This window comes from Bidens hawaiensis, unplaced genomic scaffold (genome assembly GCF_021521415.1).
Source record: "Bidens hawaiensis isolate Kalapana, Puna unplaced genomic scaffold, B.hawaiensis_p1.1 tig00017861_1, whole genome shotgun sequence".
In the NCBI taxonomy this organism is placed as follows: domain Eukaryota; kingdom Viridiplantae; phylum Streptophyta; class Magnoliopsida; order Asterales; family Asteraceae; genus Bidens; species Bidens hawaiensis.
In genome coordinates, this window is record NW_027492698.1 from 167,426 (window position 1) to 239,514 (window position 72,089).

The 72,089-nt window shown below is 38.0% G+C and overlaps 3 protein-coding genes across 3 annotated transcripts; 1 reads left to right on the plus strand and 2 right to left on the minus strand.

The window, feature by feature from the left end:
- Nucleotides 1-13,548: 13,548 nt before the first annotated feature.
- Nucleotides 13,549-18,427, minus strand: LOC143554865 (protein ORANGE-LIKE, chloroplastic-like). Its single transcript, XM_077044537.1, has 8 exons — nucleotides 18,187-18,427; nucleotides 17,106-17,223; nucleotides 16,913-17,026; nucleotides 16,033-16,119; nucleotides 15,864-15,940; nucleotides 15,658-15,785; nucleotides 14,341-14,477; nucleotides 13,549-13,843 (listed from the first exon to the last, which is right to left on the minus strand). The coding sequence occupies exons 1-8, from the start codon at nucleotides 18,387-18,389 to the stop codon at nucleotides 13,766-13,768; spliced, it is 942 nt and encodes a 313-aa protein (XP_076900652.1). The 5' UTR covers nucleotides 18,390-18,427; the 3' UTR covers nucleotides 13,549-13,765.
- Nucleotides 18,428-41,452: 23,025 nt separating this feature from the next.
- LOC143554866 (uncharacterized) lies at nucleotides 41,453-42,649 on the plus strand. The gene has a single exon (XM_077044538.1). It carries the CDS (start codon nucleotides 41,521-41,523, stop codon nucleotides 42,640-42,642), a length of 1,122 nt encoding a protein of 373 aa, XP_076900653.1. The 5' UTR covers nucleotides 41,453-41,520; the 3' UTR covers nucleotides 42,643-42,649.
- A 19,076-nt stretch (nucleotides 42,650-61,725) lies between these two features.
- On the minus strand, nucleotides 61,726-65,270 carry LOC143554896 (uncharacterized). The gene is made up of 3 exons (XM_077044557.1): nucleotides 64,490-65,270; nucleotides 63,353-64,410; nucleotides 61,726-62,289 (listed from the first exon to the last, which is right to left on the minus strand). Exons 1-3 carry the CDS (start codon nucleotides 64,781-64,783, stop codon nucleotides 62,043-62,045), a joined length of 1,599 nt encoding a protein of 532 aa, XP_076900672.1. The 5' UTR covers nucleotides 64,784-65,270; the 3' UTR covers nucleotides 61,726-62,042.
- Between the last annotated feature and the right edge of the window lie 6,819 nt (nucleotides 65,271-72,089).

Sequence of the window (72,089 nt, forward strand, 5' to 3'; positions counted from 1 at the left end):
CGCTTGAGGAACATACTTGCAGCATAGCGGACTCTCAGATTTTCCGGGCAAGCAACGATATCGAACGTAACTTCCATCTTTTCGAACCATTGTAGAAGACCAGCAGCGCCTTCAGATCCTTCGAAGTTCGTCGGTCGGGCACTTTGGAAGGCCTTGTAGTGTCGATCGGTTGCATTAGCGTTCGGGTTCTGGTCTTGGTTTGCAGCGGGTTGAACTCCCTCTTGCATGGTCTGGGCGATTTGGGTCACCATTCCAGGAAGGACAGCAGCTATCTGCTGTGCGATAATGTTGGCCAGCTCGGCAGGGTCAGTGTTATCAGCGCGTCGGGGAGGCATTCTTGGAATAGACAAAATGAGAAACAAGTGCAAAAGAGATACATCGAGGATATAGCAATAGAGTAAGGCGATCACAAGATAAGCAAACAATGTGTAGATGTGATACAAGTGGCGATATAGTGATGTGTGGCATCATGCTCGAACATAGATCAGAGTGGAGAGACAAGCGATTAAACAGATAAACATGTAAGCAAGTAGCAAGTAAATAGTTGGCAAGTAAGCAAGTGTGATATGTGCAAGTGATGCATGAAACTATCCAGAGTATGGTCCCTAAGTTATAGTCTAGGTCATACCTAATTCTCTATAACCTTGGGCTCTGATACCAATCTGTCACACCCCCGGCCAAAGGCGGAAAGCCAAGGGCGTGGACGAAGTCGCAGATTGAATAAGCCATAACACAGGTTAAGAGTCTAAATGAAATGCATACATAAATATTCAAGTTACATTGTTCAAAAGATACAAATAACACCACAATTGTCCAACAGATACTAAATCTAGTACTACGCCTTCGGTCTTCTCCTAAGGCCATCTAGAAATCCGTGTTCTTCATCTATCAGCATTATCTGAAAATATGCAGGAAAACGTCAACTACAAAAATAGTTGAGTGAGAACATAAGTTTGTGGTAAAAAGAAAAAGGGATTTCATACACAAGCATGCTAGACCAAGTTGTAGGGGTTTATATATAGGGTGTACCAGCGGCTAACCCACCACTCCTACAACTTGTTCTACCATGTTTGAGTATGATCCCGGTTTTTAGGAAAAATAGTTAGAAAAAGAACAAGCGCACCAAAATAGGTTGTAAGGGTTTATATATAGGGTGTACCAGCGGCTAACCCACCACTCCTACAGCATATTTTGTTGTGCTTTTTGGTTTATAAATCCAAAGTGAGAAGACAGATCATAAATAAAAGCGTAGTGCGGGTACATGGATCATTACAGTTCATAATAGTGCGCGAAAAGCGTGCACGTGGGTCATTGAGTGGAGAGGAGAGTCCAGAGTTACGATGTGTGTGAGGCAACGCAATAGTTCATAATACTCGAGATAATTGCACATAACAGATAGACCAAAAGAGCAAGTAATAACACATAATACACATAAGAGGCCATGCGAGGAATACGAGACTTACATGGATTCACACAGAATCCAAGGCCGTCGAGTCAGTGTTGGTTAGATGAGCCTTACATGGGTCCCGCAGGATACCCAAAGCAGTCGAGATAGTGGCCGTGGTTCATAGAGCGACAGTGTAGGGAGCATATAGTTCATAGTACAATAACGTGTAGAGCAAACGTGTATAGTGCAACAGTTCATAAAGTAACAGTTCATAGGGCAGCAGTTCATAGTGAAGTTACAATTTATAAAGTAAAGTAATTGTGATAGTGCTTACATTACATTAAGTTATAAGTGAAAGCGTGTAAAAGCAGAGAAAACAGTGTGTAAAGGTTTTGAAGTAAAGTGTTTTTGCATATTTCCACCCCGTGGTTTGATAAAGCAATACAGTTAAAAAGGGGTTATGAACTCACCTTGATCTCGGGTTAGGATGGTGCTACAATAGATCTCCTTAGCCTAGAATTGGACATATATATAAGGTTAACAACGCGTTATAAGTCTAAGAAAACGAGCTTACGCGACCTCGAGCAAAAACTAGGTTTTAAAGACGAAAACAGCTTGGTTCTGGCTTGATTCGGTCGAATAGGCACACATTCGGTCGAATCTGAGGCACACTCGATCGAACTAGACACACACTCGGTCGAACCAGCTGGGAAAACTCGTTCGGTCGAACATGGCACTTGTTCGGTCGAATAGACACTCGTTCGGTCGAATACGAAGCTCATTCGGTCGAATGAGGTGGAGACCATTCGGTTGCTTCCCTATTCGGTCGAATGGACTGGTTCGGTCGACTGGTTCGACCGAATGAGTCCTGAGTCGACGCCTTCAAGCCGGGCGACGGAGAAACCTACGGGATTTCGCGATTTTCATGATTTTTCACCCAAAATCGAAGTTTTTGACATGGAAATGCTCGGGATTGAAAGAACTAATGATTCCTGGTGTTTTTAAACACAAAGACCTGCATTTTGACACCAAAACAAGACGGTTTTTGACCCGAAAACTCTAGAAACGAAAATGGGTGTTTTTGCTCGATTTGAGGCCGAAAATGGTTATGAAAACGGATGATTTTCGAGAGGGACTTACCAAAAACGAATTGCTATAAGATTCCGGGCTCGAATTTGCGTTTTGAACACTTTCTCTCTCTAGCTTCTCTCTCTAGAATGAGAGCGTTTGGGTGTGGGAGTGGGAGAGAAGAAGAGAAAATGGGGGAGTTGTCTTGAACTTACGTTTATATACTCGGTTTCTTGGGTTCGGGTTTTGGCTCGGGTTGGTTTTTTTTTTTTTTTTTTTTTTTTTTTTTCCTACGGGCCAAGACGGGTCGAGTTCATAAAATTTATAAAACGAAACATTTTTCTAAAAAAAACTTTTATAAAATAACTTTAAATAAAATATCTGGAATCTTTTAAAATAATAAAAAATATCATTTATTTACGAAAAATAGATTTTGGTCAGCGGGTTAAATTTCGGGATGTTACAAAAAACCTCCGCAATAGACGTGAATAGCATTACATGCGCATCGCAGATTGTCTTGGAGTTTGTGGAAAAAGATTGTCTATCCATAACAATCGTAAAATGAGGTTTATAAACCTAGATATAAAGTATACGTCATTATATATGATAGAACAAATTTCATATAACATATATAGGATGTGAACTCTTGTTATTAGATTTTTTTCGATTAAAGATAGTACTTTTCATTTTGTAAAGAAAAAAATTCATTGCTAAAAGTCCATGTATAAAATGGTAATATGCAAAATTGTAAATAACTTTTTTAGTTTTATCAAATAATTAGAGAGATCGATCGGGTCAAAGGGTTCACAACACAAAACAACCACAAGGATGGACTTCTTCGTGCATCCCGTCATCTTGTCTGAACTCCCACTAACTCAAGGAAATTCTTGAGCTCGTCCTCGGTGATCTTCGCGTAATCTTTATTACAAATTTATAATACTAACATAATTTGCCCTATTACAAATTTGAACCATCCAAATGGCCAAAAGAAAACCGAAAAATAAAATAATAACCGTTTACAATTTTGAGCCATCCACATGGCCAAATAACAAGCTCAACAACCAAACAAACATAGGTCGGGACCGGATTTAGACATTCAAAATAAATAAATTTCGGATTGTTTTGACTTGGTCAAATAAAATAAACAAAACTTTGACTAAATCTAAAATCACCCGAAAATGAATCTAGATCAAGAAACTTTAAATGATTTAAAGTTTGTGATGTAGATCCGGTTTAAACGAACCGGGATCGACTCGTACGTTGTAACCACGGCTCTGATACCACTGTTGGGTTTCAACGGTGGTTCGGAACAAAACGGATAAACAATTTTAACCCGTTTTAACATATTATATTCGTTTAAGTAATTATTAGTCATTTAATAATCAAAACGAACCAAATAAACGCAGCGGATAATAACGAGTATACACGAACCATCGAACCGAAACCCGAACTCGGATCCGATTACAACATATACGAGTACGGTTAATAAATCAAACCATAGATTAAAGGTTAGTTTTATACCCCGGTTATTAAAACCGGGAAGAACACTGAGATCTAACGAACCGAAGCTAGATGAACGACACAATCGATGAACTCAAGTACTTCCGGTGATGGTTGCAACTCACGACGGCAGCGGCATAGCAAAATGAATAGGGAGAGGCTAGTCTCCATTGAAAATTCCCAAAATATACCATAATATCTCTCAATCGTCGCTCGGAGCCATTTACCAACAACAGAGATAACATCCTTAACAATCATAGGCTAGCATGTTTGTTAAACTGGGCACAAGGATCAAGGTGGGTATAATAATAATAATAATAATGGAAAAGTAGATTTTTAAAAAGTTTAGTAAGTACTAAGTAGTAAGATATTAATATTATAACTACTTTCATCAATCTTCACCTCAACCCTAGCCTGGCCAAATTGTTTATGCAAAATATTAGTTATTCAAATTATATAAATATTTTTTGAAAAAAAGGTTTTACGTAATTGCTAATACCCATTTGTCAATTACATATTGCAAGTCAAGAATTTTAATCAAAAACCTTTATACCATATTTGTTTAATCATGTATTTTGATCATGTGGGGCCGTGTTTGTTTGGGGAGAGAGAGGGTGGGTCCCGGATGACGTTATAACAGAATCGTGATACCGACCCCACCGTACGACAAAATTAAAATAATGAATTCGATTCAATATCGTAATCAACATAAACAAACGATACAGCAGCAATATTCATATTATCAAGAAATGATATATTCATCATCAAGAAACGATATATTCATCATTAAGAAACGATACAGCTGCCTCATACGCCATCTCCACTTTGGTGGGATGGTAAAGGCTTAGGCCTTTGGGTGAGAGGTCCATGGTTCGATCCCTGACAATGACGATTTATTGTAAATAGTAGGAGACAAGCTTAAACATTTAAAAAAAAAAAAAAAAAGCCTCATACACAAAAGTAAGGTCCCAAAGATTCAACATAAACATAAAAACATAAACATAAAATTAAAATTACGAATCCAATTCAATATCATCATCAACATCGATACAACAGCAATATTCATATTATCAATCATCAAGAAACGATAGTGTTTCATACACAAAAGTAATTAAGGTCCCAAAGGATTCAACATAAACATAAACATAAACTTAACTATTTAACCTGATTATTAAATAAAAACTTAGCAAGCTGGCCGATATCATCACGGAACAGGTGGTGGCGGTAGTGGGTCAGCAGCAGCAGGTGGCGGCGGTGGTTGGTCAGCAGCAGCAAGTGGTGGTTGTGGGTCAGCAGCAGCAGGTGGTGGCGGCGGGATAGCAGGCGGTGAGATAACAGCAGCAGCAGGTGGCGGCGGTGGGTTCTCCGGGCACTCACGGATGTGCTGGCGGAACAAGGAAATCCGGCCGTACATTTCCGAGCAAAAACGGCACTCAAAATACGGTGTCGGTAAATGCGGATGGCCGAAGGCTGGTATGGCTGGTGGTGGAAACCCTTGAAGTGGTGGTATCGGACCGACATCACCGGCATCCATGGAGGATTCCGGTTAAAGGTGAATGTGGGGGTGGAATTATGGTTTTCGTGAGCAGAGGGTGGTCCCGGTTGACGTTATAACAGAATCCGTACGACATTCATCATCAAGATGAATGTGTCGGCCCAGTTAATGATTAAGTGAGCATATAGTCCGTTAATCTCGGTGTAACTCATACCAGGTCATATTCGGGTCGGTCCGCGTTGACTTGACATGGCCAAGTTTTATACATACGATAAGAGGAATGAGATTTTAACCTATTCCGAGACCACCCATTCTAACGAGCAGAGATAATAGCAGCCATGGAATCTTATAACAAAAGAGTCTTCCACAGCAACACAACTTCATCGGACCCAATGGCTAGCGACTATTCAGATCTAGCTTGCACAAAGACACACACAGATCTAGCATCACACACTAGAAAATAGAAAAAGAAAATGGTGAAAACTAAAATGGTGGATTAATTGAGGGGAGATGCTTCAAGTTGGGAGATGGCCAAGGCTCTTTTTTATAGTCGAACTAAAAGGGTGAAAACGACGGATCAATGGCTTATTCGGCATGATCTTTGGGATTTCCTGAGTACACATTTGTTTTTTTCTTGTTGGTTGTAATGATGAATTGAATAACTTTCATTTAAGGCTCAACCTATTACATTCCACGCCATTACAACATTATAAGCATTGATGGATCTAGACGTTAATTTAGGGGTAACGTTTCAAATTCTTTTTACAGTATTTTACACAATGTAAACCAGGGTCGTCTCCGAGAATCGTGAAAAATTTTAGGTCAAGGTGAAAATGTATACCGTTGGGTCTTAAATTAGTTGAGTCGTTGAGTTTAAATATTAAAAATACATATATTATTTTTTTATAAAAATATATATAATTAAAAAATAAAAAGTTCAGGCCTATCGGGGTGTCGGGTCGGAGTCGGTCGACTACCGGGCCTTGCTTCATAGCCGGCCTTGATGTAATGGAACAAAAATAGAAACACAATAATAAATGAATGTAAACACATGATGTGCAAATTTTTCATATTCGGTTTCGAAATGATATCGAGTCATTACATCATCTTATTTTACTTTATCAAACGTTTTAACTTTCGACCACACAACTTAAAAGCATTGTTCAAATACTCATCACCCATTCGGTTGCACAAATTCGTCTTAATAAGCTTCATTTTAGAAAAAAAACATCTTTCAACGGTTGCGGTTACAACCGGTAAAACTAACGCTAGTTTTAATATTTTATAAACCAAAGAAAAGGTGGTGTGCTTTCCAGTTTTCACCATCATACGAGCAAGGTCACAAATAACACCCAAATTTACAAATTTATCATATTCCTTTAAAGTGTAATAAAAAATCGTAAGATCATCACCCAAAATACAACGTATTTCTTTATTACTAAAATCATTCGGATGCATCTCATATAAAGTCACTATCTTAAATATATCAAAACTTAAAAATTGAATCGCAAGGATTTAAACCAGACATATTTTCTAACAAACTAGTTTTGTATTAAAGTTAAATCTAAAAAGTCAAAATATATAGTTGTATCTGTTTCACTAAGATTTCGAATATTGAACAATTGCAATTTACTCCCTCTATTATTTAATACCTACCTAACATTTACGTAGTATGAGTTCAAAACAGATATTAGTTTACTCGACTAGAAAACTTGCCTTGATTTGCTCATTTGTTAGCCTTCTAAAATACCCTCAATATCCAATTATCCAAACAAGCGAACCCTAGTTTCTCACTTTTCCATTTTTTATATTCATCCGTCAATTTTGACTACTCTCTCTAGTCTTGAGAAATAATTTCAACACACAAAATTAATATTACTTTTAAAAACGTTTTTTAGAGAGAATTATATATTAAAAATTCTTTGATAACCCCTTTTGGAATCTAAAAGAACTCTATAAAAACTCTACATATTACAGGCTAATCCATTTATAAATATAATGTGTTTGTGTTAACCTATTTATTAAATTTGGGTATTCTATAAAATGTTTCGTGTTAACCGATCCAAAACCTATTTTTTTATATTGTTTTCAGGTTATGTCAAGAACTGACAAGCAAACATGCAGACACAAACATATATAAAAGGTTCTCACAATTCCGATCATGAAAAAAAAATAAGTAGCTAACCACATCGAATGTCAAGTGACAGTCGGCGATATGATTTACCGGGAGAACGCCCACGTCAAACTCGAAAGACAGCCTGAGCCCGGTTAAGACAACACAATATGGTCATAGTGGGGCAGCGGACCTCTCCAAATTAGAGTGTGTGATGGCCTAACACTTAAGATAGTCGCCGTTAAAAAAATAAAAAAAAAGCTATCAATGAATATTTAAACATTTAATGTATGTGGAAATTTATGAGTTTTTTCCAAAAAGGGTGTTGATGAAAAAAATAATTACCAAAATGGTGTTCATTGAATAATACTCCCTCCGTCCCTCAACAAGTGTCATGGTTTGAAAAACACAAAATTTAAGAAGGTTTGAATGATTACACTTTTTTTTAACAAATTACTATAATGCCCTTGACATATATAAAAAGACAAAATTTAAAAAAGTTTGAATGATTGCATTTTAAAGGTAAATTTTGAAATTAATTAATAAAGTTTGATAGTGGCATTTGTAATGAGACAAACTAAAAAAGAAATGTGAATACTTTCAAAGGCACGGAAAAAGTATTTACCATAATGGTGTTAATGAAGTATTTTTGGTTTCTCACTCCAAAACTTATTGGGTAGACCTAAGATGCGACCAACACATGCCCTTTTTCTTAAAAAAAAATAATATTAATTAAAATCTAAAATAAATAATTTTCTTAAACAATTATATATCTTCTTCTTCTTCTTAATTAATAAATGTCTCTTTAAACAAATTCAAAAATGTTATGCAAATATAATTACACTCAGTATATCCATCTTCTTGTAAGGCCCCGTTACCGGTAGCCCTACTTTCGTGTTGGATTTACTCATAAACGCAGTTCTAAATATCAGAGTTAATTAAAACATTCGCGGAACATTAAAAACATTCAAACCATTACATTCCATAACCATAATTCTTGTCTTATAGAGCATTCATAGTCATTTAAAAACAAAACATAGTCTTTTAAAATAAAACATCATAGCAAAATCTTCAGATGCCAGCTTCGTCCAACTCTGCCATATGTCCTCCTCAAGCTACCTGCCTCATTCTATTCACCTGCGTGCATACTAAAAGTCAGCTACGCTGAGTGAGTTCTAGTTAATCACATACTCATACAATACCTTTTACATTTCATACTTAACCTCTTAACTTTCTTTCATACACACATAAGTGCATATACTTTCATTCTTACCTTCATACTTTCTTTACATACATAATCATACGTTTTAAAGAGCCTTTTCGCCCTATAACCTCACATATATTATAAGGGTCTGGTCCCTGATATCACATATATTATAAGGGTCTGGTCCCTAACATCACAGATATTATCAGGGTCTGGTCCCTAACATCACAGATATTATAAGGGTCTGGTCCCTAACATCACAGATATTATTAGGGTCTGGTCCATAACATCACAGATATTATTAGGGTCTGGTCCCTTTGTTTCGTGTAACTGTACCGTACCTGTTCATACATACTTTCCTTGACAATACGTGCAATCTCCGAAGAGCGTTCACGTACCATCATCATAACATACATACATTATGCATACATCATATATTCATACATACATCATATATTTCATCATACTTATCAATCATATCTTAATTACCACCTGACGGTACATGCAATATCCGAAGATCGTTCACGCACCGTCAAACAATCATCATACATAAATCATACAAGGCATACACTTACCACTTAAGATAAGTGTATTAACTATCACATCGAGTATGCACACAACCCCGAAAACATAACAAGGAGTTGGGGCTAGAAACTCACCTGAATCTTGTTACGCTCTCCGTTAATCGTTATTCCCTTCTTGAGCTGTGCACGGCTAACTGTATAATATTTACCTGTATCAATTAACTACTACTACTCATGTTGTATTTCTATCTTTATATAACCCACAATGAACGGGGGTCCGGGGGCAGCGGGGTCTAGGGGCGGCAGCCCCTAGCAGGGTCCAAGGGGCAGAGCCCCTGGCTGGGGTCGAGCTGCCAGGTCAGCTTGGAAAAATTTTATTTCCATTAACTGTCTTAACATATTTTTCATTAGGTTTTTAATTTATTTTTTAATTTGCTAACCCCAGCGAACTTATCATTAAGCGAACTTAACAATAATCGAACTTAACATTAAGCGAACTTGAGCATAGGCGAAGTTAGTGATCGGCGAAGTTAACCCTAGGCGAACATATGCCAGGCGAAGTTGAGCATTAGCGAACTTAGCCTTAGGCGAAGTTATCATGGGCGAACTTGGCCTTAGGCGAAGTTATCAGTTTGGCGAACTTGGCCTTAGGCGAAGTTAACCTTGCAGGCGAAGTTAAGCTTGCAGGCGAAGTTGCCCAGCTGCCGTCTCTGTTCAATCTTAATCCCCCACAATCATATCTGTTTTAACGTGAAACTCTTGGATTCGATATTTAACCAACTCGCGATCAATCCTATGGTCGTTTTTGGATATGGTTTGACCCGAAAACACGTAAAGTTTGGACCTTTAAGCTCAAAACGTTCAATACTAGTTTAAGGGTTCATTTAATCGAGCCGTTTCCATTTCCGGGTTCATTTCACTCATATTTACTATCAAGTTTACAACTTTATCTTTCGTTTATACTTGATCTATTCTAGGTTCAAGTTTCAAGATTAAACGTGTATAAAAATGTAAACTTTAAAGGGTCAAGAACATACCTTTAGTGCTCGTTTGGATCTCGTTTTTGTTTATGCACCTAGATCTCGTGTAATAAAGATCTAATACCAACTAACGTTTAATCTCTCTCGGATCTTGCTCGCTTCTCTCTCTCGGCCGCCGGCCGTATATGGTGGTGTGGTGTGTGTGTTTTGGAGTGTGTAGAGATTTAGATGGAATGAAATGAGATTTAGGGTTTTATGGTGGTTTAGGAGGATATTTATATTTCCCAAGGCCCATAGACCTAAAGCCCATTACCCTTTAATCCATCTTATTTAATCTCAATCCATGATCTTTTCTTTATTTAGCATAGATTAATTATTAACACTCGACAACTAAACGCAACTTTCTTTATTTAATACTAGAATCATTTTAGGATGTTACACTTCTTTTTTTAATCAATATTTTAAACGCTCCCATTTTGTAGTTACTAAGACAAAATCCATCATCTACACTTACTTTTTTGTTTTTAATTTCGATCTATGGATGAGTAATGGTATCGCGTATCGATACCGAGCCAGTATCATATTAGGTATCGCCGGTATCGATTCAGTTCAACTTTTTGGAGGTTTCGAGATGGGTAAGTACCGGTACGATACGGTTCAGTGTGGTACCGGTATTTTACTTAATTTTTTTCTTCGTTAATGGTACAATACTGATCAGTATAGTATATGTATTTTCACTTAACTTTTTTCTTCGTTACCGGTACCGAGTCGGTGCCCATTTCTTGCAAGTTTCGGTATTAGTATCGAGCTCATCCTTAGTTCGATCTACACTTCATGTATATTATCTCAATCTATTAAAAATAAAAATGCATTATTAAAGTAAAGCTATTTTAAATTATATAATTATAAAGTTAATCGATACGCTGTAGGACACCTAAAACTAAAAATATATATTTTATTCTTCAAAAAATATTAAATTTTGGTATACCCAAAAACAAACTTGACGAAGTTCTAACAGAATTTTGTATACGGACACCTTTTTTATAAACAAAAATGAGTTTAATCACAAAAAACGCTGACCATCAATTTTGTACAACATTTTAGAATTTATTTAAAGAGTTGATTATTAATTACAAAGAAGAAGAAAAAAATGTTAATTATTTATTTTAAATTTTAATTAACATTATTATTTAAAAAAAAGGCATGTGTTGGTCCATCTTAGGTTTACCCAGTAAGTTTTGGAGTGAAAAACCAAAAATATTTTCAATAACACCATTATAATAAATATTATTCAATGAACACCATTTTAGTAATTATTTTTTCCACCAACACTCTTTTAAAAAAAAACTCGAAATTTAGTTGGAAATTCATCCCTGAAAATTGTGTGAACCAAAATTAACTTGGGTACTTGTAGAGTTGACTTCTTGACTTTTAAGTCACACCACAATTTAGGAGTGTTATCCGGGTACGTGGTTAATTAAGCTTAAGGTTCTCGGGTTTCTTTTTTATTGCTGTAGCTAAAAATCGGCTAATTGGTATTCGAGTTTATAGGGGCCGATTATAATTGGTTATCGGATTTTATACTTACTTTAGATGAGCACCAAAACTTGGCATAGCAACATTAATGAAGTCAACTCGAAAATTATATCACTTATTCATTCTCGATAATAAATTAAGGCTTGGGTTATACATACACTAAGTAGGTTATTCATACACCGGGAGAGTCTATACGAGTCGTATAGGGTGTATACGACTCGTATAGGTGCATAGTCAAGTCATTTTCAATCAGGAAGTGTTAGGTTTTATTCTTTTGTATCGTATAGACCATATACGAGCCGTATAGGGCTATATGACTCGTATAAGGTCTGTTTGACTCGTATAATTATTTTTAAACTTTAAAATTACAAAATATTAAAACTTAAAACACCTCTTTATATTATTTTCACTAGATTCTTAAATCCCAATATTACAATTAGTCAAACAACTTTCTATAAAAAATCATAAATCATCAGACAAATCTATCAAGTTTTAGGCTTATATCCTAATGTTACAATCAGCCATACAACTTTTGGTATTATCTTACAAAGCAACACATATATCTTAAATGGTTGGAGAAAAAAAAAGCTGATACCTGGTCTATACGGGTCATATAGACCAGAAAATAATTATAAATCTCTTATCATAGTACATGTTGACTTGTTGTATATAAGAGTCATATAGACCATATACGGCTCGTATAGGTCAGACACGTTACGTGGGCTATACGAGCTGGAAAATCTATACGGCTTGTATAGGGTCTATACGGCTCGTATACACTGTAAAAAGCTGTCACCTTCGCACGCATGTCAATAAATTAGGGCTATACGACTCGTATAGTCTCTATACGAGCTGTATAGCCTTAATCACACACCAGGGGGCTGGTGTTTGTATATAACCACCCTAATTTAATTGTTTCGCACACGAACTGTTTGTTAATATGCCAACATTATTATTTATTTGGCATATAATATAATTTGTGTAACAAATAAACGAAGAAATACAAAGTTAGAATCCAAACGTACGCGCTTAGCTGGAACTGTTTGTTAATATGCCAACATTATTATTTATTTAGCATATAATATAATTTGTGTAACAAATAAACGAAGAAATACAAAGTTAGAATCCAAACGTACGCGCTGAGCTGGAACTGTTTGTTAATATGCCAACATTATTATTTATTTAGCATATAATATAATTTGTGTATCAAATAAACGAAGAAATACAAAGTTAGAATCCAAACGTACGCGCTGAGCTGAAACGGCCAGTAATATCACAAGACAAATATCATCAATATTATATATATAAATAAATTATTATATAATATTTCTTTTTTCTACAAGTAACGGTAGTTTTACAAATAAGTTGAAATTGTAGTATTTACGAATAAGTGAAATTGTAGGCGTGCAAGAGACGGATTATGGAACGTAGATTTGCGATTAAGTTTGTCTCCCCCAGGGCGCCACCTAAGTGTGCCATTTCCATGGGCGATTAAACGATAATCGGTTAAGGTAGTGGCGATTAAGGGCTTTTCACTGGAGGGGCATTAAGCCATTAACATCAAACTGTTCACATGATTCTTTAATTGAATACTGATGCCCACTTATGCGAAGGTTATCATAGCAAAATAAGAAAGCAAGTGTGTGATCAAATCATCACGTATGCATGCCTAGGCATCTGTATTCACACCTGGTTAAATGAAAAGGAAATTAATTCGATATCAAAACCAAATACAAACAAGACAAGTCTGACTGACGGTATAATCATATATCAGAAGTTGCTATATAGTATCAAGAGCGTATCGACACCAAGTATACAAGCTGGTATACATATAACCGAAAGTAATTTGACCGCCGAATATACTTAAAACGCATATTTGTTTTACTATAAACCTCGGTTTACCAATATAAGTTACATCATTTCCCTATAACCGGGCTGCAATGGTTCGAGTCAGCAATTTAGTCAAATGGGTCTATTCGATGATCATGCTCACTTGCCATTACCATTCCCGTGCAAAGACATGTGGGGCACATTACCTGAATCAATGTAGTCACAATAAACAATAAAAGACCAAACAAAAAAATGGACCACCAGAATTAAGTTACATGAATATATATATAGTTTTTAGGAAACAGGATCAAATACATTTTATTCTTAACATGAAAACGGTGAGAACCAATTTGTTGTTATGATTAGGTTAATTTTTATAGGTGTTTGCTGCTATTTTTTGTTCGTATTTGCTAATTTTCGATTATGAGACGTTATAAGTATATGCTTATTTATATTTTGTTGTTATTATTAGATGTTTTCTTTTGCTGTTATAAGTATTTGCTGGTATATGCTGTTATTATTTTGTTCTTGATTTTGATTTTTTTGCTGTAGTTTTTAGGTTCTTTTCTTTGTTAGCATAAGTCATTGTTTATGTAGATTGGTATTGTTTCTTACGTTTGCATTTTTAAATAAATTGGCATTATTTCCTACATACTCATGTTAAGATCAAAATATACATGAACCTTCCCCTAGTTTTTAGTACCTTTCCAGCCCCAGAGCAGTTGAGACACCTTCGGGTAGTTGGAGCGCGTAATGGACTATCAGAAGCATTAGCTACAGAAATTGGCTCTACGTTTAAGCACACACCGCTAGAAGAACAACGAGCACATGCCAAGTATCCTGTATTTTAGTACATTAACACCCCTAATTAATGCGCATATAATTGAGATTAGAAATTTTACTCGTTTTGGGTTGTATACTTGTGCATTATATTAAGTTGGTCTTAAAACAGGAATAACCAACAGGCGACTTAACCAAACCCAATAAAAAGTCGGTTTGGTTTTATGATTTTTGAAATGCCAATTCCGTTCGGTTTTGTTTTGCAGTCAACCAATAATCGAAAAAAACCGTACCAATTTGAATCCAAACCGAACAGAAAAAAACAAAAGAAACCAAAAAACGATTTAATCGTTTTGGGTTGTATACTTGTGCATTATAATCGAAAAAACGTCGTCGTCGTCGTCGTCGTCGTCGCCGCCGCCGCCGCCGCCGCCGCCCGCCGCCGCCGCCGCCGCCGCCGCCGTCGTCGGTATATCCCACCAATAGCAAAGCTATGGTAGAGTCTGAGGAGGGTAAGATGTAGACAACCTTATCTCTACCCCATAGGGATAGAGAGGCTGCTTCCGGTGAGACCCTCGGCTCGATAGTAGTTTTGCATCAAGCCTGGGGCATAAGGCACATAGCACTCAACCATCGGGACAACGGCGATTGGTGCATGTACCCTTGTCTTTCGGCTATCAACGCCACCACATGATGCTTGATTAACCTTCCGCCACTTTTAACGTTATTTTCACGAGATTAGTAAAATAACGTCAAAATTAGTGCAATTTCACTTTTTCCCACCCGAGGGTTCACACATATATACATTATATGCGCGCACCGCAAGCAGGACGTTTATAAAAATTAATAAAAGAAACCAAAAAACGATTTAAAGTAATTTATAAAAATTAATAAATGTTCTAGTCCAAATGTGTAATTCATTATTTTGGACCATTTTTTTCCAGCCCTAAATATTAATGCTCAAATGATAAAGCCAAAAAACCGAAACCAAACGCTTTCTAAAAACCTAAAAACCGTATTTTCAGTTTTTTATTCAGTTGAAGCCCAAAACCGGCGACTCAAACCAACCCCTGCACATACCTAGCCCAGAGCCTTATAATAATGCATACAACCTTCTAAATCATTTTATTCAAAGATATAGATTGTTAGCGTAACAATATTTCACTTTGTAACAATAATTAAAACATTTTTTCTTCATAGTTAAAAAAAGAATAAGCAAAGAGTTTGCAAGACTACTTACCAGTTCCATGACAGTATCTGCACCTTTTCTTCTCTTGTTGCATGACATTATTGGCTTCAAGCAACATCAGAGTTGAAATTACACCAACCGCCCCACCCGAAAAGGATGCTACTATTGGATCAATCTCACTGAAACAAATACAGAAATATTATGTGTAAACATTTGCTTAAATAAACGCATACATTAACCGGTTTTGTATATCACACCTCAGTTGCATAGGCAGATGCATATTGGTTATAAAATCTTTATATGATGTGCCACCCAAACCAAGTTTTAGTTCCAACTGACACAAAAATAAGTTTCCTTGTTACAAACATATACATGACAACTCAAAAAAAAAAAGAATAATAATAATCATTCAAAAAATGAACTTACGACTGGTGCAAGAAGGCCACCAAAGACTATAATTCCTGATATGAATGAAAAACTTGTCAAGTAGAGCTGCTTCAATGTCCTTGGTGTCTATCTCAAATAGAAAGAAAAATAAATATTAGTAAGAAAATATTTTACCAATAGGAAGATGCACATATGGAAAAGTAGGCCTGTAAATGAACCAAGGGTTCAGTGAACCGTTCGATAAGCAATTCGTTTAATTTGTAAACGGATGAACATGAACTAAACTTTTTGTTCATTTATGCTCTTGAACGTTTGTTTATTGCACTCCTGTATGTTTGTTCATATAGGTTCATTAGTTATGTACTTATGTGTGTTGAAGTCCATTCATTTATATATTCAACTTTTTAGACATGTTACCATTTAATCTAGTTTTATGAATTTTTAAGTCTGACAGATTGATGTTCACATTTAATTTTAATTAGCATTCGCTTGGTTATGTTTGTTCATGTAGGTTCAGTTATGGCCGTTGTTTGTGTTCATGAACTGTTCATTTATACTATCATTAAAAACGAACATAAAAAAATGAACACCAACATGTCCCAGGTGGTTTGTTTACAAGCCTATTAAAAGGCAATCAAAATCCTAGCTTTTGTGTACATATAGAGTAACATGTGGCTTAAATACAACTATTTTACTTCACTGATGTTGTGATATATTCATATATATTACTACTGTTATCTTATTACAATGTTTGGTGAATCTCTATAATGATAGTATCATGTTTTCAGAATAAAAAAGATAAGTATCAAATGAATTAAATCCTATAAATGCGCCATACATCGTCTACAAAGTTAACACTAAAGCATACTTTAAACAAGCTCTTGACATCAGATTATAAGCAGAAGATAATGTAACTTACCACAGAAGGTAGAAAGGGAATTGAAGATGGAATATCAGGCATCTCATTGTCCTCAACACTGCCCTCACTAACTTTGATGTTTTTTAACCGTTGTTGCACTCTTAACCTCCTCACCTGTGAATATGAACAAATGTCAAAACAATATGATATTCATATTTTTGCAATTGACAAAGCATTAAGGTGAAGGTGTTACCTCTTCCATTAGGAGAAAAATTTTATTTCGCCTACTCCTTATATTATCTTGGATTTCCTTTGTCTGCATCTTAACAAAATCCTGAACAGTCTCCGGTCCTTCAATAATACAGAAGTTGCTGCATTCATAACAAAACTTAAAATCAGCATGTGTGCACCTTCTTTAATACTTTTGGAAGCACAGTTTGCTATATCTATGTATTTGCTTTAACAAATACTAATTTACTCAACCGCAACTAACTTGTATCTATGATTATTCTTGATTTGTTTCAAACTCCAAGTTTCTTAACACCTATATATCTACATAGCCTCAGTGTCAAAAAAAAATCACGATTGGGTGCTGATTAATTGGAAATCGGAAGGCTACCGATTCGATTCACCTAATTGGCCCCGAAAACGGGTGAAATTTAATCAAACTTTCGGTCAAAATTGGTCACAATCTTTGAAGTGTTTGAAAAGTTAATACTTATTTTTAAAATTATAAACAAATTTTTGTGTATATATGTATAGGGTGAGGCTACTGTACAATAATTGCTTAACGTATGATAGGTACGCGACACGCTCAAAGACAAAAATACTAAAACGCTCAGCCAAAAACTAAAACGCTCAAAAAACGGTTTTCGTGAAGAAAAGTAAAAAACTGAACCAATGATTAATTGGATGTGTATTGACGATTTCGAGATCTTGTGATGTGATTTCATGGATCGATTTCATGAATATAAGCATTCTTGTACCTAATGTACGTTAAGCAATTATTGTATTCTATCTTTTCTCTATATGTATAATACACAATTTTGGAAAATAATATATATATTATTAAGGAGTACAAACAGACCGCAGAGCAACAGTTCATTTCCATTTTAAATCCAACAAAATTAAATGAATAATCCTTAAGTATACAAGCACAATTTCTTCATAATACTACAAGTTTCTACGTTTCTAGTTACTGAGCTAAAATACACAAATAACATCAACAGGCTAATAATCTCTACGATGTGAATATAATATTATTTCATATAATCAAAACATAATTAAGAAACAAAAGCTAAATTAAAACAATCGTGAATAATACATAAGCAGACCTAGATATATTATCTCCGGAGGTAACGGAACCAGATGCAGCCGCTTCATCTGAAGATGACGAGGAGATAACGAGATGACGTCGGTTAGGGTTTGGACAATTGAAACGAACAGTGGACTTGGATGAACAGAAATTGTTAATAGAGTTAGTGTTGTTGATAGAATAATAAGGAAGATGATAGCATTTGAGAGTAACAGACACCATTGTTGGAGGTGGAAGATGATAGATAGAAAGTTAAGTTAAGTTAAGTTAAGTTAATGGGATCTTTTGAGTTGAGAGCATCTGTTTCTTTCATCAACTCTAGAAAGTGCTTTCGTCTTTAATTATTTTTAAGCTCCTTTCATCATTACTACATTCGGTGAGCTACATAATACAATAAATACATAACATTTTCGTATACATAGGTGTGTCTTTTCTATTATTAAACACAATTTTTATAAAATGCAATTTTGTATATTATCTTACCGATAACTTTCATTATACTATAGAATTTTGTAACTTAATGTGTTTCAATATTATATTTTTATTGCTCATGCAAATTTTTACGTAACGATTGTGTGATATTCTAATCTTATACACCTAATAATAAACCTACAATTCTTATAACTTTTTGTTCATCCAATTTATTCTAATTACAAATACAAAAACATAATATTTACATAAAATCATATGTTCACATAAATTCATAATTTTATATTTATTCAAATAAACAATCACACGTGTTTACGTCTGTGTTATACACACGCCATTAACCTAGTAGTATAATATAGTATAGTATACTGTGTATTTTTTGTGAAACACAGTCAAAACATGATGAACATAGTCCCCCTACCTCGTTTTCCTCTTTGTTTTGCCTGGGCTCACGATACACGTAACGGTGGTAGGGGAGGATTGGGCTAATGAAATTATTTTATTTTTTATTTATTTTAAAAACAATAAAAAAATAATAATTGTGTAATTATTGAAAGGCTATGGGACATTTTATCATTATATCACTTCTTGCAAAACTAGTTATTGATAATTGAAACGTCACGTGTCAGAAAACACCCTTATATGCTTAGTTAATTACGTGTAATATATTATAATGTAATAGTTGTTACATACACTCATGTGTTAATAATGATATTTTAATGTAATTGTTGAATACCGTATGTGCAATTTTGTATTGTGTAGTCTGTGTGTGCGTTGATGACCACGCTACATGTGTTGTTGGTTAAACCAAATTATACAAACAACAAATTTTCTAAGCGAATATCGACTACCCAAATGATCTTTGTATAATCTTTGTTTATAATCTTTGATGTTTATTTGCGAACTACAAGTATGTTGTATGAAGATTATATGATGCAGTTTCGGAAGCGATCAATGGCTCGAGAGACTCATGACTAATCAAAGACAAATAAACGAACCAAAGGTTCAAGAACAATGTTCTTTTAATATAAAACTCAATCAAAAACTCCTAAAACTAAACATTCATAACCCTATTTATACTAAAAGAAAAAGAGATAAACATGGAAACTAAATAAACATAAAATAATAAAAGATATTAAAATCTTAATTCAAATTAGGAGATAAATCTGCATCATTCTCCCCATTTTAAAAAAAAACTCGTCCTCGAGTTTTACCTTTCGACCAAAGCCATCAGGATCAAATGGAACATCAACCCGCTCTTTATTTTTAGCATCATGACCCACCGAATCCGTTCAACTTTACGGGTCATTTGCGGCTCTAAACTCATACCACCTTGGTCTATCAAATCGCTAGTTCTCTCCACCTCCTTCTCCCCGTCTTCGAAAAAGACTCGTCCTCGAGTCTTGGGTATGTCGAATAAATCATTGGCAACCCGGGATAAAAGACCGAATCCTTTGTTATTTTTTTTGGACAACTTGAACATCTTTAAAAATAACCTCGAAGACTTCAAAGGCAAGCCGCCGGGTTTAAATGGAATGTTAACTCGTCTTTTGCCCACTTTCGAAATTTGCTTGGAAGCAACAATAGACACCTCTCGCTTTGGACTCGGAATGATAGAAATTTCACTTTGAGCATTACCACCCGGTCTAACATACAACTCCATAAACGGGCTACGAACAACTCCATAAACGGGCTACGAACAATCACGACCTGATCAAAAGTTATAATAGTTTTTCATGTGGGTTATGCACACGTAACAGCCCACGTTTTTGGATGTGGATGTGATGCATTGATTTTGGCCGAAAACCATTATACTCCAAATGGAATGGATGGCTGCAAGTATTATACATCTCGTTTGGAATATAAAAGTCAACTTTATTCAAATAAATCATATTCTTTACTTTTGAGGAGATCTTAGGATCCATATGAATTTCAATTACCGGGATTTTTGTCAAGTCCAACTCTGAGGACTTGAATAACGGTACTTTCAAACAAACATCATGATTCTCATAGGAAACTGTTTTATCACCGATAGCCACAATAGAACCACCACTTTGAACTTCTTCAACATTACAATTATTGGGAACTGATTCATCACCTACGCTAAGAATATTTTTCACCAGCCAAAATTCTTCTTCATCGAAATCAATCCCATCTTCATCGAATCTGGGTTCGTCTTCCGATAAACACTCTTCGAGATAGATCGGTTCATAGAACCGGGGTGGGTGACGGCTGAACGGCTGCTGCTCTCCGTCGCCACCTTCGTCCCAGACGACGGTGCTCGACTCTGTTTCCGTCTTGCGAATCTCCCGTCGTAATTCGAGATCGCGGACTCGTTTTCGGAGTCGTTTGAACTCTTCAAGATCGCGGACTCGTTTTCGGAGTCGTTTGATCTCTTCAAGATCGCGGACTCGTTTTCAGAGTCGTTGGAGCTCCATAAGATCCCGTGGGTCGGAACAGACTCCACCGCTGCCTCGGTCGGCGACTCTGCGAGTAGGACATCGATCTTCTCCACGAGCACGTGAATAGAAACTACTTCGATCGTTGCCTCGGTCAGCGACTCTACGATCAAGTAAGTATTCAACACCACGTCGAGCCATTTGAGAACCAAAAGCTCTTATACCAATTGATGCAGTTTCGGAAGCGATCACTGGCTCGAGAGACTCATGACTAATCAAAGACAAATAAACGCCCAATGGTTCAAGAACAATGTTCTTTTAATATAAAACTCAATCAAAAGCTCCTAAAACTAAACATTCATAACCCTATTTATACTATTAAAAGAAAAAGAGATAAACATGAAAACTAAATTAACATAAAATAATAAAAGATATTAAAATCTTAATTCAAATTAAGAGATAAATCTGCATCATTATATATTCGTTGGAACCTTTAAAAGAGTATCATTATAGTTGTTGAGACTGAATATATTATTAAAATAATCATTGTTATGTTTTTTTAACACGTTTCTATGGCATGGAAAACTAGTTGCCACGGGAATGTGATCCTTGAAGTAAAACTTAGCAAGGTATTGATTAGACCGACCACCTAAAAGGATCTTATCGTGTGTCATTGACGTAAAACTTTAAGACTTTTGTGTATGTTGGTGTAAACTTTCAGAATTTTGTCATGATAAGGTGTGCCAAAAGATCCTGGTCCAAAGCCAACCCCAAATTATATAAAAAGTTGAATTTTGGATACGAATAGTACTTTTAAAAATATTTTTCAAAAGATTATTATACATTTAGATATTTATAAATCTATTAGGCATTCTAAACTTTATTGAACCCGAACCTGAAGAGGTAGGTCTCAGCAGAGCCCAGTTGGACCCGCAAGACTCACCTTCAACAGGGACGTCTGCGCGGTTGGACTCGCAAGACTCACCTTAAACAGGGACGTCTGCGCAGTTGGACCCGCAAGACTCACCTCGAAGAGGGACGTCTGCGCAGTTGAACTCGCAAGACAACCTTAAAGAGGGACGTCTGCGCAAAGACCAACTGGATCCGCAGGACCAACCATGCTCAGAGACGTGACGTCCTTACGCGCAGTACGCAAGCTGTTCCAGCAGGAAAAGCCTCCCAATGGTCGACGTACTCCGCCTGTTCCCGCAGCTGCGGATACTAGCCATCAGGGAAGGCTACCCGCGCAGCAAGGCTACACGCACAAGGCACTAACTCTTAAATAATTCAGTAATGTCACCTGATGTAACATCCCGAAATTTCCAAGTAATATTAATTATATTACTTAATATTAGGGAGAAAGTTTACCCGGGTTATTAGGAAATAAATAATAGAATATGAGTTGGAATGGGTCGGGCTAGTGTTGGGTAATGGATGTGGGTTGTGGACGTGGATTAATTGAGATGGGTTAAATAAGAATGGGATTTCAGGGATATAAATACCCCCAAAATCCCAAAAATATCTTCATTTACATCTATTTCTTCACACACTCAAAACACACACATTCTAACCTATCAAGATTCGAAGCCGAGACCCGAGATTTTGTTGATAGATCTGAGTTGGTAAGTTAGCCGAGCTCAGTTAAAGAGGGATTTACAGCTACCAGAGGAAGAAGCAGAGTCCAGGCAGGTAGAGGTAGAGTGTGTTAAAAGTGGCAAGAGTCTAGTAAGAGTGTTAGTGGCATGACGACAGTACGTGGTAGGGTAAGCCTATACGTGCCTACGTTATTAAAGTGGCAAAGTGGCATAACGATAGTACGTGGTAGGGTAAGCCTATACGTGCCTTCGTTATTAAAGTGGCAAAGTGGCATAACGATAGTACGTGGTAGGGTAAGCCTATACGTGCCTTCGTTATTAAAGTGGCAAAGTGGCAAAGTGGCATAACGATAGTACGTGGTAGGGTAAGCCTATACGTGCCTTCGTTATTAAAGTGGCAAAGTGGCATAACGATAGTACGTGGTAGGGTAAGCCTATACGTGCCTTCGTTATTAAAGTGGCAAAGTGGCATAACGATAGTACGTGGTAGGGTAAGCCTATACGTGCCTTCGTTATTAAAGTGGCAAAGTGGCAAAGTGGCATAACGATAGTACGTGGTAGGGTAAGCCTATACGTGCCTTCGTTATTAAAGTGGCAAAGTGGCAAAGTGGCATAACGATAGTACGTGGTAGGGTAAGCCTATACGTGCCTTCGTTATTAAAGTGGCATAACGTTTTACGTTATTAAAAGTGGCAAAGTGGCATAACGTTTTACGTTATTAAGTGGCAGGTGTAAATAAGAGGCTAAGTGGTAAGTTAAGCAGGTTAGATGCGAAAGTGTGAATACACTTACCTTAAGTGGTAAGTGTATAAATGTTATACAAGTAGCTATTATGTAATGCTTGTCGGTACGTGAACGATCTTCGGATATTGCACGTATCGTCAAGGAGAGTGATTGTCAAGTGGTTGTTAGTGAGTATGTATTCTATGATGCGACTTGCTTATTATGTAAATATTGTATTGGTATAAAGAGTGCTGTAGACAAGTAGAGGTAGAGCGTGATAGAAGTGGCAGAGTCTAGTAAGAGTGTTAGTGGCATGACGATAGTACGTGGTAGGGTAAGCCTATACGTGACTTCGTTATTAAGGTGGCACCAAGTGGCATAAAGTGGCATAAGTGGCTAAGCTGTAGGGGTAATTAAGAGGCTAAGCTATAGGGGTAATTAAGTGGGTAAACAGTGGCATGTTAGACAGTGGACTATGTGTCTTCGGATACGTATATATTGTATGAAGTGGTTGTATGATAAGTTGCTTGATTAACTAGAACTCACTCAGCGTAGCTGACTTTTAGTATGCACACAGGTGAGCTGATTAGAGAGTTAGCATGAGGATGACACACGGCATGGATTGAACGGCTGGCATCTGAAGAAAGAAGTAAAGATGTTTTAAATATAAAGTTTTGTGTTATGGTATCAAAGAAAAGATTTAATGTTTTGTAACAAATGATAGATGTTTTATATTCCGCGAAAAGTTTTAATAAACTCTGATTTGAAGAACTGTGTTTATGAGTAAATCCGACGCTAAAGTAGGGTCACCGGGTTCGGGGCCTTACACCTGAAGAAGGAATAAGCAAGCCGGGAATACTCCCGTCCAAAGCCGGGAACTCTCCTGCACAAATGAGCCAGTCCGTACGCTACTGGAGGACCTTTTGTACTATACCTGCCAAGGTATGGACAAAAGATCTGACCAAAGCTGTGACAGCTCACTGACAACAGTACGACGAGCAGCACGCTCTACTACTTAATGTCACTATCAGCCGCTGCCTACTCACCAACTCCTGTCGGGGCACGTCCATAGCCTGCAGTTGGTGGAAAAGGAATAGTACACAGCCGGCCTGGTCACTATCAGCCGCTGCCTACCCACCAACCATCAGCCGGGGCAAGTGCAGTAAATTTTACGAACACTACCCCGGTTACCCGAGTCGGGGCAAGTGCAGTAAATCCTTCACTGGGATTCACCGATACCCAGTTTGAGAGACAACAGGCGAGGCTCCCCCGCCAAACACTCGATCAAGTTAAAGCGTGGGCCGAAGCACGTCAGAAGGAATTCCAAGCTGAGTTGGATGAACGCTTGCGTTCACTCCGACAGGCTGACGAATTCGGAAGCACTCAACAGCTCAACATGAGCAGTGAGTGCGAGTACTCGGACGACGATCGGGAGGAATCTGACACCGACGCAAACCCTCGCCATAGGGCAAAAGGGAAGCGTAAGGAAACGGACTTCCAACCGAGAAGGAATTTCGGAGAAACCTTCAAACCAAATAGCGCGGAGGGAAACCCACGTGACTTCTCCAAAACCTTTAGACCAACTGCTGCAAATACGGGAACGTCCAAGTTTGCAAGGGACATTGCGGAAGCAATCGCCCCGAGAAGTGCCAAACAGATGTCCAACATCGGCACTTACGATGGTATATCTGACCCAGACGATCATTTGAACAGATTCATAGCGGGGGCAACCGTCAGCAACTGGACGGAACCCACGTGGTGTTATATGTTCCAGATGACGCTGGTTGGAGCGGCTAGAGCGTGGTTTGACCGTCTACCGGTCCACCACATCTACGATTGGGCAGACTTCCAACAGAAGTTCAGCCAACACTTCAGTCAACAAAGAAAGTACACTGAAGAGCAATGGACGATCCTCAACTGCATCCGAGAGGAAGATGAATCTTTGCTAGACTTCATCACTCGCTTCAACTCAAAGAAGCTGAGTCTGGGCGCTATTAGCGAAGATCTTGTTCGCGCTGCTTTCATCCAGGGCGCGAAAGATTCATAGCTCATCCGCACCTTAACTGGTAAAGACGGCATGCCATCCACATGGGATGCCATCATGACAGCAGCTAAACGCTTCGCGGAAACGGAAAAGCAACTGGGTAGAGATCTTCCCCAAAGCACAAACCTCTACACCCAGAAAACAAGAGAAAACAACGTCCTTACCACCCGACTAAACAAAAAGAGGAAGCTAGGTATTTGGCAGTCAAGGGTAAACTTTGACACCTCATCCAGCTCGCACCCACGGTTAGGCGGGAAGGACAACATGCAGTCGTCGAACCGGAACTCCAGATGGACGCCACTCACCAAAAGCGTCACCGAGATATTCGCCACTGAGAGGCTCCCATGGCCAGAGGCTCCAATTATCCGACATCGTCCAAACGCTGATCAAAGCAAATTCTGTGACTTCCACAGGACAAGAGGCCACACCACCGAGGAATGCATAGACTTGAAGGACATCGTCGAAGCATTTGTCAGAGATGGGACGCTCACGCACCTCGTGGCGTAATGAACGCTGAGCAGGCTAATGCGTGTTGGACCCCAGTTGGGAAAAACACGAATGAAACTGCAGCTTCAATGTTGGAGACTACATACTGCGTAAACGAGATTCTGAACCAAGTGCATATCGGCTCGAAAGGCTCGATGACACTCCAATCCCAAGAACATGGAAGGGAGCTCAATTACACATGCTGCATGTAGATCAATTCCAAACTTGTAAAGAAAAGGCCCAGAGCCACTTCTAATGGAAATGATTCTCCTTATCACAGTGACGCTAATGATCTTACATTTATACTTGTAAACTTTCCACACTGATATGCCGGTATTCACCGCATAAATAAGTGGGGAAGTAAGTCGTTGCGTGTGGACGGCGACAAAACCCGCATAAACACAAAAAACGGCAAAAATATGTAAGAGATGACAACCTTCACGCAGGTCAGTTATAGGTAAAGTTTGGTCATCCCACTAAATGAAAGTGCCGGTCCTATCCGCACAATCATGATAGAGGAAACTGAACAATAACCTATTGACAACCGCGCGTCGAACGGTTAACTTATTCAAAACACTGATATGCCGGTATTCACCGCATAAACAAATGAAGAAGTCGTTGCGTATGGACGGCGGCAAAACCCGCATAAACACAAAAAAACGGCAAACCTTCACGCAGGTCTGTTATATGTAAAGTTTGGTCATCCCACTAAATGAAAGTGACGGTCCTACCCGCACAATCATGATAGAGGAAACTGAACACTAACCTATTGACAACCGCGCGTCGAACGGTTAACTTATTCAAAACACTGATATGCCGGTATTCACCGCATAAACAAATGAAGAAGTCGTTGCGTGTGGACGGCGGCAAAACCCGCATAAACACAAAAAACGGCAAACCTTCACGCAGGTCAGTTATAAGTAAAGTTTGGTCATCCCACTAAATGAAAGTGACGGTCCTACCCGCACAATCATGATAGAGGAAACTGAACACTAACCTATTGACAACCGCGCGTCGAACGGTTAACCTATTCAAAACACTGATGCCGGTTTTCACCGCATAAATGTGAAAAGAAGTCGTTGCGTGTGGACGGCGGCAAAACCCGCATAAACACAAAACGGCAAACCTTCACGCAGGTCAGTTATAGGTGAAGATTGGTCATCCCACTAAATGAAAGTGACGGTCCTACCCGCACAATCATGATAGAGGAAACTGAACACTAACCTATTGACTACCGCGCGTCGAACGGTTAACTTATTCAAAACACTTGAAAAATTGCTAAGTTAAACTAAAGTATGCACGAGCGAATCATATATTGTTTATGCGGCAAAACAAGTGCCAAATTAAGCTATAATATGCGTGAGCAGGTCATATAACGGTTATAAAGCAAGTCATCCAGTGAAATTGGCGGTCCTACCCGCACAAACATTTATATTTCGTAAAAAATTCAAACATTACAATGGCCGGGTATCTACCCGCCTGCAGAAATATAAATCTATCCTAACGGTGGGAAGGGATCTCAAGGTTCAAACTTCAGGACCGCTCCCTCCAAACCCACTTGTACCCGCACCATCAGTTGGCTGTGGCGGTTCAAGGAAAGTCTTGAGAATGGTTAGCCCATCATCAGCAGCAGCAATCTCGTTCACCTTCTCCACCACCGGATGCGGGAAGGCAGCATACTGGTTCACTGCTTGGTCATAAGTAGCTTCAGTATCCACATCATATAGAGGGAAGTTGGAAGGCGGGATGCTCTTCTCAACAAACCCTAGACCAAGCAGGAAGCCAGCCTTTTCCCCATCCTCATGAGAAGCGTTGAGGGCTGCGCTCATGGCATCTTCATAAGATGTATTCGTGAAGACTCGATGCACAACCTACAAGAAAAAATACAAGTAACAAAACCTTTTCTAAGCACAAAGAAAAGCGTAAAGATATTATGAAGCTATGCATACCTGCGACAACGCTTCTCGTAGAAGCCATTCCTTGGTAATCAGAGCTTCTTGGAGGGCAGCCTGAGCTAGGTCACGGGCGCGTTCGGCTTCATTCTTGTTAAGGTTGGCAAGCAACACTTCCTTAGCAGCAGCCTCTTCAACGCCCTTCAGCTTACGCTCAGTATGGTCAAGCATACCCCTCTGATCCAAGATCTCTTGAAGCTTCTTGGCGTCTTCCATAGCCAAAGCATCATGAGCCTGCTGAAGCCTCTCTAGTTTGGCTTTAAGCTCCTCATTTTCGGCGCGCAGAGGTTCAGCAACGGCTTCAGCCTTAGTGGCCCTCTCGGTCGCGTTCCGCGCAGTTTCCTTAGCCAACCGAAGCTGTTCGTTAACAGCTTGGGTAGCCTTGGAACGGGCCTCGAGCCGGGCCTGCACTTCAACCTCGAGGGCCTTGAAGGCCTTTTCCTTCTCCGCAGCAATTGCGGAAAGTCTCCTGTTCTCCTCCCGGATAGCCCGCGCCTGAGCCACTTCTTGGATACGCGCAGCCTTTAACTTGTCGTTTTCACGACAAAGCAACTCGACGCGCGGCTGCATCCGGGCAAGGAGAATCCGAAGCTCATTTGTTAGCCTACCCTCCTGGTAGCTAGACATGGCTTCTTCCAACGCGCCACTTGGGGCCGCGTGACGCGCCCACTCGACGCAGTCCACAGCCGTCCGAAGGGTTGTTCCCCGGCGGATGTTCCACCGTGGAACATACACCTCATTCGAATCCGACACTGCAAAAACAAAAGGCAGTTAGGAAAAGATGATAAAAATATAAAAAGGCCAAAATAACCCTATGCACCTGTAGGGTCGACAACAGGCCGGTAGCCGCCAAACTCATCACCCGAACCTAACGGATAACCATCCAAGAGGTCAGGCAGATGGGAAGGAGGCAGAGATTGGCTAGAAGCCCCGAACATACCTGCTGAACCGGCCGGGGACGAGGTAGTCGCCGGTGCCGAAGGCACGGTTGAAGCCGCCGCGGTAGAGACCATCGGAGGTGAACTCACTGGAGGTGAACTCACAAGCGTGGCCGCCGCTGCGGAAGAGCCTGCGGAAACAACCACCGCCGGCTCAGTGAAGGATTCCGTGAAGATCGCACTGACAGCCGGCGGGGATGATGTTACAGTTGGAACAGTTGCCTCAACAGGATGAGCAACTGAACCAATACTGCAAACAGGCGTAGCCGCCTGGGTCATCGCCTCGGGTAGGTTGACCAAACCTACCATCATGGATCCAGATCTGCTCCTTCCCGCTCCACTCTGGAATGCGGTAGCATCCACGCCTGCACGAAGACAAGATATATAAGTATAATGGCGGAAAGATATGCAGTTAAAGTAAATGGAGTTTATACTTACGAGTCCTCTTGAGATTGAAGGTGCGAACAGGCGGGGACGAACCCGATGGAGCCGGCCTCTTCACGCCGGTCACCGTCGTTGTACTGGGCTGCCCGGAGGTGACAGCTCTCTCAACCTCCGGAACAGTGGTCTCATCACCACCAGGGTTCCCCGCCGCCTCTTCACTTTCGGTCTCCGACTCAGACCGGTTCCCCTGATCGGCAGTGGAGGCAACCTTCGCCTTGCCCTTCCCGCTAGCAGCCTTCTTCCTCCTCGCGAAGAAAGGACCATCTGCGGATTCCTCATCAGATGACAAAATTAGAGGAATTCCAGCAGAGGTTTGAGTATTGAGAGGGCGAGGGTTAAATAATCTTTTACCTGGCCGAGTGGCGCTCAGTATCTCATGGCCTGGCGGGTAGGCCTCCACAAACCTATCCGCCGTTTGCTCCAAGATGGGCAACTCGTTCTCGTCAAGAGCACGAGTACCCAGCCGAGCGGGACCACCGCTCTCACGCGGTTGCAGAAGCGACTGCAAATTGTTCCCCTCTGAAAATAAACAGAAAAGCAGTTAGAAGAAAAACCCTAAATCAGCAAAAAGATATGAAGCATACCGTAAGGGATAGAGTTCAAACCATATTCAAGGACGATGGGAATCTGTGGCGCCTCCGCCCCAGCATCCTTCCATACCCGGCTCATCCCAAGCATCACCATCCCAGACTCCGCAAAGCGGTAAACCGGAGTCTGGATCTGGGAGATCTTGGCGAACCATTCCGCCTCTTGGTAATTGGAGGCGTGAAGGCTGGGGAGTGCTCTCCCGTTCTTGAATGTCATCGCAATAGGGACGACACGGGCAGAGATGTAAAAGAACTCCCGCTTCCAAGACCGAAGACTGCGCTCGGTAGCACAGATCTTCAAACCCTTGATCCGGGTGACCAAGGTGTACCAGCCCTGGATGCACCTCCAGGAGTAGAAGGTCATCAGGCGGTCGACGTGGGGCTCCACACCAAGAATGAGGCACACCCATTCAAAATGACGGATCTTGGCGATCGCTATTGGATGTACCTCCGTCAGGTGCACACCGTGTCTTTCCAAAACACGGTATACAAACTTCGTCAATGGGAACCTGAGATTCCCAAAGACGAAGAACGCAGCATATACCCCTATCTTGCCTTTGGGGGCCCAGGAAACTCAGGCTCGAAAGGCTCGAGCATGAACTTCCTGACGATGTACTGATAAGCGTCGACGGAAAGAGCACACTGGCACTCACCAGCAGTACTCTTGTCATCCTTGTCCGACGTGGACGAAGGATTCTCGAGGTATACATCGGACTCCTCGACAGTAACCTCAGGATCATGAGTAGAAGACATGTTTGAATGTAAAGAAGAACGATTTCAGGAGAATGCTCGACAGAAAAGTTAGAGTATTTGCCGGAAATCGTTTAGAAGAAGAGAAGTGAAACTGTGAGTTGAGATGCATCCTCTCCTCCCTTTATATACTCATCGCAATGAATGCGATGAATTTAATGCGGAAAATAGAGGAAAACGCAGGTGCAATGAAACTATGACACGTGGAAAAAGCAAGCTGGCAACAGCTGTTGACAGGACGTGCGCCGTAAACTTCGCACCCACGCGCCCGAAAACTCGCGCCCACGCGCCTAAAAGAGCGTCTGGAATAACCATATACTGTCACGTCGTCATAACTTCATGCACGTCCTGAAACTGTCAGAAGAAACCGTCAGACCACGCTGACGTCCCTTCAACAGTTGGACTGTTCTTATCCTTTCACCAACTCTTCGAATTTCAAAAAGATTCAAAAAGATTCAAAAGTAAGCGGGACTTTACCACCTTACCTTGGCAACCAAGTAACTATAAGACAGGTGCGGGTACATTGTCAAGGCAAAACCCTTCACATACCTAGCACCTGCAGGGAATTGAAGCCAAGAATACCTCGGCAAACAACTATAAGACGGGTGCGGGTACAGTGTCAAGGCAAAACTCTTCACATACTTGGCACCTGCAGGGAATTGACGCCAGGAATACCTTGGAAGTAAAGTAACTATTAAGACGAGTGCAGGTACAGTGTCAAGGCAAAACCCTTCACATACTTAGCACTCCGCAGGGAATTGAAACCAAGAAGGATCTTCTGGGCCATGCTTGCGGAAACGGAAATAACATCCCCGCATAGCGGGAACGTTGAGAACTAGATTGTTTGAAGCTCCAAGATGGAATTGGTTGTTTAACATAATTGATCACTATGTTTAAAACTACAAAAACCTCATGGAGAATCTACACAAGTGGAACTCAACGCTCCTGACTTGCGAGGAGGTTACAGACCTACCCGCATCATACCCAAAGATCAAGCAGAAAAGTCGGGAATTTCTGCGTGACATTAGGACTTCCGCGGGAAGAATCCCCATGGAAAACCTTAAAACTAAACCCTTTTCAAAACCCCTTGCTTAAGTCCAAAAGTTCACCTCACTTATTAACAGTTCATGAGAAGAACATTGGACTGGGGGGACTTGAAGAGGTAGGTCCCAGCAGAGCCCAGTTGGACCCGAAAGACTCACCTTCAACAGGGACGTCTGCGCAGTTGGACCCGCAAGACTCACCTCGAAGAGGGACGTCTGCGCAGTTGAACTCGCAAGACAACCTTAAAGAGGGACGTCTGCGCAAAGACCAACTGGATCCGCAGGACCAACCATGCTTAGAGACGTAACGTCCTTACGCGCAGTACGCAAGCTGTTCCCGCAGGAAAAGCCTCCCAATGGTCGACGTACTCCGCCTGTTCCCGCAGCTGCGGATACTAGCCATCAGGGAAGGCTACCCGCGTAGCAAGGCTACACGCACAAGGCACTAACTCTTAAATAATTCAGTAATGTCACCTGAAGAAGGAATGAGCAAGCCGGGAATACTCCCGCCCAAAGCTGGGAACTCTCCCGCACAAATGAGCCAGTCCGTACGCTACTGGAGGACCTTTTGTACTATACCTGCCAAGGTATGGACAAAAGATCTGACCAAAGCTGCGACAGCTCACTGACAACAGTACGACGAGCAGCACGCTCTACTACTTAATGTCACTATCAGCCGCTGCCTACTCACCAACTCCTGTCGGGGCACGTCCATAGCCTGCAGTTGGTGGAAAAGGAATAGTACACAGCCGGCCTGGTCACTATCAGCCGCTGCCTACCCACCAACCATCAGCATGGCACGTGCGTAGCCCACAGTTGGTAGAACAGGAATACTATTCAGCCGGCTGTACCTGCTTGGAAACCTACCTTCGGCTATAAATACTCCAACACCTTGAAACGGTATTATCATCTCATCATCTTATCTTTTCTAGCAATCTCTCAATATATACACTTATATTCAGAGCAATATGGTCTGATTCTCACGCCGGAGGGTGGTCACAAGGAGGTACCCCCCCCCCCTTCTCAGTGACGAGCTCACGGTGTCTGTTTTGCAGGTCATCAGAAGAACAACCATCTTTGCCGGACCTAACCCTCGTGGGAAACATCTATTTAACCCCCAGATTATCCGTAATCTGCCCGGGGTCGATTAGTGTTTCTTCAGAACCCTAACCTAATTTGCCCTCTCTCTCGCCTAGTTTACTAGGAAATTTGAATTCGTATATCAAAATCGTTTATTCGAAACTCCATATATCTAAATTTGAACACCCTATGTCATATACACAAAATTTTCATAATTTCTATACTTAATTTGATTTGGATGTAAACATTTGTAACACTACAAGTATAATTTTTTTAATAATTGATTAGTTAGGTAACCAATCAATTCAAATTACTATTCTCATTACTTTCCCCCTCCAGAAGATTATGCAAATAATTCATTCGCTACTTAATTACATGTTACTTCCAATACACAAACTAATTAATAAACACAATACATCAACACACCACCTTGAATTTAACAAGTGAAAAGACCCACATACCCAACATGATACAATCAAGTATTCGTGGGGTACAAGGATCTCCACATTATTGTGTAAACCACAAACAATGTTCAACCAATAGGCCAAACATTCTCCAACCTACTTGGGTACACAACACATGAAAAAATAAAACCATACATGCACAACATTGTGTCCTAAAATACCCAAAGCACGGCTTCATCGTATCCTAAATAACAAAATCTAACGACTACCCGTCATCCACATTGGAATAAACACAAACCGGATGATCTTATTGTTGGATTTGAACAATAATTTAACAAGAAACGGAATTTGATCTTGTTAAGGTAGATGAAGAATTTATAAACTCGATACAATCATCGATAGCTTCTGCTCGTTGAGAATCAATTGGAGCTATCGTCGGTTGTTGTGGTGTTATAGAGGAAGTAACCTTGGTGGAAGCTCGTTTTCGACCATAAATAACACGGAAAACTTTTATCATCTTGTCACCCATATGTTTAATGTATTTAACGGGCGATATTGCGGATCTTTGAGGTAGAAATCTACAAGTTCTTGTAAACTTTGTTCCATTGAAATCAACCCTTTTGGTTGAATCTTGTTCACTAGACATTGTGGTGTGGGTTGGGGGTATTTGTTAATTGTTATTATGGAGTGAAGTGAATTAAATGGTGTACATATAAGGGTGGGAATGTGAAAGAATGATTACCTTTGGGCCCTAATGCGTTGTTGACTTGTACGGTACTAAACATCTTGGACAAAGCACATAGAATTCAAGATTCAAAGATGCAATCTAATATTTTCCTAATGTGTAACACGGGTAGTGGGAATCAAGCAAAATAAAGCAGATAAAGACACTTTTAGCCTTTTCTTCTTGTTTAGATTAATGAGGTACTCAAGTTGATGCCTTTTAGATTAGTGACTAATGAGATAATAATGACTATTGTCTTGAAATAACTCTAATGTTTGATTAGTTTAAAAACATATCTAGAAGCTATCTCGTCTATTTGATGTAAGAAAGAACGAGAAAAAATAATTCTTAAGCTCAAAAAGTTACGTCTCAAAATATTGTTACTACTGAGAAAATATTGAGAAGGGAACATTTATGAGAAAACACAAATTATTCTATGAGCGTCTTGCGTGAAACATATTATTAAAGTCCTTTAGTACTATAGCAATACGCTTGAAGAAACACGAATCCACCCCTTAGGTCTAATGACTTAGTCCGAGGGTTATGTTAGTATTTCCCATGATGGGTTAGGATCCTTCTTGACGCATATGAGTATTTCCTGCAAAACAAAACACCGTGAGCTGTTACGAGGAATTGGGGGAGGGGGGGGGGTCTCGTAACCACCCTCCGGCGTGAGAATCAGTATTTGATAGTGGAAATATATTGAGAGAGTTTAGAATATTGGATGCTGGATCCTTTACCCTTTGAAGGTATGCTGGTATTTATAGCCGGATAGAGAGAGAGAGAGAGTATGGCCAACTGCCTTGTCAGACTTTCCATCAATTATATTCTTCATTCGTGTGATTCTGGAGGTTGGTGGGCATCGTGGCCTTTTAATATTGACGTGGTGTACTATTTTGTACCGTCATTTATGTGTTGTTCATTCTCCATTGGTTAAGCGATATTCCCGATGTATATTCTTCATTTTTGTCCCATGCTGATGGAGATCTTGGCGCTACCATTCCCGAGGTGTCAGGGAATGTTTATTATATTTGGTCATGTTTCTGGCGTCATGCTATCCGTCTAACGCTTGATCTCTTCACTCAGCGGGGCCTTATATTATTTTAAGGTGGGTTTAGTAACCTACCCCTACAACGCTCTATTTAGATTTATGGGAACCGTAGTAATGGTTTGAAAGTTGAAAAGTCTCAACGAGCTGAATGCTTAGACAAATGCCATAGGCAATTTGCTCGACTGTCATGCCCCAATTTCTTCATCCAGGACTCTAATTTCGTTTTCAATAGTTTTTCCTCGATTTTAGTTTATTTTGTTATATAAAAACACGTAAATTTTGTATTTATCAAAACTATGTGATTATCTAGACACTTAATGTCATTCCTAGACAGTCAAGTTAAGAATTTCAGAGTTTGATGTATTGATTTTGGCACATGTATCAATTTTCCTCCGAACTATTTTCACATGTTTTTATACTTCCGCTCTGCATCATACTGCCAAACATATACTCGAATGTTTGAAAAAGCATTGGGCATGATTGCAGGAGGCAAGAGGTGGATTTAAATACTCGGTCTATCACCGAAATCATTCATTGAATCATAGAAAGCATATGCTAAGTAGTGAATATTAAAGAATGTAAGAAAGAAGTTTAGTGGGGCTAAAGAAGCATTTATGTTGAAGTGACATTATAAGGGAGGAGAATGTGGAAGAGTGGGGAGGTTGGAAGAAAAAATATATACAGAAAAAGCTTCAATTTTATATAAAAATGGACGAAGACGATTAGACGAACCTTTCGGTTAGTCTAACTTTCTATAAGTCTATACAAAGATGTGTGAATGCTGGTGCAAAGTTTTCTTATATGTATGCATATGTTATAAACTAAGTGGGACCCGGCCAGTGTTGTTATCTGTTGGTAGTCTAGACATCTTGAAACAAGAGACCACCGAAGAGATTACTAGTAAGGGTTTAAACTTTAAAGTGTAATCGAACTAAGTTGTTTGTGATTTGCTCGAGATTGACTTGATAAATGTTTGAAACATGTTGAAGTTAAATGAGTTTGATTCTAAAAAAATCTCGTTTAATAAATGGGCCCGAACTTGGTATTCACTTATTAGCTTGCAAGCCTAAACAAGTTTATTATTTATGTGTTTTTTTAAGATATATCAACTATATTTGTGTAATCGTGATTATATAAAGAGTAATATGTAAATGGACATTGATAGATCAAGAAAGTATACAAAATACATATTTATGACTCTTAACTCAATTTGGGTCATATCTATAATTATTTCACCGCATGAATTTATGTATGATAAAAGGACTTCGCATGATAAAGGATTATTGTATAGTATCCCCATCCTTTATTTTTACTATAGATAATTTATATTGGCAATTGGGTCGGTGATGATATTGTTTAATAAATGATATTGGGTCGATGGTATTAATAAGGACTTTTGGTTAATAATGAAATGGGCCGATTCTATTTTGTACGACCTCATGAATTCATGATGAAACCAAATATTCTGTTAAAGCCCAGTTAGCATGTTTGCTAGTTAGTTATCAAGCTTCTTTTGAACCAATTATTGATCACAACTCACACACCAGTTTTGTTATGCAAACATTAAATGATGTATTAAAGTTTCAACATTTAAATATTTGTAAAATTATCGTAAACAATATCAAGACTCCTGCTACGTATTTTTCTATTAGAAATGCTTGCAAGATATAGAAAATAATTAAGAAAAGGGAATGAATAATAAAGAAAATATTATAGCGATATAGATGGAAAATAAGATGTGAGAGGCTAAAAAACATCTAGAGATAAATGTGATTTTTAAGTGATAGAGATTCCAATGAGTCGCATGAGATGGAATCAGAAAAAAAAAAGGCCTAACATGATGAATTCTCAAGGGAAGTGGTATATCGTTGAAGACATTATATTATGTTATTCTTCGGGAATTTAAGAAATACCTTAAATACAATAACTAAATAGAATAAGTTATGTGAATATTTGACTTCAAATATATTAAACATTGGTTTGTAACTTATACACAATTTCAATTATCTCTTAATTTACAAAAGATCATGTTATAATTCTTTATTTTGCTAACTATTTAATATTTATTAATTCAATACATAATACATGTAATACACGGGTTTCTAACATATTAACATAAATAAACATGTAAATTAAGTCAATCAGTGGTTTACGTATATTACACTAAAAATAAAAGATTTAGACATGACTAAAGCTATTGGAACGTCTTTAACAATGAGATCAATGTTATAATTGATGGAATTCCGGCTGATATCTAAGCACAAATTAATCTTCGTAACTCAGGCTCACTAGATCTTTCGTCAATTGCTTATGAGCTGCATAATTTCACTCGTAAGTCAAGTTATGCTTTTTTATTACTTTTTTTTTTGCCCTTCTGTCCCACTTCTCTTGTCTAGTTGGTTTAGATATTTAGAAGACTAACTTTTGAATTAGCTCTGTATCAATCATCAATGCCTTTATACAACTTAGTGACTTACACAACTAAGTTTCAGAGATGAGGTCGAGTTATTAAACAGAAAAAGTGTAGGAGCTTATCCATAATCAATCAGTTAATCACTTTTGAACATCAAGATATATAATTTTATAAATTGTTTTTTTTTTTGGGGGGAGGGGGGGGACAGAAAGATTAGGCTTGGGCCCCTTGGCTCAAAGTATGTAACCAACTTTGACCGGTTCCTTTTGAATACACCATCACCATGAATCACAATCCTACTACTCCATTATCATTTTATATAATTTTACAAATTATTATAACCTTTATATATAATTGGTTCGGTTCGGTAAATTTAGGTTAACCGAGTGTAGAAAAAATAACCGATATTATTTTCGGTTAATTCAATTAGTTTCGGTTTGATTTTGTCGGTTTTCAGTTCTATTTCAGTTAATGATTTAGTTATTGTCACCCCCAGTAGAAACTTTAGGTTATAACTAGTTAATGTTTTTAGTTGGTAAATTTTATCTCCTACATAAAATAATTAATTATTCAACCATGCGTTCAGAAGTATAACAGAATCGTATATCTTTATCATAGATTTAACACATGGTCGTTTATTTTAACTTATGTATGTTGTTTGATTGGATAAGTGGACAAGAATTTGAGTTGTCTCTAATTCCAAGATGTGAACCTTTATTGAACTTTTTTTGAAGAGGAAAACAAAACAATAAAGTAGGCCAGTGCTATCTTAATTTGATTATATTTATTCTTTAAACTTACGGTTGTACTTCTTGAAGTGTGTTCGATGTGTACATCGTTCATTTTTTTTTAACGACCAACTAAGTAACGCCGGTACTTCGTACACGGTCTCCATTGGCTAAAGGTAGCCCGAGCCGGTCACTAGTCTGGATGGACGAAGCCCCTAGCGGTCCACCTATTGAGGGATTCACCGGATAAAACCCGATCCCCACGCCCGACAAATGGCACGACAGCGAGGAGCTGGTAAAACCGGGTGAGATCAGGACTCGAACCATGGCAAGTCATGGTCATCCCTCATATCTCCCATATAAATTGGTGGTAGTGAGGTTTGAACCCCCTACCTCTCACTAGTAAAGTGAGTGCTCTACCATTGAGCCACAACCAATTTATTACATCGACTATTTATAGTAATTAAAGAAAAATGTTTTTTATTAATTATAACGTTGATCATTTAAATACTATAGAATTTTACTTTCATTTCTTATATTATAAAGTATTTATTTATATATATGTTTTGGACAAAAATCTGCAAATGATCAAGTATCCAAATCTATTATGTGAGGTAAGGTGCTAACTCGATAATGACAAGCGTATAAGCGTAATGTCGGTGAACACAATGGTTTGATCACGAGGGAAAAAGCCCTTAATCACGATAGTCTTACTTCGGTCAAAACTTATCGAGGTAATCGTTGGTAAAATAACTCCGGTCAAGGATTAATAGAATAATCTTTGTCGTAGCACTTTAGTCAATGATCAACAAGGTAACCTTTGGTCGATGAGTATGTGGTTATCGTGGTCTCCGGCACAAAAAACCCCCGGACGGTGAAAACTATCACCGTCAAGTTTATTAATGAATAAAATGTGATTACAAGTATTTGTGGAGTATATGATCGAGATTACAAAAAAAGCTAGTGTATAGAGAGAGTATTTGCTTCTGCTATAGTATGTGTGTCAGTACATGTGTTTTCCTACTCGATCAAACCTCGTTTAAATAAGATAGAAGAATAACAATATTTCCTATCTATCCGGAAGTCCTCCACTTAGCAGCTTCACGACCTTTGACCACGTGCCAATAGCCACCCAGTAGCGAAATAAGCGGAAGAATGAGTCACATAGTCGTTGTTGATATTTGCACGTTTATCTTCATATGAATTCGTCTATTAATAGCTTCATTGAGGTAGGATCCTGGATCCATATTCCAGCTATAGGATGTTTCGTGAGGATAACTCGTACAAGTACATCTTTAAAGTTGTTATACATGTCTAACACATCACCATACTAAATGCAATCATTAGTAAATAAGTAATACCGAGGATCGTCGATCCTTTATATCCTGATGTACATTTCAAGGATAAACTATGAATAAGACAGTCAAGAATAAATGATCCTCAGTATAAAAGTCAAGGCCTAACAATATAAACTTAATTTCGTTACCTTTTAATTATGTTATTTAACATCAACCTTTACTTAGTTTTTAACAAATTTAAGTATAATAAAGATTGTTAGAAATATTTTTGATAACTTATACAGTTATACCATTTTGAAGATCTATTTAATGCACACTAAAATTAACCATTATCAGCAAACATATCCTTGTCATTTATTTTAGTTAAAATATTCTTATGACTCTAGTTTTTTCTTTTTTTCATCATACACCATTTGAAAACATTATTTAAATTCATTTATTATTACTGTATATATTGTATGAATATACTAGTAATATCAAAGTATCAAACAAATATATTACATACACTTTCACTTAATAAACTTGTATTATAGACATGCAATGACCGGTTAACAATAAACAAATCTTGCTCCATAACTGAGAACCTCGAGAAAATTGACATAAGTTTATTCTAAGATTAGAAAAGGTAGCATATTTTATATCGCCTCTAATCTAATCTTGCTCTATCCAACCCAAATAACGAGACTTGAACCCAATAATGCGAGGACGAATTCTCGTGTTTGTTAGGATGAATTCCGTATACATGTTAAGACTAATAAACAGTATATCCGATTTTAAAATGTCGAGCACATGCCAACTTTTTTACTATTAAAACATTGTTTTTTTTTTGGTGATCTATATAAAGAAGATTTTGAGTTAATATATTTTAGTAATAATGTATTTGCAGAATATTAAAAAAAGTAATATTCTGAAATCTGCATATATTCTTCTGCTATAACCTTTATTCCCCACCCAATTCACCCGAGAGCTCGTCCGTGACCGTGAGTACCAACGCACACCGCTAAAGAAAGTCTGTTTTCTAAAACTCTATAGAGAGCATCTTTCAAAAATCCTCAATTGTATTGGAATGCTATTAATTACAAATGAAGATTTTATATAGATTAGTTTATTTAGTAGTAAATGTTAGTTTTCATATCTTTGGGTTTATCAGTTTTCCAACATTTTCTGATCTAGTCACTAATATAAATTTTTTCAAGTATATATATTTAGATACTACGATTTAGGAGATCGAGGGTCATTGTACAAAAGCTCTTTATCATAAAAAGCATTAATAGAAGGATAACTCTTAATTTCACTTGAAACAAAAATGTGATGACATAAATTGTAATTAAATTAAAAAAAAATACATGTCGCGTTATTTTTTTCATGCGTAACTGTTTTACTTCATATGTAATTACTTTTACTTCGTACATAGTTACTTTACTCCATGCATACTTATGACATCGAATGACTTTCATCATCATCGTACTCAGTAATCGCACCAATAACAAAGTTATGATAGGGTCTAAGTATGAAAAGATGTAGATAGTCTTACCTTACCCCGTAGGAACAGAAAGGCTGCTTCCGGTGAGACCTCTGACTCGATAGTAGTTTTGCATCAAGCCTTAGACATAAGTCAAATAACACTCAACCATTGGGACACCGGTTGCTTGGTGGATGTACCTTTGTCTTTCGGTCATCAACGCCACCACATGATACCTGATTAACCTTCCGCTACTTTTAATGTTATTTTCATGAAATTAGTAAAATAACGTCAAAATTAGCGCAATTTCACTTTTGCACACTCAAAAGCCCACACATATATACACACATCACAACCAAAACACGACCGTCTATTGACTTTGTATGCTAGCCTTTGTATTTAACCACTCCCCTTATAATGTAAAGCATTGCATTATTTCTTGTCAACAATCAAAAACACTTTATTTTAATGGTTAAATGCTAAATTCTACCTTTATGAAGCTTATAAAAATTTATAACGACGTGACTAATATAAGCCAACTACAATTCAACTTCAACTAAAAATACATTTCATAACTTATATTATATATTTTAATGAGTTCTCATAATATAATACACCTTTACATGATGTAAAGGAAAGTGATGTTAGGGCTAACATATACGTACGATATCATGAAGTTGCCTCCCACCTAATAATCTTCACTTCCCTTTATTCCTTTCCCTCATTACACTCTCCATATTATTATTATTATTAATATTCCGGCCACACACTCCATAATAATATTATTATTATTCCGGCCACCAATGTCCAACTTCCGGCCAGTTTTCACCAAACTCATCACCTTCTTATTCATCCTCTTCCACCTCGGCTGCTTCCTCATCCACCCCACCACCACCACCAACCACCACCACCGCCGTCGTAAACCACCATCGTCACCACTCCCACTCCTCCGTCCCACCAAACTCAAATCCAAAAAACCCAACAAATTATTAAAACTCTCATCCACATGGTCTTTCATCAAAAGAATATTAATCTTCCATTCAAAACCCGGTTCACAACCCGAAACCCAAACCACTTCCATTATCCACTACGTACCCGCATCACCCGCTTCTTCAACCCGGACCCTGACCCGACCCGGATCCTTAACCGACTCCGACTTCTTCCCTTTACGTAACGGCATTTACCCATGCACCAACTGCGGCGAGATCTTCCAAAAACCCGGGTTGTTGGAGCAGCACCAGTCGGTTAAACACGCGGTTTCCGAGCTACCCGAAGACGACCCGGGGAAAAACATAGTCCGGATCATTTTCCAAACGGGTTGGCCCGGACCCGGATCCGGATCCGGAACTGGGTCCGACCCGAATGTCTACCGGGTCACGAAGATCCATAACTGCCCGAAGATTCTGACCCGGTTCGAGGAGTACCGTGAGCAAGTGAAGTCGACGGCGGCGCGGCACGGTGGATTTCGGCGGCGGGACGAGCGGTGTGTCGCCGACGGCAACGAGTTACTTCGGTTTTATTGCGCAACGTTTTTATGTGACCTAGGGCAAGATGGTAATTCCAGCGTGTGTAACCATCAGTATTGTAGCGTGTGCGAGATTATTCGGGTCGGGTTTTCAGCTAAGATGGATGGGATATCGACTTACTCGACTAGTTGGAAAGGACACGTGGCGCTTCCGGATGACATTGAGGAAGAGTTTCGGTTCATGCACGTGAAACGTGCTATGTTGGTGTGTCGGGTCATTGCGGGTCGGGTCGGGTTGTTTGGATGTGAACCGGGGGACAAGGATGACCCGGGATATGATTCATTGGTCGGGAGGGCGGGATCCTGTGGGACGGAGACCAGGGTGGACGATGAGGATGAGATAATTGTGTTTAATCCAAGGGCTGTGCTTCCTTGTTTTGTGATTGCTTATACTGTTTGATTGTGATGATGTGATCGTGTGGGTGAGGTTTTGTAGGAGTAGGGGGGATAGGTGTGGTGAGATGTAGAGGATTAAAATTTAAAGCATTTGCAACAAGATCCTAAGAACTTAGTTGCTATATGGAGAAGAAGATGATTGCACCCACATTGTTGTGTTGTGTAGTTTATGGTAATTGGAGTCATCACTTGTACTTTAATGTTTAAAGGTAAAGCTTATTTATTTTAAATATATATATATTTTTAAATTTTGATGGGGTCTTAAAAAAAAGTACTATTTTTAAACTTGTTACATGTTCAATAATAATTTGTATGATCATATCATGTAAGATATCTTAGAGTTTGGTATCATTTTTTGCTAGTTAGGGAATAGTTGATGCTTTTTAGTAGAAAGACTTATAGCAAGAAACTAGAAGATTAAAACTTGAAACTACACCACATTGATAGTTCTAGTGATTAATCTCGTTATGTTTTTCACACAAGTGTTCGCCTTGATGACTTTTATTAATTTGAAGAGTTAGGGGAATTTGTTGTTGAAGACCCGATCATTCTAACGTAGTCAAGCTGCTGTTTATATTGTTAAACCTGATTTTTGGGGTTTTATCTGGATTCTGGATGATTAGCTCATCCAAAAGTTGTTTACTCATCCGGATTTGATTTTCAAGTTGGGGTTGGCTCGACTAGTGGCTCGGTCAAGGCTTGGTTTGTTGGCTTGGCTCATTGGGTCGTTTAGAATAAACCCCACATTTTAGTATATAATAATAGCATACAAAAACATAAAAAAATGTATATTAATAATATACCACTCAATCTTGAAAATTATTAAAAAAACAACAATAATGCATGTAATGTTATAAATTATCATGTTTACACACTTTGTAGTAATTGTATCTTAAAAATTATATTCATGTCTTTTATATATCTTTATTTAAAAAATAATAACAATAAAAAACTAATGTGCTAGCTCGACGAGCCATGAGTTGGCTCTAGCTTTTAAAGAGTCAGCCTTGAGTTTGATTATTTAGCTTGTTAAAATAAACTAGCTAAGCCTGAGATGACTCATATAAGCTCGAGCTCGAGCCTGAGCTCTTGGCAAGACTTGTGAACAGTACTATCCGGGAGGTCTCTATATCCGGAAGTTAGTTAGTCGTCCAAATCTTACCACCATCCAAAAGTATCAAGTTCATCTGAAAGATCAAGCTCATTTAAAAGTGACAGACTTCATGATTGTTAGTTTGTGTATGTATAGAAAAAAAAATTTATTTTGAATTAATCAAATCAATAAGAAATTTCCACAAACTTTTGTTTCTATTTTACAGCGTTACATCATTACATGTGCTATTAGGACAATGAAGTGGGAAATGAATGTGGGACAATGATGAAATAGATAGGAGTTATATGTGCTAAATGGGTTATATTTGCTTGTGAAACCCAGTATGAATCTAAAAATTTTAGATTAATGTGACAAACATATTTACAGATGGCACGAAATGACAAAAAACACTTGCTTAACGCCTTAACCCGAAAAGTTAATTTAATTTACTTTTACATGTAGTCTAATTATAGCTTAACAAAAAGAATGTGTATATAACAATTGCTTTCAAAACTAAAAAAAAAACTTGCTCATTTCCATTATATTTTGAATTTTTGCGTTAAAATATCTAATCAGGTTAAAATTATGATATAAGCATGTATATTTATTTAGAACTTTAGAAATAAACAAGTCAACCTGGGAACATGAATATAAACCTGACCATTTAGCTAAACGTGTATGTGGGTTTGATTTGAAACCGTTTAGACTAAAGCCAAGCTTATGAGTTTCGTGTTAGGTTTGTATCATGTACATGTGGAGTAAGTTGTATTATATTTGAATGCAGTTTGGTATGTTTGACATCTTTAGAGCAACTTAACCATCGTGTCACACACTCACTTATCAAGCCATCAAAGGGCTAAAAACGGGTAGAAGGTAGAGGTGTACAAGGTCTTTGCAAAATCAAGCGTAGAAATCCCTTGTCTTGGTCTAAAAACCCGAACCATATAATTACACGTACCAAAAAAAACCTGGGCCTTTTGGGTCTCAACGCATGGGCCGAGCCAAGTTTTATAGAAGTTAAATAAATTTTATAAATATTATGCTAGACATTACGGATAATACTATAATAACAGAATAAAGTTTAGCTAAATATAAATGATTATGAAACGTCCAAGTTTGTATGAAATTAGAGAATTTGCAATCATATTTTAGAAAAAAAATTTATATAATTTGTAGATTAATTTGTGTAGTTCGGTTTGTTGCTCGCTTTTTATAAATTTATATAAATGATTATGAAGCGCAGCTTGTTGCTTGCTTACCCATTATCCAGATGTAGTTCGGTTTGTGTTATATATATAAAAGGATTTGTGTTTATATCATTAAAAGTTTCATTTTTTATTTTGAAACATTAGCATCGGACGACCGATGGCCAATCCTTCGGTAAATCTACACTTTGGCCGGATAAATGCCCATAGGCCATAGGTAATCAATCAGTCAATAAAGTATCTGTTGGTGAATCCGTTGAAAATATATGTCGGTGTTCTATTAGAAAGAGCATCACACACGACCAACATACAGACAGATAGCTTAACAGACGGATTCTCATGAGTAATGACTTTCGCCGGCAGTATTGCAACGAAATCATCCTTGATGAAGCCCCTATTTTCTAGTTAGTGTATGTTGATATGATTGATTTAAGACAAGTTTTTAGTTCACGAGGTGGATGTTATCTTGATTGTGGTTTAAGGGCTCTTGGAAATACATTTGTTCTTAATGTGTTGAAGTATGTTAAAAGATTGAACATTGTAGACATATTCACCGAGCATGAGATAATTGGTTTCAATAACCTCAACTTAGTAGAGTTGTGATTGAACAGCATTTGTTCTTGGTTTCATAATTGTTAATGGATTTCAAATCTCAATAGCCAGGTATGCTGTCAACTACTCTTCAACACATTGGAGTCCAACTAACAATTCCACAATTCAATCATTGTTGGCCGTTTTCTAACAATTTGGTAAAACTAAAAAAGGAAAGCAAGAAACACGCTTAAAGATCTAGTGCATATCGTGTTGGAATTATGGACCAACTCGGTTAAGTCAACGCGGCCGACCGGGTTGTGACCCGTGAGAGTTACACCATGGGTAACGAGCATAAAATCCGCTTAATTAGTTAACCGGTATTAACGAATGACTAACTGATTATTATTTATACTAAATATAAATAATATCTTAAAGTTTATTTATTAGATAAATAAACTGGTTCAGACTTTAAGCAAGAGTTGAAACGAGTTGGACTTTAGGCCCGATTAATATTTAGCAAATATAATTATAAGATTGTTATATAATCTTAATATATATTAACCTAAATATTAATAATCCAAGAAAACTTCGAGCATACTCCAACTTAATTGGAGGCCCCCCAAAAAGGCAGTACATATCTCGTGACCTGCTAAAAAAACAATAGACATGTTATTATTGTTTTACGGCTCAAAACTCAGCCGCAAAAAGGAACCAAAACCGGCCACCGCCTACATGCCCGCCACCAGTCGTCATCATCCCGCTCAGCCGCTGCTGTTTTGAACACCATCGCCGCAACCGGGTTATTTCGTATCGTCACCTAGCTTCGCTCGTTAACTCTCGGTGTCTCAACCGGTTATTCATTAACCGAGGTAAAATTAAATATTGTCGGTATTTACTTTGGTTGTTTCGTTTCGTACTGGTATTGTATGTTACCAGATCCTGTACGGGTTCCGTTAAATGGTGATTACCCGTTTTGTATTCCGCTGCGTATTCATTATTAATATGATTAATAATTATGAAACCTATTTATTAAAACCGGGTTTAAAAGTTAAACCGTTGACTGATCACCACTGGAACCCAACAGTGGTATCAGATCCTTGGTTACAACATACGAGTTGAATCCGGTCTTTTCACCGGATCTACATCATAAACTTCAAGCTAGTTGAAGTTTTTGATCTAGATGTGTTTTTGAGCAATCTTGGTTTGGTCAATTTTTATTTATTTTATTTGACCAAAATATTGCTCAGTTTTATTTGTATTGAATATGTAAATCTGGCCCGACCTTGTGTGATTGGTTGTTTGATTTTGGCCATATGGATGGTTCAAAGTTATATTTTATTTTTCGGTTTTATTTTATGGTTTTGGCCACTTTGATGGTTCAAAATTGTAATAGATAGAGTTTGTTTTTCATTATATGTATTTTGAATACTGTAATGAAGAAGACCCGAAGGAAAAACCGAGGACGAGCTCGTGGAGTTCTTGAAGTCAGTGGGAGTTAGCAAAGATGACGGGATGCACCAGGAGTCCATCCATGTGGTTGTATTTGTGTTGTGACCCCTTGACCCGATTTGTCTTGCTAATAGGCTCTAGCAAGACCAATCACCTTTTGGCCATTTAAGATTTGCATATTCTTGTTTGCTATTGTGGTTGCTTGCTTTATTATAATAGGTTATAATACCACCAACCTAATACCAAATATATTATAATAAATTTTTAATCAATCAATTGAGTTTTTGCAAAATTAAACTAAATTTGATTTTCCAAAACCTTATAACTTAATAGTTTAACTATTAACTTAAAATTGGTTAGTAATATCGTGACAAACTTAGTTTTAATAGGTTATTTAAAACTAAGTGTCCTGAGAGATGAAAGGGTTCATCATTTTGTCCCGATTACATATACAGCAAAATTTGACTTTTACTCTATTTGGTAATTCTAAAATTTATCCCAATTCAAAACCAATAGTTTATGCCAATCCTACTACAAGTCACACTTGAGGCATACTGCGAAATTTCGAGTGTTTGGAGCTAGAGCACCGCACTTGTTTTCTAGCCTATCCCATCAAGGTGAAAGCGTTTCGTTGACACACCCGGCTCTTTCACACGTCACTGTACTATGACAACTATTACTTTACTCTCCTGTTATGTGCTAAAGCTGTCTGGAGACTTAAAGTGGGCAATGATGAGGCTAAACGTATTTATACAGACAATCATTGTCTCTATAGGCCTCATAATCGAGAGTTATGCTCTATTCACAATTGACAATCATTGTCAGTCTGCCTAACCACTTATTAATGTTGTGTGCTACAGCTGCCTTTAATAACTGGAAGCCAGATTCTCATACTCCTATTTCATTAATGTTATTGGTTAATAGGATTACAACGTCTAAAATACTAATTAAATTTACTTTTGCTTTATTAATCAGATGTCACCAAATGAAATCACACCCTATGCCCTTAAGACTATCCTTGAAAAGGATAAACTGAACGGTACCAACTTCATCAAATGGCACCGCAACTTGAGACTTGTTCTCACCATGGCAAAGCGTCTGTATGTTCTCGATGGACTTGTTACAACTAAGCCTGAAAACAACACAGCCGCTGCTCGAAAAACTCTTGACAAGCATAGGGATGACTCGGTTGTGGTCTCCTATATTATGCTAGCCACCATGACTTCTGAGCTTGCTAAAGGCTTAGAAGATTTTGGTGCCTATGAGATGCTGGAACAACTCAAGGGCATGTTCCAGAAACAAGCCCGTCAGGAACGGTTCGACACCATGAAACAACTCATTAGCTGCAAGATGGCAGAAGGGTCTCCCGTCAGTGCGCATGTCCTAAAGATGAAGGGGCACATCGATCAGCTTAAGAAACTTGATTATCCCCTGTCCGATGAGATGGCAGCGGATTTCATCCTCAACTCTCTCCCCAGCTCTTACGACCAGTTCGTAATGAATTTCAACATGAACGGCTGGGTAAAGACAGTGCCGGAGCTGCACAACATGCTCCAACGGCTGAGATGAATATTCCTTCTAGGACTAATCATCTTATGATCCGATCTGCTAGTGTCAAGAAGCCTAATCCCAAGAACCGGGGTTATAAAGGAAAAAGGCAAGAATAAGGTTACTGTTGCTGCCAAGTTTGCCACCAACACTAACGAGAAAGTTGCAAAGCCACCACCGCCGCCTTTTGAGCAGCGCCAGTGCTGCAGATGCAACCAAATGGGGCACTGGATGCGCAACTGTCCCGAATACCTTGCTGAGATCAAGAAGAAGAAGGTCAATGCGAAGGCTCTTCTCGAGGTATTTCCATATACGTTATTGAACTTTTCACTGTCTCTAGCAACACATGGGTATTTGATACCGAATGTGGTTTTCACATTGTTAATGTCTTGCAGGAGCCTGAGAAGTGGAGGAAACTGAATAAAGGCAGGATGGAACTCATAGTTGGAGATGGGAAGAGAGTACCAGTTCTGGCAACTGGAGTTTTTCATTTTACTTGTCCATCTGGCCTAGTTTTTCCTTTGAATAATTGTTTGTATGCTCCCGGTTTGACCAGAAACATCATTTCAGTTTCGTTGTTGTTTGAACAAGGTTTTAAGTACGTTTTTAATGGCATGGCTATTTCTACTTACTTAAATGATATCTTTTATTTTGAGGCTAAACCTCGAAATGGTATTTATGAAATTGATGTTCAAACTAATAATAACGTATATAATCTTTCAAAAACGTATCAGATCTAGCATCAATGATACAGTTCTATGGCATTGCCGACTTGATCACATAAGCAATACACGAGTTAAAAGACTCCAATCCTAAGGGATTGTTGAATCCATAAGACCAGACTCTTTTGACGATTGTGAATCTTGCTTAGCTGGCAAAGTCACCAAGGACTCCTTCACTCATAAGAATGAACGAGCAAGAGATCTGTTAGGACTCATACATACTGATGTGTATGGACCTTTCAGAACCATGACTAGAAACCATGAAAGATACTCCGTTTCTTTTATCGACGATTATAGGCGATACGCTTATGTGTATCTTATGAAACACAAGCTCGAAACTTTTGAAAGGTTCAAAGAGTTTCAAAAAGAAGTGGAAAAACAACTTGGTAAAACCATTAAAATGCTTCGATCAGATCGAGGTGGAGAGTATCTCAGCTCAAAGTTCATCACTCATCTAAAAGAGCATGAAATTGTTTCACAGCTCACTCCACCTGGCACACCCCAACATAATGGCGTGAGCGAGAGGAGAAATCGAACTTTTCTAAACATGGTTCGATCGATGATGTGTAGAACTAACTTGCCTCACTCCTTTTCGGGTTACGCCCGCATTGTCAATCTAGCTCCAACTAAGAAGATAGACAAAACCCCATATGAGATATGGCATAAGGGAAAGAAGCCCAAATTGTCTTACTTTAGAGTATGGGGATGTGATGCTTACATCTCAAGTGAGTCTGATGACAAACTTGATCCCCGCGGCGTAAAAGTTGTTTTCGTCGGATACTATAACCAAAGCGGTTATTACTTCTTTCATCTTGATACAAATACGATTTCTATCACGAGGAAAGGCCGCTTCCTTGAGAAGAAATTTCTCAATCGAGGAACTGGAGATAACGTTGTTGAACTTGAAGAAATTCAAGAACCACAAACAACCGCTGAGGAAGTTGGAGCGTCTGACCAACAAGTTGTTGTTGCTGATACATCAGACGGGAACACAAGCGTTCGCAGAAGTAGTAGGACTCCCATACCAAATTCTAGATACTTATGGCATCTAGATGGTCCCGAAGTCTTATTAGTAGCCGAGTCTGGCGACGAACCTACTAACTACAAATCTGTTATCTTGGATCCGGAATCCGAGAAATGGCAAGATGCCATGAACGCCGAGATGCAATCCATGCAAGATAACCAAGTTTGGAACTTGGTTGAGCTACCCCCCGATAGTCGGGCAGTAGGGAGCAAATGGATTTTCAAGAGAAAAACCGACATGCATGGAAATGTGCAAACCTATAAGGCACGGCTAGTCGCGAAAGGTTTTGCTCAAACTCAAGGTGTTGACTATGATGAAACCTTCTCGCCTGTTGCTATGACTAAGTCAATAAGGATATTACTTGCCATAGCCGCGTACTATGACTACGAGATATGGCAAATGGATGTTAAAACAGCTTTTCTTAATGGACATCTTTCTGAAGATGTTTATATGGTTCAGCCTGAAGGCTTTGTCGATCCTAAATATCCTAATAGGGTTTGCAAATTGAATAAGTCCATTTATGGACTTAAGCAAGCATCTCGAAGCTGGAATCTTCACTTTGATGAGAAAATCAAAGAGTTTGGTTTTGTCAAAAATGAAGATGAGCCTTGTGTCTACAGAAAGGCCAGTGGGAGCACTATATCATTCCTCATCTTGTATGTGGATGATATACTGATCATTGGAAACAACATTCCTATGCTTAAGGAAGTTAAGCACTGGTTGGAATCTTGTTTTGCAATGAAAGATCTTGGAGAAGCCGCATATATTCTGGGAATAAAGATATATAGAGATAGATCTAAGCGGCTTCTAGGGCTAAGTCAAAGTACATACATAATCAAAGTCATGACACGCTTCTCAATGGACAACTCCAAGATAAGAGCTGTTCCATTGCTATAGGAACCGTTTTAGCAAATCGCAATCTCCGACAACGGACATTGAGACAAAGCACACGCAAGCAATTCCATATGCTTCAGCGATTGGCTCTATCATGTACGCTATGTTATGCACTAGACCTAACGTATCGTAAGCGTGTTTGGAGGAGTGGAAGAGGAGCTCACTGTAAGGTGTTACACTGACGCTGACTTCCAGAATGACCGAAGATGTTTCTCGCTCATAATCTGCTTGGATGAATAAATTCATAGCCAACCTCGATCCGGATCCAAATATAGGAAATTGATCGGTGTGATATTTGATTACACGGGTGCTATTGCTCAAGCCAAAGAGCCCAATTTTCATCACATGGCCAGGCACATTTTTAGTTCCACTATATACGAGAAATACTGGAACAAGATGATAATAGGCAAAGTAGACACAGATCAAAACCTAACAGACCCGTTCACTAAGCCGATGACTCAGGACAAGCATGACCAACACAGAGATGCTATCGGTCTTAGATTAGCTAGTAATTTGTTTTGATTTAGTATTTGGATGTATGAACATTTAAGCAGTTATACTTTTGAGTTCACTTTTGATTTAATGGTTAAATGCAAACGATGAATATTATAACTGTGTTCATTTTAATACGTTTAATCTATGAATATTGTATTCTAAATTATCCGTAGTCGGTCAGACTCGTGGGAGCGACTCTGAATTAAGACTATACTGACTTTGGACTCAAAGGGTTGACTTCCAAACTCACAGACCTCATTATGAATGACGTTGGATGTAACTCGCATCAAATCATCTTCATGGATCTTAGTCATAAGATGCATTTGATATTGGTATGCTCATTTAGTATCCTTAGACCTGAGGTACATATTAGAACTCTCGTTTACTAAAGGTATTATTTGATCAGTGTCAACCGTTGTCGCGTAACTGCCAGTCATAAAGGCATTGGTTGGGAGTATTCTGAAGTTTAGTGGGAGTTGTATGTAATCAAGATGGGATTCTATACTCTTACATGTTATGTAACAGTTAGACATCTTGGCGCCTTCGTTGATTCAAACTGGTAAAGTGTGAGGACTCACCCAAACTTACTGTGTGTTTGATTGGACCACTTTGACTCGAGAACGAAAACGATAATGATTGAACGCCATATGAGATTGATCTGTTCCATGTCTCATTGTTCAATTGGTGTCTTATATGGAAAGGATAGATGACAACGATTACTATATTTTCATTATCTTGCAATAGTGTATTCCAAGATCTTTTGGTTAATGAATTTAAAATGTCATAACCTGTTGGGGGCAACCATGTGTAGCTAGAGCACCGCTGGTTGTCAGCGTTGATCAACTTAACCAAAGACCGTCCAAGTGGGAGACTGTTGGAATTATGGACCAACTCGGTTAAGTCAGCGCGGCCGACCGGGTTGTGACCCGTGAGAGTTACACCATGGGTAACGAGCATAAAATCCGCTTAATTAGTTAACCGGTATTAACGAATGGCTAACTTATTATTATTTATACTAAATATAATAATATCTTAAAGTTTATTTATTAGATAAATAAACTGGTTCAGGCTTTAAACAAGAGTTGAAACGAGTTGGACTTTAGGCCCGATTAATATTTAGCAAATATAATTATAAGATTGTTATATAATCTTAATATATATTAACCTAAATATTAATAATCCAAGAAAACTTCGAGCATACTCCAACTTAATTGGAGGCCCCCAAAAAGTCAGTACATATCTCATGACCTGCTAAAAAAACAATAGACATATTATTATTGTTTTACGGCTCAAACTCAGCCGCAAAAAGGAACCAAAACCGGCCACCGCCTACGTGCCCGCCACCAGTCGTCATCATCCCGCTCAGCCACTGCTGTTTTGAAAACCACCGCTGCAACCGGGTTATTTCGTATCGTCACCTAGCTTCGCTCGTTAACTCTCGGTGTCTCAACCGGTTATTCATTAACAGAGGTAAAATTAAATATTGTCGGTATTTACTTTGGTTGTTTCGTTTCGTACTCGTATTGTATGTAACCGGATCCTGTACGGTTACGTTAAATGGTGATTACTTGCTTTTTATTCCGCTGCGTATTCATTATTAATATGATTAATAATTATGAAACCTATTTATTAAAACCGGGTTTAAAAGTTAAAGCGTTGACTGATCACCACTGGAACCCAACATATCGTTGTAGAAATCGTTAGTCGGGCGGTGGGGTGGAGACTAACGATTAATCAAAATTAATCGGATTGCATTTTAATGTATAATTTTCAGTTTTATACACACGCGCACACACATTTTATATGTAATTTTCATTTTTATGTATACACACACACATTTTGCCGGAAATTGGTTGAAATCTTTCTGGACATCGTTTATGGGCGGAATCTCGCTGATTTTGGCCAAAACCTCTTCAGAAAAAACCAACTAAGTCCGATTAATTTTGATTTTGACCGGATTTGACCATTGATCGATTAATTGGCCGATTAGCCCAAAATTAATCGTTGTGTGAAAACTAGCAATTAGTCAGGGATAAAGTGGTGTCTAGTTGGGATTTTTATAAGGGAAAATTCCCAAAATAGCCCATTTATAGAATGTGGTTTCAAGTTTGTCCTCTTAAATTTAAGTTTTCAATTTTGTCCTTTTGGTATCTGGTCGCCGGCGACATGATAGCGATAACCGACGATGTGTTAACATAACATAGGGTTGACAATGCGTTATGTTGCTAACATAGGGTAGCAGTGATGCGTTAATGTTTAAAGCAGGGGTTCCACGATGCGTTAGTTGATAACGCATCGCTGCTATCCTATGTTAGCAACATAAATGCATCGTCAACCCTATGTTATGTCAACAAGTCGCCGACGATGCGTTTATGTTGCTAACATAACATAGGGTTGACGATGCGTTTATGTTGCTAACATGGGGTAGCAGTGATGCGTTATCAACTAATGCATCGTGGAACCCCTACTTTAAACATTAACGTATCGCTGCTACCCTATATTAGCAACATACGCATTGTCAACCCTATGTTATGTTAACACATCGTCGGTGTTCGCTAACATGTCGTCGGTGACGAGATACCAAAGGGACAAAGTTGGAAACTTGAATTTGGATGGACAAACTTGGAACCACATTCTATAAATGGACTATTTTGAGAATTTTCCATTTTTATAACACTACCAATGCAACAATAACATTGACACCCACGTGTTGAGGATGTCTAGACTCTAGGAAGTGAAAATTGATGCATGTAGGAGAACCAAAAGATTGTTATTGGTTTGAAAATGATTATAGGGGGTTTAAAGATTCGCATGCCTATACCGTTGTTTAATTATGGATTTGGATATGCGAATCATTGTTTAGAATTTAGACTTAGTAGGATTATTAAAGACCGGCGTAAGACTTTTAACTTTAGCAAGTAAAAAGATTAAAATGACTCTCCTGTGAGGGGCACGTTAATTTTGGAAAGAAACATTAGCTATGAATGGCGTTAAAAGCGTAGAGTTGATTGAAACAAGAATGGAACTAATTAATCGACTTACAAAGCCAAAATAAAACTTTTTGACTAAATGAGTTATTTTAACAAACCACGGGTATTAAAAATATAGTTTACTTTTTCTTTAATCGCATTCTTTATAATTTGTATGGTTCACCTCTATTAGCTCGAAGCAGAGTCGTAACGGAAAGGTTATTTGTAATCCAAGTCTTATACATGATTTTAAATTGTGTTACAAATTATCGGTACCCAAATACATCAGGCATACCCCGCGCGAGTGTGTTCAATTACCCATTGTAATTTCTATTTACATTTCTTATTATTCTATCTTTTTTTATTTTTATTACCCAAATAAATTAGAAACATAAAAAAACACTAAAAGTCAGTGGAATTATACACTTCTTCATTAGTTAAGGATAAAAATATATATATATTTAAAACATATATTAATTTTGGGTTAGACCGAGTAATACTTATTATTATTATTCAGATATCATATTATTATTCAGTTTTTCAGGTTTGTGATTATAGTATCACAATTGTAATATCATTTTATTAAAATCTAGTATTCATATCATTAGTATATATGCAACCTATAGATACGGTTTAAAATATTCCATAGTGAATTATATTTCATGCAATGGATCGTGTTTGTGGCTTGTGCGCATCTTTGGTTATTATATAAAGGGAAAGCTATTTCTTTGCATCTCCTACCCTAAATTACACTCCAATATTAGTGTCCAAAATAAAAATGATGATGGTACGTTAATTAATCTCTTTCCATTGTCACATGTTTCCTATGTATACAATCATACATGCATAGTGAATTAGTGATCACTGTTCTATAAGTGTCTGATTATTAAAAGAAATAGATTTTACAATGCCAAAAAAATAAAACAAACTTCCTGTCAATCCAAAGAATTCAAACAATGAAAGATTAAATGTAAACATAATACTTAATCGAAGAACTCGAGTTCTTCGATCAAGTGATGATCAATTAGTAGAAAGCTGAAAAGATGACACCATCTCCATTAGATCCATCTCTTTCTTCACACTTGACGAAGAACCAGAACCACCACTTTGTTCGGCTTCAAACGCCGACTCACTGCTAGAGTTAGACAATGTAGTCCCTCCTTCCAAGAGATAAGATATGAAAACATCATAAGGGAGTCGGGTTTTGGATGAATCTTGTTGGTTAAGATACATATTTGAGTTTTCATCATGAAGAGTTGATGAAGATGAACCAAACCCATATTGCAAATTGCCACTAGACCCTATGGGGCTCATGTAGAAATACGAATCTTTGATGTGGACCGACTCGTTGGAGATTGATGAAGATGAAGCTAGCCCATGTTGTGAATTGCCACTAAAAGATAAGGGTTTCATTTCTAAAGAGGATTCTGAACCTTTGATGTGGAGTGACTCATTGGACATTGATCTGTATGATGCAAACTCAAAGTGTGATTTGCCATTAAAACCTATGGGATTGATGTCTAAAGAGGATTTCGGATATTCGATTTGGATTGAGGAATCATTGAAGGAAGTGTTCGAAACTTGTTGAATGTTGTTGTCTCCAAAGAAGCTTTGCATGAAAGTTAGCTCGTCGTCACACGATTGGGTGATGATGTCGAATTTCATAGAAGGCTCGTTGGAGATGGTGGTGGAGCTGCCCGGAGTTGTATTTAGGTTGGTGGTGGCGTTGATGGTAGTGGTGGAAGCAGCAACCTTATGGCCACTAGGATTTGTAGTAACTTTGCTTCTGATGTAATCCTGTAAAATAGAACACCGTGACTTCTTGTTTTTGGCATCGTTATTCTTGCTCTTACGACGTGATTGCCTTCTTTTTGTTGCATTCCAATGGTTCTTGACCGCGTTCTCTGTCCTCCCGGGTATTCGTTTCGCAATTTCAGCCCACTTGTTACCAATCTTTTGATGAGTTTCTACCAACATTCTCTCTTCATCTTCATCCCAAGTATCTTTCTGAAAACACAAGAAAACTACAATTATATGTACCTTAATAAAAACAAAACAATTATGAAATGAACATAAAATTCATAATCTAGACATCATTTGCGACCGTCGATGATGTTGAGTAGGTGATACTCAGTTTTAGTGAGTCTTGAGCAAATACCATTTGTCATATAATTAACTTAAAAGCAAACATTAGCAATGGGATAACATACAAAGCTAGAGTGTAATCCTTCAAATAAATCTATAATACTATATATGTTTCACAAAGTTGATTAAAATAAAACCTTACAAGAGTATTTTCCGAACATAACGACTAACAAGGTACATTTCTTAGAAGTACCCCCTTCAAGATTTAAAACAATAACTTATCACTTAACAAAAAGAGATTAGGGATTAAAAGAAGAAACAAATTGATGGGATGAAATTATAAGAAGTTCATGTATAAAATTAGGGTTTGTTAGGAAAAAAAGTATAAGACATTAGGGTTTTTTAGATAACCTAGTGAGTCATAATCCCACAAAATCTACACCAAATCCATTGTTGGTGGATCATATAATATTGTCATGTCAGAACTTAGGGTTTTGACAATGTTTTAATTTTAGAAACTTGTTGACTTGAACTCCAATAAACAAAAACAAATTAGATAAAATGAGAACCTTGATATCAGGGCGCAAATGATTATGCCATCGCTCACGACACTGTTTTCCAGCCCTACCGATCATTTGCTCAGCGATCTGTGCCCATTTCCGAACTCCATGTTGTTTCACGAGCCGAAGAAGTTTCCTACATAACACAAGAATTAAGAAATTTATTCATTATTCATGCATGGATCAAGATTCAACATTTTTACAAAAATAAAGAATGGAAACCAATAAAAAAAGTGTGTTTATTTAACCTATCTTCTTCATCTGTCCATTGCCCCTTGATCAAATTCTTACGACATCCGCCTTTGGATGTACTTTTCGCACCCGATTTGACCATCACTTCATTGTTAACTTGTATGTTTTGATAGTTCTTTAGAAAACCACCATGACAAGCAATGTCCATGGGGTCAGATTCATCATACACACAACCGATCTGTTCATTCGAGTACGAAGAAAATCCATATACACCATTTGAAGGGATAAATGATCCTGAATTCTTCATCAAATTATGATGACTTTGACCTTGCAAGAACCTTCCAATAGCTGTTAATGGAGGAGCAACAGGAGGTTGCTTTTGCTTTTCTAATTTCACATAATTATGAAAACCACCACCTTCCATAGGCTTAGACTTATGCAAATTATAAGCAATTTGTTTCTCTCTATTTAAGTATTTTTTTTCTTGTTCTCTCTAAGAAACTCCATTAATATACTGGCATGAAGTATATGTATCCACTCAATGAAATGTGAGTCGTGGGATTAATCTTAATCTAACCAATGAGAATTGTTTCTGAGTATAACTCCTAAACTTCCTCTCTTGGACAAAATGCACCAATGACAATTTAATTCCTGATAATTAATCACTTTTACTTTCTCATTTATTACTAGTAATTATTAAGGAGGAGGGTATTGTGGAGAACATTAAGCCTTGATTGAATTTTTTATAAGTTTTTTGGTTTACTGAATTACAAATTGCAATGCTATATCAAGCATAATGCGCCCTAATTTCCTTGGTTTCTACATTTGCATTTAAAAACTAAATTATTCAAGAGTTGACCTTGACTTGACTTGACTTTGACTCGTTACCCCAGCATCAAAATTGAATAACTAACTATAACTAAAATATAACCAAAAAAAATCGATTTAGAAACCGATGGTTCGGTTTTGATTATTTTAGCTGATTTTTAAGGTTTGATTCGGGGCCGTCCCAGAGACCTCAAGGGCGTTCGTGAATTTTGTACAAGTTATAAAATTTGGTCCTAAAAATTAAACATAATAAATTAGTTTATTAACTTAATTGGTTTTAAAAACTAGTCATTAATAGTGGTAAATCGACAATTTGTGGGTGGACGCCTAGACGAGACTTGGTCCCGCTAGCTCGTAGCAAGCTATAAGAACCGGCTCTAACCAATGTATCAAATGACATTTTATGTCACTTCTTCTTTTGTATACATGTATATTTTGTAAAAACTTTGGATCACTTGAGATTGTAAGCCTTACACAGTAGTCTACCTTACACATGGTCCGAGCCTGCCTTGGTTTAATTATTGTTGTGTGTGATAATAATTGAATTAACCAAATCGAAAAGTCACTAAAACCAACTTTAATAGTTTTTTGATTTTTTTATAAATAGCATGTTATATGTTGAAAAAGTTGTGTTATTATCTTTTTTTTTTGTTTACTCTCATTTACAAATTTAACTAAGTGCTTATATTCTATTTGACCTAGTTTATAACTTAAATTAGTTTAAATCTACGTGCGTCACTAAGCATGTGGTTAATCGATGGTTAACCTAATTAAGAGTACCAGATCTTATAGTAACCTAATTAACCGAACAAATAAAATTTCATAATAGTTAAAGTAACCGAACCATTTATAATGCAAATTAAGCAAACACTTAGCTAGGGTAGTGGGGGCACAACCGAAATAAACAAATTACCTAAGCTTCCGACCATTCATATGGTGGCAACTCAAAACAATCATGAAGACATGAACTACCTTAAACTACAATCTAAGGGGTGACGTAGCTACTTTCAATGTACCCTAAAGAATTTATTAAATTGGAAATGGTGAAAACATAATGGAAATAATGGTTGTGTTTGTTTGATGTGATCGGATAGTTGAACCAGAAATGAAAATGAAAGGGGTGACGGCTGTGTTTCCGCTTCACCTGGGAGACCCAATGGCATTGTATACCTACCCCCCCCCCCCCTAAAAAAAACTTATGAAAGTATTAAAAACAAAACATCGATGATAAGTTCGTTTTATTGTGATATATGCTACATTGAGTTCTTAATTAGTGACAAGGTTTCTAAAGCAAAAATCCTGGTTAGAGTGTATCATGTGATCAATGATTCGCTTTGTACGTTGTAGACTTGGTTGATCAATAACCACATTCCAATTTCTATGTTAAGAAAATAAAAATTCAGTTAATGATTTGTTGTTTTATTAATTGCCATTATAATTAATTCATTAAATTTGGAGTTAATAATAATATGCAATGCCTCTAGACATTATCTTAAATTAGCAAACAAAGAAAAAATATACCTTTAAAAGGGATGTCGAATTTGCTCTCCATTAATAACTGATTATGTTTGTATTGAAAGAAAAATCAAATTAGATTGTTTTGTTGTCAATATACGATGATAGTAAAAAAAACAAAAAAAATCATTGGTTGAATGATGTTATCTTTTTTTTTTAATGTTTGTTATTATCAGGTAGAGTATAGGTGGTGGTAATTAAAATACAATTACTACTTAGGGTAGGGTATGTTTGGAAAGGAGCTTATAAAAACTTTTAAAAGCTTCAAGCTTTAAACTTTTAAGAAAAAAATCATATTTAACAAAAAAGCTTTGTTTGGTTGAAGTAGTTTAAAGCTTTTAGATTGGTAGAAAAAGATCCATATTTGAACGTTACTAGTATAACTAGCTACAAGCTTTTACATTTGAATTTACAAGTTTGATACTTGAACTTCTATTAACTTTTGTTAATTTATATAATAATTACACATTCAACCCTTATTCAAAACTAACTACCCTCACGACTTTTTTAGGAGCCATAATTTTTTCACATGTTAATAATTTTTTAAACAAATTACATCATAAAAATGACCATTTTATTCTATTTAATTTGAATATAATATTGTTATACTTCTTTAACTTTAAAAAATGAACATATTACGTGATTATCGGTTAGGATCGATAACAAGTCGAGTCAGGTGAGCTCGAGTCATGTGTAAGACCAAATTAGGATTCGAGTCAGATGAACTTGAGTCATGTGTAAGACCAAATTAGGGCCAGAACGAGTCAATACAAAAAGGGTTAAATTAGTTCGGTTCGTGTCGATACGCTTTTGAGTCGAAAGGGGTCAGGTCAGAACATGTTTCAGCTTAGAACAGTGCCTTTTCAGAAAGTGATTCATATCAAAATAGGTTGGTTTAAAAATAATCTATTTGAAATTACTGTATATTTCAGCTTTGTTTCTTGATTTTCGCCATCAGTTACACGCTTATTGCATTTCCATGAATTACACGTCTACATTCAGGTTATGTATGCACTGTCATCAGGAGAATCATTTGTCGACACTGATTATGCGGTTGATGTTAGGTTGTGCGCCCATTCCGCCGCACCACGTGGGCACCCAGCTAGTTTTATTAAAAGCTTCTACTACTCTGTCAAACACCTAAATATATTTAAAAATCTACAGCTAACTTACCAGCTTCCAGCTTACAGCTAACAGCCATAAGCTAGTTTTGCCAAACATCCCAAATATATTCAAAATCATGTTGTCCAGTGACAAACAAGGTAATAAATAATTAACCATGTAAGAGGGGATGGAGTTGACGCGAGAACTCACGGGGAAAACCCGGCCATGGTCAGGAATACCGCCCCAGGTTTGTCCCATGTATTTTTTTCGCACAAATCCGGTGATTACTCCAAGCTTTCATTGTATATATTCACATATTTCTACTCTCTCAACTCTCTACTCTTCAAATTCATTAAAAGTTTCACATTAAAATATACTTTCACACAATTGATCCTTTTTACCTTTGTCAGTTGCATACGATTCATCAAATTTCAAGGAAGAAAATATTAAAACGAGTAGGCATTTGAATTTTCAGCTAAGGTGAACACTTTCACGTTTGACGAAAATCAAGACACCAATTAAATAATTAGTTCTGCTTTTTATTAATAAATTGTGAATTGTTTTAACTTATTGTAATTTTTTTTATCATAAAACAAGTGAAAGTGAAAATTGACTAGTAATGTATTAGTTAAAAGCTAGCCACATGCATTATAAGATTTTAATCGACTAAACTAAACCATGTAAATCAGGTATACTTTGGAGTTCCATCATGTAAATCAGGTATACTTTGGAGGAATTGTAACTTTTTAATCAGGTCATAATTCACAAGGTTACTTTCTCATTCGACTTGTTCAACTTGTTTTTATTTTTAAAGAACGACATTTATATACGTTTGTTTTGTTTTCCTTTTCTTCTGTTACATGCTTAGTATATATCGATTATAGTTTTTTTATAAACAAAATTAATTACAATTGTTGGCCCTTACAAAATCACACTTTATAGCGAAAACAAAATAAAATCAAACTAAAACTTGAAAGGACCTGATCAAAACATCATCATCACCACCACCACCGTCACCTCCACTGCCACCGTCCATCATATTCGTTGTTCCTTAACCGGCCATCACGCAATCTTTAACCACAAATTAACCCCCACCCATAAACATTGACTTTTTTTTTCTTTTCATCCTTATTATCAGTTACGCGATCCACTAACCTAAAACCAATGTTGCAGTGGATATAAAAAGGTCACGAAGTGGCTTTTTCAGGCGAATCGAATGGGAAACAAGTGTCGTCAGGCCCGTTGGCCCAGAGAAAATTTGCATAAGTTGCTGCGTAAAATGGGTTAACAGGGGCGACAGCAATGGCTTCTAAAAGAGTTTGCTCAGCAGCCCATAAATCTTTTCTCACTTCCCATAAGAAGTTTGCATACTTGCTTAGTGCTTCTGCGTCCTTCGGCTCTACCTTAGACGCCCTTTTGAAGTAGTCTTCCGCTCTATCCACATAAAATTTAACAACTTTTATTGCATATAATTTCCCAACTTTATACAAAAAACTAAACTTACCTATCTTTGCTTACATACTTCAATAAATATAAACTTATAAATAATTTATAAAAATTATGTAATATCTATTAAGTCAGATTATCTAGATAAATATGTGATGCTAAAAAACCAAGCAAAAATATCATGTATCAGGAACCAGAGGGTTATGCACACATCATATTTTCTTTATTTAAATATTATTTGTGAATAGATATAAAGGTAGGATGCTTTTTGTATGTGCATGAAGAGAGATACATCATACATCTAGATGATTTCTTTTAATGCAAGAAACCATACCACACAATTTCTTCTTATGATCTTATCCCTTCCTTGAATATGACAACCATTTGGCTCTTCACTTTATTGAAAAAGAAAGCTTGAAAAAAGATGCCTAGTGTGCCTTGGTGTCACGTTTCGCAAGGAAAAGATATTTTATTATCAAATAACACAATGTGAATGGGTCCATCTTAACTCAATCTACTTGCATATCAGATAAAAATTGGAGTTTTACATAATTTGGTATATATATGATTTAAAGATGGGACTAGTGATAATCTAAATCCTTTTTTAGAATGGCAAAGATGTCCCAGATACCCGGGATCATCCTTCTGTTCTAAATATAGAACGTTGTGACCTGGCCCACCCACCTGGTAACCCACAACTGGAAAAAAAAACCCGACTTAACCCGGAACAAATTGTTTCAAGCGAGACTCGAACCCACGACCTCCTATTAAAAAAAAGTCAAGGGACTACCACAGAACTGACTGGTCTTTGGTAATCTAAATCATATTAAGGATTAAGTAAAAGACTGATTAAGACTGTGTTTGGGATTGCTTATTTTCATCAACTTATAACTTATTAACTTTTTGAATATGAATAAGGTGTTAGGGATTGCTTTTGATGTGAGTGGAAAAATTTAATAAGTTACACTTTTGAACTTATTAACTTATTGAAAAGTTATAAGGAGTTTTAATAAGGAATCCCAAACACCCCCTAAGAATAAAAAAGTTGTACCTGTCATAATCTTGTGCAATGATGTACAGGAACTGAGCATAATTGGCCAGAAGAAGAGAGCTTTCAGGTTCTTCTGATAGACTCGTTTGGTATAGAAGCTCTGTTCTGAAATGGCTTTCTGAAGCATTGTCTTCTTCAATAACCATTCCGGTCACCGGAGAAACAAACATTTGCATGGTTTTATGATCTAAAACTCCATTTCTTAACACATCCTGCATATTGACAGCTTCTTCCTCAATAGATTGCCATAAACCCGATTCATCTTCTTGACCCGAAACCGATGGGTTTATTGTATTTGTTGATGATGACGATGAAGCTTCGTCTGGAATAACTTTTCGGTGATGTGCGACCGTCCCATCAAAACTCTCCTCACCGTCCGTGCCACTAGCTACGGGTCTGGTATTACCACCACCACCGTTGATGCCACTAATTGATGTGTGCTTCCCACTTGAGGATACTGGGAAAGTTTTAATCGACGAAGAGTCAATTTTGGTAGGCTTATGGTCTTGAATAGATGTAATGGACTCTACTGTGGCGCTGTTTGACGCTAGCGCCACACTGCACGCGATGTTGTTAGACATCGCGTGCACGCTGTAATTGGCTAAAAGAATCATGACGTATACCATTAATATTGGAGTGTGTGAAAACACTTGTTGAAATAACCATACAAAAGATGCATTCATCTCTTTCTGTACCCGCACCAAAACCTCCTGTAAATCTTCATAAAACAGAATCTCTCTCATTTGGAGTGTGTAACTTTGAAGTTCACGGATTATAAACACCATTGAAGAGAAAGCTTTCTTAACCGAACAATAAGCAGATTCCCCTGCTTCTCTGAAACCTTCCTGCCATTGCTTCTTCTTCTGTATCATTCGTAACGAAAACGGAAGATCTACACTGTTCGCCTTCCGCTCTATACTCGCTGGAATCATGTCCCCAGTCCACTCCGGCGGATTCATTTTCGAATTCACAAACGGATCTGAGTTTTGTGAGTTCTGCGGTTCTGATTCCGCTACGATATCATCTTCATCGGATAGATTAAACGTAAGCGCCAGTTCCTAATATTAGAAAATTATATTTTAATTCCTATCATACAGTACACTTACAACATTAAATTCAAATAAAATCTTCTAATACCTGAATCTCTCTACAGAATTTTTCGTCAGAAAACTGTGCATCTAAGCTCGCTCTAATGACAGTTTTAGCAATTTTCCGATCGGTTAACTCAATCACACGAGATTGGCTCAACTTCCTTCCGAATATCGCCGGCCGATGCACATACCGGAAAACGACCGCAACGTTCGCTAACCGTCGGCGTCTGGCTGACGGTGAAGATATCGCGGAAGCTAGGGTTTGAGGCGACGAACACGACGGCCAGTAATTCGACGATTGAGTCCAGTTCAAACAACCACTCGCCACTCTTACTCCCATTTCCTATACACCTAAACAAATTATAAACACGTAAACGAACTAATCCAGCTCAAACACGAACAAAACCTAACAGATTTTGGATCAATTGATTCATTCAACCAGCAGCTAATCAATAATCTGATCAAATATCAATAAAATTGAACATAAATAATTAAATCGTCGTTAATAATAACGAGCTAAATAACGCATATATATACACACATTTTAGGGCATTAAAATCGGATCACATAACATACGGGAATATGAAAGTAATAAGCGAAAAGAAATAATTAGATAAGTGATTGAAATATGCAGACCTGTAAACCCGGCCGTGACTGAGTGTTTTCCGGTGAGGATTCCGGCGAGAGGTTACCGGAGTATGAAGTGTGTGTCCAGTTGTTTAAGAAGAGAAATAGAAATAAAGGTTTGAAAAGGTCTTCTGTTACATGAAAATATCTTGGATGTATGTATATACACATTCTGTGTGTGTGTATTCTGTGTATTATCTCTGTGGGACCGTATACGGTGAAGGAGATATTTGAAAGTTTCACTTTTAGTCCTCGTAAAATGCTATTCAGTGTTTTGGTGCTAAATGTTCAGGTTAATGTAACTTTTTTATATTATTCATAATTTTTTTAAAACAACGACTTTCTTGTTGTAATAAAGTCTTGCTTTGGTCAGATTATGTGGTTTTAATCACGCCTACGTTGGCTTCAGAGTTTGGCTTGGCGTTCTCCCAGGAAACTATACCACTAGGGGTGCAAACGAACCGAGCCCGAGCTCGGCCCGTTTACAATTTATAAATTATTTTTTAAATAATATAATAATTTTTATATTTCTTTCTATTATAATTTCCGTATAAAATAATATATATTATTTACTTATTTTTATTTATTTTTTATAACATTACATATATGAATTAATAGTTATTAAATATTATATAAATGACCGGCTAAGTGAAGCTCGGGCCCAGACTCATTTATTAAACGAGCTTACTTTTAGTCTCGGGCTCGAGCTCGATTAAACTCAGATCAGTCAAGCTTTTTAACTATCCGATCTTGAGTAGCTCGCGAGCAGCTCGGCTCGTTTGCACTCCTATATACCACCGGCTGCTCGTTTTATAATTACGTTAGGAACTTTCTTTACAGTATTTTAAAATTTGTTAGAATCTAAAATTACTAAACATGAAATTGTAATAATCATGTATGATCATTTGCTACTTCAGTTTTGTTTCTTGAGTGATTATAGAACAGAAACATAATTTCAAACCGCAAACAATTAATATCATTAATAACTAGGTTTAATTGCAAACACAATCATCACCAAACAAACAAACTTTTCATAACTAGCTAATGATTCGAGTGCCATCTGCTCTTGTAATATTTTTCATTAATTAAACCCAGCCATCAAGAACTGCTGCCATGACCGATCAAGCGGAAAACAATATTGCTGATCCATTAACGGACTGAAATTGCCACCATCTTAAATCACATTATCATAATGATCTTCATTCAACATCATTAACGAAGGTTCAAGCCTACTGAAATTATCACCATCATAATTCACATGATCTCAACATCTGCATATTCATCATCATTGAAGAATCAGACGGCCCCATAATATTATTAATAGGATCCACCATCAAACTAGGGTTCCATGATTGCATCATCATCATCATCATCATCATCTTCTGGTTATTAATATTATTATTATTATCATATAACCCAACCTCACATTATGATCATATTATTATTATTATTATTATTATTATTATGGATACTCTTCAAACATTCAATCCTGCTTTGGACATCAACGATCTTATTCTCTATCTCAGATATTATTAGGGTCTGATCCCTTACTTCTTCGTTTTCGTACATTCTGTCCTTACATACTCATAACATACATATACATTCTTTACTCATTCATACATGTTCATATGTTGTACATATATCCATCATACACATTTATCTATTATTTACATACCTCCCTTGTCAACACGTGCAGTATCTGAAGATCGTTCACGTACCGACACGCTTTCATTCAATTCAAAACATACATATATAAATAGCATATCAATCATACATGGCATACACTTACCATTTAAGGTAAGTGTATTAACTATCACGTCGAGTATGCACACAGCCCCGAAAACATAACAAGGAAATGGGGCTAGAAACTCACATGAATGCGCTTACGTTCACCGTTAATAGTTATTCCCTTCTTGAGTTGTGCACGGCTAACTGTATAATATTTACATGTATCAATTAATTATTACTACTCATATCGTATTTTTATCTTTATATAACCCACAACAAACGGTGGTCCGGGGGCAGCGCCCCTGGCAGGGGGGTTCTAGGGGCGGCAGTCCCTAGCGGGATCCAAGGGGCAGAGCCCCTGACTGGGGTTAAGTTGTCTTAACACATTTTCCATTAGGATTTTAAATTATTTTCTAATTCGTTAACTCATTTGCTATAACGAATTAAGCCTGATTCGCTAACTAATTCGTTACTTTCATAATCTAGTTCGTTAACTGATTCGTCATATGATCATCATTTGACTCGTCATTCCAATTCGTTATCTGAACAAGCCATGACTCGTTACCTTATTCTTAACGAATTGGCGAGTAACGAATCACCTGAATCGTTATCTGGTTCGTTAACTGATTCGTGATTTGGTTCGCTGTCTAGTTCGTTATTTGGGCATAACGAATGGGTGAACTGATTCGTTGTTTGGACATAACGAATTGGCGAACTGATTCGCTATCTTTCCTTAACGAATTGGTTAGTTGATTCGTTACCTGACACCAATCATATCCAGACTTTGACTCAGGTGTGACATCTGCCCGATCCGACCCGACCCAGGTACCCGTTTCTCTGACCCGATCTCTTTCTTTTATGATTTAATATATATTTATACTTATACTTTACTTATAAATAATAATATACTTTTCCTTCCCGCCTCTTTCTCTCTCTTTCTTTCCGCCGTCCCGTCCCTCTCCTTCTCTCTTTCCGCCTTCTTTTCCCTCTTGTCGCCGTCCCGCCCTTACGCCTTGTTTCCCTCTTTTTCTTCTAACTCTTTGCTTGTCCTTTGTTCCTTCCCGCCTAAGGTTGTCTGCGCAGCTCCACGCGCCAGACTCCTTTCAAGGAAGCCTGCGTGAAGACCATCTGTTCCAGCGATACGCGAGACGAACTCTTCTCGCAGCGCGCTAAGAATCGTAGTTCATCCCTCGACGCGCGAAGAATTATAGTTCTTCCCGCGGCGCGCTAGGAATTCTAGTTCCTCCCGCGGCGCGCTAAGAAATGTGATTCTTCCCGCGGCGCGCTTAGAAATGTAGTTCTTTCCGCGACGCGTTAAGGTTGGTTCTGTCTGCCTTCGCGCTCGCGCTCTCTTGACCTTCTGTGTCTGCCTTCGCGCCTTAGCCTTCTCGCGCTAAACCCTTTGAGTTTTCTTCTGTTGAATCTAGCCGTTTGCTTTTGTGTTGTCTTATCTTTTGAGCTGTTGACCTAATCTGCTTTATGTCTGAAAAGTTACTTTCGGCGCAGCATGCGCACCAACCCCATTGGTTGACAGAAAAAGTGACTGACATTATCTTTTGAGATCTGCTTTTGCCATGCCTGACCTGTACCTTTATCTACCCGCCCATGCTTTTTTTACTGTTCCCTGACAGCTTTATCTTGCCTCTGCAGCTGCCATATCTTTCCATATCTTTTGCTTTTGGATTCTTATGCTTTTTGATATCTTTTGCTTGATCCTGTTAAAGATCTTTTCCCCTTTTCTAGGGATTATGTCTCCTAGGGTTTTCCTATAAATAATAATGTTATTTTCTTAACACTACACACACAAACACTTAATCTCTCCTGTTCTCTTGCTCCTTGCTCTCTCTGCCGTCTTCCTCTCTGCCTCCGTCTTCCTCCCTGTTCTGCCCTGCTTTTCCGGTAATATATATATATTATATATAATAATTTACTTATTAATTATGCTAACTTATAATCAAGACTTAAAACAAATCATTAAAACAATAATCTTATTTATAGGTTAACTTGTGCTTGTTTAAAGTTGGTTCTTGCTTTATCTTACACCGCATCGTTTATCAAGTGAGTAATCTCGTACCTAATCCCTTTTTTTTCTTTTAATGTTTTGGGATGTTCATGTGTTCATACAAACTTAGAGTCTTAAACTGTTTATGAACTTTAGTCGCGCAGTATCCCATGTGTTGAGGACGTAGACTTGGCTGTTTATTTGTATGTGTGGATCATTAACCGTCTTGTCGGTCTATTCCGCAGTTTTCATGGTACCATTAGATGAACACGGGAGAACTATCGTTTATGATTTTCTCTTTTGTTTGCACATGCGCAGTTTGTCTTGTTTGTGAGCTCAATTGTGAGCACTGGCAGTCTTATGAATCTTAGAGTTGGTCCCGATCAGATTACACCCTTGTTGAAAACCAGACATACATGTTGCGCGCAGATTTATTGTTATCTATGTATTGTATTAAACTTGATTTCTCACCAACACGCAAGTGTTTGACGTTTATTTTAACACATGTTCAGGGTTGCAGTAGCTGTTTTGGAGCTTGTGGACACCTAGGAAGTTTTCTTTATTTTGGACCTAGATTAAAATGTATCAAGACAAGTTATTGCTGTTTTATTATTATGATTTATAATATATTGATTTATGATGATTTATGTTATCTACTTTTACCCTGCGCGTGCGCGAATGAATGTATTTATTAAATATTGACACCCAATAGTGTCACGAGTAATGAAACAATATGTGGCGCCCCGATGTATAATCCGCCTTTGGTCGGGGTGTTACAGATTGGTATCAGAGCTCGTTGACTTTAGGATAGGTGGTTAGACGTAACGGCCTAGAATACCTAAGAGTCCCTTCTCGCGCATGAGAGAAATCTCATGTTTGCGCGCTTATTGTTAATTACTCGTTATTTATGAATATGCTCGCGCTTGCGCAGTATATGATTTTATGTTTTATTTCGCGATATTTCGATTTTTGTTGAATTTCGATTTTTATTGATTTTTCTTACATATTCGTTTGTTGGATTTGAAAGTCCGAAAAGTCATGGTGATGCATGAATAGTTGATTTTCAATTTCCATTTACGATTATGTTCTGAGGTTGGAGACTTGAAAAGTCATGGTGATACATGAATTGTCAACCTCCAATACTCATTTTCTTGTGTATTTTATATTGAAGATTGAAAAGTCATGGTGATACATGAATCGTCAATCTCCAATACTCGTTTGCTCGTATATTTTAAATTGGGAATTCGGAAAGTCATGGTGATACATGAATTGTCGATTCTTGATTCGAATTTGTTACCTTTATTAAGTCTGCATTTAGGGTCATTTATTTTACTTTAACTTTTGACAGTAACTGACTCCGCGAAACCAAGCTTTATAAGATTAAAACTTTGCGTTAAAACCAAGATATTAACTAAAATTAAAATTTTTTTAGAATGCCTCCGCTATCTCGCCGATTTCAGAGAAGAGAAGCCTCGCGCATGCGTAGACAGCAACGTTCCCAGGAAATGGCCGCCGCGATAGCCCAAGCTTTGAGCCAAAACAATACCAACACCTCCAGTTATAACATTAAATCCTTTAACGCGGGTAACCCTCCAAAGTTCACAGGTCTTAAAGGAGCCACCGTGATGCTCCAATGGCTTGAGAAAATAGAAAACACTTTCCTCCACACCCAATGCCCCTCAGACAGACGAACCCTATATGCTTCCAGTGTCCTGGAATCCAGAGCGCTTACATGGTGGAATGGAGTAGCTCATGCGCGTGGCGCAGAGGTTGCTTCTAGCATGACATGGGAGGAATTCAAGGAAATTCTTACGCGAGAATTCTGCCCTCCCAACGAAGTGAAGCGCCTGGAGGAAGAATTCTGGAACTTGAAGCAATACAGTGGCGAAGCGCGCGAGTACGCGACGCGCTTCCACGAGCTAAGCTTACTGGTCCCTCACCTTGTTACCCCTTCACGCCGAGCAATCGAGAAATTCCTTGGGGGTCTCCCCATGGAAATTCAAGATTCTGTATGGGCCAGAAACCCAGTTACCCTCTCTGACGCCATCGAGTTGGCCGCTGTGCTCAGCGACAACCATGTCAGAGCAGGAACCCTGTTCCTGCGGGGAACTGAGAAGACCAAACTCACCAAGACTGCCCCTGAACCAACAGAAACCGAACCTGAACCCTCAAACCGTAACAACCTCAAGCGCAGGCGCAAGGCCTATGCGCTTACCAACCCGCCCATTGCCCAGCAACCCGCTTACCAACCCCCAGTTTACGCGCCTAACCCTCTGTCAGCCTACCCAACACCTCCTGTAGTCCATAACTATGCCTTAACCAATCCAGCACTCCCTGCCCCGCCAACTAAGAAACCTTACACAGGAAACCATCCCTTTTGCCCAACCTGTAGATTTCACCACCCAACCCAAACCCCGTGTCGACTTTGTAACCGATGTGGCCGTACTGGTCACACTGCTGAAAACTGTAGAGTCCCTCTCGCCAACCCAATTGCGCCAACACCACCAGTCTACCCGCAGAACCCACAACCAACCTACCAAAACCCACGACCCAGATCGTGCTTTAACTGCGGTGATCCCAGTCATTTCCGGAACGCGTGCCCAAGGCTACAAGTGCAAATCACACAAGCGAATCCGGTGAACCAGATTTCGAACCAAGTGACACGCGGGCGAGCTTTTAACATAACCGCGCACCAAGCGCAAGCGAATAATGACGTAGTTAATGGTACATTTTTGCTTAACGGATTTTATGCTTCTGTACTTTTTGATACTGGCGCCGATCGAAGTTTTATCTCTCGCGCCTTCGAGCAGAAGCTTGCGCGACCGCGCAACGATTTAAAGGAAAATTTTTCAGTTGAATTGGCTAATGGCGAAACTGTTTTAATTAACTCAGTGATTAAAGATTGCATGCTTAACCTTAACGAAAACGATTTTCTGATTGACCTCATCCCTATGCCTCTTGGAAGCTTTGATGTTATTATTGGTATGGACTGGCTTACGCATAATCGCGCCGAAGTTATTTGCGCCAAGAAGATGATTCGCATACCTCGAGAAAATGGTGATCTTCATATCTACGGCGAGAAACCCTCCCGCGGTCTTAAGCTTATGTCTTGAGCCGAAGCCCAAAGGCTTATGCGGAAGAAGTGTGTTGCATTCTTAGCCCATGTGGTTAAACCTGCTGAAGAGAAGAAGCTTCGCGATATCCCTGTTGTGCGTGATTTTCCTGAAGTTTTTCCTGATGATCTTCCTGGTATCCCTCCCGCTCGTGAAGTCGAGTTTCGTGTTGATCT

What these genes read in the sequence shown, in the direction of transcription:
- LOC143554865 (XM_077044537.1), bottom strand. Translation starts at nt 18,389, where the DNA reads ATGGTGTCTGTTACTCTCAAATGCTATCATCTTCCTTATTATTCTATC. An exon ending in GTGGCCTTCTTGCACCAGTC is followed by an intron (nt 15,941 to 16,032) that starts GTAAGTTCATTT and finishes TTTTTGTGTCAG; the next exon opens with TTGGAACTAAAACTTGGTTT. An exon ending in CATCTGCCTATGCAACTGAG is followed by an intron (nt 15,786 to 15,863) that starts GTGTGATATACA and finishes TATTTGTTTCAG; the next exon opens with TGAGATTGATCCAATAGTAG.
- LOC143554866 (XM_077044538.1), top strand. Translation starts at nt 41,521, where the DNA reads ATGTCCAACTTCCGGCCAGTTTTCACCAAACTCATCACCTTCTTATTC.
- LOC143554896 (XM_077044557.1), bottom strand. Translation starts at nt 64,783, where the DNA reads ATGGGAGTAAGAGTGGCGAGTGGTTGTTTGAACTGGACTCAATCGTCG. An exon ending in AATTCTGTAGAGAGATTCAG is followed by an intron (nt 64,411 to 64,489) that starts GTATTAGAAGAT and finishes TTCTAATATTAG; the next exon opens with GAACTGGCGCTTACGTTTAA. An exon ending in ATTGCACAAGATTATGACAG is followed by an intron (nt 62,290 to 63,352) that starts GTACAACTTTTT and finishes TTATGTGGATAG; the next exon opens with AGCGGAAGACTACTTCAAAA.